Source organism: Lipotes vexillifer, unplaced genomic scaffold (assembly GCF_000442215.2).
Source record: "Lipotes vexillifer unplaced genomic scaffold, Lipotes_vexillifer_v1.1 scaffold241, whole genome shotgun sequence".
NCBI classification, from domain to species: domain Eukaryota; kingdom Metazoa; phylum Chordata; class Mammalia; order Artiodactyla; family Lipotidae; genus Lipotes; species Lipotes vexillifer.
The window spans coordinates 2,565,264-2,618,982 of record NW_006784922.1 but is presented as its reverse complement, the minus strand read 5'-3'; the positions used below and the strand labels follow the sequence as shown (position 1 = coordinate 2,618,982).

Sequence of the window (53,719 nt, the reverse complement as noted above, 5' to 3'; positions counted from 1 at the left end):
ACCCGACGGGCGGCGAGTCCTGTGATGAGCTGGAGGAGGACTGGATCAGGTACTGGGGCGCCTCTTGCTGGAACCCCTTGTGCATCCGATGGTTGTACAACCAGGTTTTGGTGTTGTTGCCTCCTCAACTGGGGTGGGTGGTACAACTTCATTCTTTGCCAACCAGGGCTGGAGACAGTTTCTTGATATTTTTTTTCCCTTAGTACTCTTTTTTTTTTTTTTCCTGGTACACGGGCCTCTCACTGTTGCGGCCTCTGCCGTTGCGGAGCACAGGCCCCGGATGCGCAGGCTCAGCGGCCATGGCTCACGGGCCCGGCTGCTCCGTGGCATGTGGGATCTTCCCGGAGCAGGGCACGAACCCATGTCCCCTGCATCGGCAGGCAGACTCTCAACCACTGCGCCACCAGGGAAGCCCCCTTAGTACTCTTCTGTAATAAAGATTGACCTGGAGGGAATGTGTTTGGCTTAAAAGCACTTTGGCTTAAAAACATGTCGTAACACTTTCAGTGCACCTCCACAAAATGACTGATAAACTTCGCAAGTGCTGTATGCTTTTACCAATAGTCACCCAAGCAAGGTTTTTCAAGTAAATGACATACAAGTATAGAGGAACTTTGTTTTACTAATTATAAAATTCCGGACCAGTGCTATGGCTTTCCTTTGGCGTTTACTTTTAAGTTAAGCTTTCACGATGAGACCAGAGAGTCTTTTAAAAGTTTAATCCAGAGGACTTTGGCAAACAGTTTTGTAAACAGTGGAGTTAACAATTTTGTGTCGTGGTTAAGTTACTTTGTGTGTCAGTGGTTTTGTTATGGTCCATCATTGCCAGCTGTACTCGTGTATGACCTATAGCCTTTTTTTGCCCAAGTATTCTGAGGAATGGGACACAAATCAGAAACATTTGCTGTGTGAATTGTGGTTAATCAAAACATTGCTTCTCAAGGTATTAGGAGGGATGGATGGGGCAAGTATAGCTAGAAGTCCCATACTCACTGGTGGCTCTCATATTTCATCTCCCCCTTACCCCTCAAGAGTTTAGGCCTAGTTCAGTCATCTGTCTATAAAATATTTGCCTGTCTTGTATCATGCAAGATTTAAATGAAAACTTCCAGAAATTCTGAATTCTTGTTTCCCTTTTGAGCAAATCATTTAATTTCTCCTGTCTGTAAAATGAAGATATTTAGACTGTCTTAGATATGACATTTAAAATTCCATATTGCTATGAAGTTCCTTAGTCCCGTGAAACAATTCAGAGTATTTCCTCAGTGGATTATGGGTGGTTAATAGCATCACTGTCATATGTAAAGAATAGCTGGCATATTGAGAGATACAAGTGGTACAGAATTTCAGGTTTTTTTTCATAGTTTCCCACATTGCCAGATTATTTTTACAATGAGCGTGCATTTTCATACATGTACCTTTTAATGTATTTTTACAATCAAAGTGATTTCCATTAAGGAAAAACAAGACCCCCCCCTCCACCCCAACAAAAACAATGCTCAAAACAGTCTGAAAACTGTAGGTGGTAGCAGAAAACAGCCAGCTGCCAGTTAGCTGCTCTGCCACTGAAGTGATGAAAATATCCTTTGTGTTCCACAATTCCAGTTTTAACACTTTTAACGTAAGTATCCATTCTCATGTGGTGTTGTGTATTCAGAATAAATGAGCTCCTAAGACCACCCTGAAATTTCATAAATGATTTTCAACTTATTTCTAAAAATCAATAGGCATAGTTTTTTTTTTTTTAAATCATGAGTGGCAATGTAAGAAGCATAATCATTCTTAAAAGAACTCATTTGCATCCCACCTTTCTGTACCCATAAGCAACAACAACAAAAACAAAACCAAGGGCTTCCCTGGTGGCGCAGTGGTTGAGAGTCTGCCTGCCGATGCAGGGGACACGGGTTCATGCCCCGGTCCGGGAAGATCCCACACGCCGGGGCGGCTGGGCCTGTGAGCCATGGCCGCTGAGCCTGCGCGTCCGGGGCCTGTGCTCCGCAACGGGAGAGGCCACAACAGTGAGAGGCCCACGTACCGCAAAGAAAAAAAAAAACCAAGAGAATGTCATTCTCCACATCCCACCAGCTTATCATCTTTGAGGAAGAAGCAGTGGATCTTAGGTCTGCTAAGGATACATAAGTAATCATTTTCTCACTGAATTTTTAGGGAATATCCACCTATCACTTCGGATCAACAAAGACAACTCTACAAGAGGAATTTTGACACTGGCCTGCAGGAATACAAGAGCTTACAAGCAGAACTTGATGAGATCAATAAAGAACTCTCTCGTCTGGATAAAGAACTGGATGACTATAGAGAAGAAAGTGAAGAGTATATGGTAAATTGAAATCTGATAATTATATTATTACACAGAATTTTATTCTAGTCTATGGAGCTACATTATCCTTTATACTAATATTGATACAGATTTTGCTAGTAGTTATCAAACTAATTTCATTGAAGAGTAATTGAAATCAAGTCTTAGATTAAAGTCTTTCCAAACTGAAAAGTGTACTAACGTAGTTAAGAATTACAAAGCAATGGTCTGTGTGCATACTGGTTTGGCCAAAAAGTTCGTTTGGCTTCGTCCATAAGACATCCCTTCGTTCTTAAAAGAAAATCACTACATTAGTTTTTCTATTTATAAACAAAGTTTGCTCTTTCTGTAAAAATTTCAAATAATACAGAATTACATACAGAAAAATAAATTGCCTTAAATTTTGTCACCAAAATATTAGTTGTTAAAATGTCCCCTCCGTGCAGAAATGCACCTAGACACAATCTTTGATAAAGAATCCTAAGTTTTACTTATATCCTTCCTGCTTTTTTACTCAATAATAGTTTATAGCTCTTTTTTTTTTTTATCCCTTGATCACCTGGCTGGAGTAGTGTTTGTCCACGTAAAGTTACTCATTACCTTTTTTGTTTGTTTTTTTTTGTTTTTTTTGCGAAGCCTACTCATTACTTTTTAACCCCCATGTCCATATTGTGCTGTTTAGAAGGAAGTCACTATGCATAGATCACACTTAAGGACTGGGGAATTGTGCTCCAGCAGTATACCTATACAAATTATTTGGAATTTGTCTGCATGGGAAATTTGTCACTTCCTCCCATTTATTTAATCACTTATGTCAGTATTGACTCATGGATATTTGTTGTATACTTTGGGTTATAATCCAACACTATTTAGTTTTTTTTTTTTTTTTTTTTTTTTTTTCTTGCGTTATGCGGGCCTCTCACTGTTGTGGCCTCTCCCATTTGCGGAGCACAGGCTCCGGACGCGCAGGCTCAGCGGCCATGGCTCACGGGCCCAGCCGCTCCGCGGCATGTGCGATCTTCCCGAAACGGGGCACGAACCCGCGTCTCCTGCATCGGCAGGCGGACTCTCAAGCACTGCGCCACCAGGGAAGCCCACTATTTAGTTTTGTTGCTTGAATTGTTTTAGTTATAGGACCATTGGGAACTCTTTCGGTTGCCTCCTGTGTTTCTTTGAGATATCCCCATCACTGTGAAGGTTTTTCTTTTTAAATACTTACTGGCACTGTTTATATCTTGCTTTTTTATTCAGTGATAATTTATGGTTATCATTTCATGTCAATAATAAAGATCTACTTACTGAGAAAATATTTTTATGTGTTAAAAAAATAACTCCACAATTTTCAATTTTGTGGTTGTACCATAATTTACTTGAGTGATCCTCTATGAATAGACATTTAGGTATGTCTCCCCACTGCCACACATACACTCTGCCCCTACTAGTAATACACTGGTGAACCTCTCCATCCTTACACACTTACCCACTTATCTGCTAGAACGAATTCCAGAATGTGAAATTGCTGAGTCAGAGGTTAGTACATTTAAACTTTTGTTGCAAAAGTACCCTCCAGAAAGATTATATCACCTGTATTCCTGCTAGTAATGCTCTAGAGGCTCCTCTGACCCACATCTCACTAACATTTTATGTCTGAAAAATTACTGACTTGTGTCTTAGATACCAGTATTTAAACTTTTTTATCACATCATGTATTTATTGGAACTTCCTAGTCCTTTTATGAAATACTCTTTGCCTTTTTTTATTTTTTTTTTTTTTGCGGTACGCGGGCCTCTCACTGCTGTGGCCTCTCCCGTTGCGGAGCACAGGCTCCGGACGCGCAGGCTCAGCGGCCACAGCTCACGGGCCCAGCCGCTCCGCGGAATGTGGGGTCATCCCAGACTGGGGCACGAACCCGTGTCCCCTGCATCGGCAGGTGGACTCTCAACCACTGCGCCACCAGGGAAGCCCCCCCTCTGCCATTTTTAATTGGGGTGATCTGCTTTCCGGTTTCGAAGTATTTGCTTCATATATAGTTTGATTTATTTATTGTTTTCTTTTATGGCTTCTCTATGGTATCGTAAACCTTTCTTAATGCAATCAATGCTTATTCATTGTTACTGTGTCCTTGATGTGGAAGTGCTGAGGTTACAAAGACAAATCATGTTTCCACCCTCAAAGAGCTCATATTCAAAGAGAGAAACTGACACCTAAACAACTTTGACAATGGGACTAATGCCATATTTACATTATGTATAGAAAGTACTGTAACTAACTTCTCTGAGAAGGAATAAAGTCTTCTGAAGGCCTGGAGAGTTTAGGAGAGGCTTCACTGAGAGGTAACCAGTACACATTCTCCAGACAGTAGGGGAGGTACATGAGTACAGCTATAAGGGGAACATGATGGAAATCTGGAAGGATTAATGTGCTTAATTTTTTAAAGAATTGCAAATGGTGGACACTGAGACTGGAAAGGTAGGAGACTAGATTAGTAGAGAATTTAATGGAGTGCTCAGACCAGTTTTATAATGGGATGTAACCTGCTCAGAGCCGTGCTTTATGAAAAAGTTCTCTGGGGTCTACATGCCACGTGGACTGGCATGGGGAGAGATGAGAGGCAGCAGGACAGATAGTTACCTGTCTGTGTGAATGGAATGTGAGAAGTATTTTAATGTCATAAATTTCCTGTCACTGGATTCCTCAGGCCCTCCTACTGACCATAATAGTTTTGTGAACTTTAAGACTTCGTTATTTTAATTCCCTATATTTTTGTCATAAGATGACATTTTTAGCTTCAAAATATAACATCAGGAGTGTTATTTTTGAAAGAGAAAATGCCCCACTAAACATATTCCTTTGTTTCTCATTAATAGGCTGCTGCTGATGAATACAATAGACTGAAACAAGTTAAGGGAGTAAGTATCCCAGATTGTAAGCTTCTTTTAGGAAGAACTTATCTATTATGTGCTTTTCATTTAACCTTTAGAATGACTCTGAATACCTTGTCACACATGCACTGATTATAGACAAAAGGCCCTATAATTGCAAGATGAAAACTGTAAGAAGTTGGAACCTTAATTTCAGTTGTTTGCAACTACAACCAGCACTGATGCAAAAAAAAAAAAACAATTTGTTTTTTTAGTTTGAAGTATACATACAGAAAAATACACGGATCATAAGTATACAACTTGGTAAATTTTCACAGAGCAACCATACACCTTTTTACCTGGCATCCCGATAAAGAAATACATTTCATAGTACCCCTTGTATGCTCATCCAGTTTTTACACTCACCCCAGAGGTGACCACCATCCTAAGTTTTAACATCATGTATTAGTATTGCGTATTTTGAACTTTATATAAATTATAAACTTTATATAAATATAAATTACATACGTACAGTATGTAATTTGTGTGTGATTTCTTTTGCTCAGTATTGTTTGTGAGAATCATTCAGATGGTGGCATGAAGCAGTGGTTCATTTTTAAGTGTGTATGCACACAGGCACACATTTGCTAGGTATATACGTAGTCATGAAATTGCAAGGTCATTGAGCAAGTGGGGATCCTGCCTTGGGTAGGGACTGTCATCAGCATCCCTGGTTTGTGCCACTTTACATTCCTAACAAGCAGTGTAGATTCCTGTTGCTCCATATCCTTGCCAACACTTGGCATCATCAGTCTTCTTTTTTTTTTTCTCCTTTGGCCACACAGCGTGGCTTGTGGGATCTTAGTTCCCCAGCACGGGATCGAACCTGGGCCCTCAGCAATAAAAGCACAGAGTCCCAACCACCCACTGGACTGCCAGGGAAGTTTCCCAGCATCATCAGTCTTTATTGCCCTAAAACAGTTTTGGTTTTTAAAAGACTTTATATTAATTTTTTAAATTCCAGAAGTCATTAATTTTTTTTTTGGCTGTGCTGTGCAGCTTGTGGGATCTTAGTTCCCAGACCAGGGATCAAACCCGGGCCCACGGCAGTGAAAGTGCCAAGTCTTAACCGCTGGACCACCAGGGAATTCCCAGAACGTCATGAATTTAAATTCAAGAGTTTAAAAACGTACATATTAAAATTTCCTGTCTCCCCATTTACCCCGTTTCTTTATTCTAAGTAACCCCAGTTTCTTGTTTTACTGATTTTTATTTTATTTTAAATCATGTTTTAGCAAAAAAAGGCCGATAAATTTTCTTGGTGACTTTACAAATCATTAGAAATGAGTGTATCCTTTGTAAAACTCAGGTTAGAAGATATGATTGAGAAAAGAGAATCAGCTGCTCATGTGGTTAGAGATAACTGCCAGGTGCCTTATGCATGTTACTTCATTTAACACTCCCTGCAATTCTATATGACTAATGCTCCCTTTTTGTTGTTGTTCACCTCTGCCTTCCCAGCAGCTAAAACATAACTCGTTTTTAGTTTGTTAAATTTACATGATTCTTTTTTCTTTCCTCCTTTTTTAGTCTGCAGATTACAAAAGTAAGAGGAATTATTGCAAGCAGTTGAAGAGCAAATTGTCACACATTAAGAAGATGGTTGGAGATTATGATCGACGGAAAACATAGACAGCAGATGCCATATTGTTAGGTTAAGAAGTATCTGACTGACATCTCTGCAATGTTATCAGGAGTCAAAATGACTTTGGACTCTAAGCTGGGAGGCCAAATCTTTGTGATCATTACAGAGTTTTGGTAGTTTTAATATCATCAGTATTGAATGATATCATCAGTATATCATCATCATTTTATAAATAGCTTTTGATAATCAACTGGGCTGAACACTCCAAGTAAGGACTTTATGCTTTAAACATTGGTTCTTGTATTAAGAACTTGTGTTTGAGGTTTTTAAACCTTTAAGGAAGGTCCTGGAGTACACTGTGCTGTGAACTTTCACACCCTAGGCAATCAGGTCTTAATACCTACGTATGTTCATTGGGTCTTGTAGGGCATAGTTTAATTTTCCCAGAATTCTCCCTTCAGATAACTGTTACTTATAATCATTTATTTTCAGATAAGGAAACTGGAGCCCTGCAATAAAGTCTCTGAAGTGAAACTACTTGTTGCCTAGCTTGCAGTTTTGGTTAAGTCTGTTTTATGACTCCATTGATAAAGTCCCTGGCCTTTTCCTATTTTAGCTACTATGGATACTGAGTCCTACCAGCCTCCCTATTGATTTTTTTCTGTGTATAAATGCTTAAGAGCTCTTTATTTCATGTTATCCTGGTAATAAAGATCATGTAAAAGTAACAAATGTGTGAAATTTGAAGATTGTAAATATATGTTTACTTTTTAAAAATCAAAGTTTAAACCTACTGGTTAGAATTTTGTTGTGTATTTTTAAATGCTTTTTATCTTTTATGGTTTACATGCTTTTTTAAAACCAACTAGCCTTTTCCATTATATCAAAGTATCCAATTACAATTATAATTCAATTGTGACTTGAATTGTATCTTACGGAAATATTCAAGTTTTGTACATATTTTATAATTATTAAAACTGGTGTTTTCTTTCCATAATGTACCTTTTTGATGTCATTAAGTGCTGTTAATATTAAGCTATGGAAAACTACGCTCAGAAGTTGTATCTGTTACTGTTTTAAACTGTTTGGGGTGCTGTGCTGGTTGGTAGCTTCCTGAATCCTTTGGCTAACAGAAGGCTCATTTGTCTGGAAATGGAATCCAATATCATAAAACACCAAATTATTTCAAATGGTGCCCTGAAATCTCAGCTTTTTTTTTATTTCAGTTTTTTTCTGGTAAAGTAAAATTAGCTGATAATACTGGATATATAGCTAACCAAGTTGATGGTGATTATCTCCTCAGTTTGGAGCTCTCATTTAAGTATATTGTTTTTAATATATAAGTCTGAATCATTTTCCAAAGATAAAAATAAGGTTTCCATTATAATATGATACAGTTCTTCAAGTTGAAGAAATTCTTAATTTTCTATGTGCTGCTCATACTACAAAAGGTAATAAATAGTTTATGTTTTTCATGTCTTTTGGATTCATACCAAGTGGTAAGGACTCTCTTGAGCAACTTAATTGATTTTTATGTCTTAAAATTTAAACTGAAGTCAACACACTGAGTTTATGAATGCACGTTTGCCAGTGTTGTGACTGAACAAAACCATTCAGCTAAATGCAGAAAGTCAAATAGCATGAGTTTGTGCTGTAAAATTGTGCCATAAAATTGAACTTTGAAAGTTAAAAAAATCATTTTTCAAATATACTTACATACATTTGATCTCTGAGCCAGGCAGCGTGGTTCTTTTGGTGGTGGGGGGTGGCTTTTTTTTTTTTGTCTGTGCCATGCGGCTTGTGGGATCTTAGTTTCCTGACCAGGGATCGAACCCGTGCCCCCTGCAGTGGAAGCACGGAGTCCTAGCCACTGGACTGCCAGGGAATTCCCCTGGGGGGTTGGTATTAACCATCGGGACATAACTTTGAAAAACCACTCAGGAAGTTTTCTAGTCTGGAAAATAGAGGTTTAGATTAGATTTAAGAGGTCTCTTCCATCTCTGACCTTCTGTGGTTGTGTTTGCATTCTGCTTTCTGCTATTAACCATTGTTCCAAAGATTTTGTTGAAAAAGCATGTGGTTCGGGACTTCCGTGGTGGTGCAGTGGTTAAGAATCCACCTGCCAATGCAGGGGACACGGGTTTGATCCCTGGTCCAGGAAGATCCCACATGCCGTGGAGCAACTAAGCCTGTGCGCCACAACTACTGAGCCTGCGCTCTAGAGTCCATGAGCCACAACTACTGAGTCCAAGTGCCACAACTACTGAAGCCCATGCCCCTAGAGCCTGTGCTCTGCGACAAGAGAAGCCACTGCAATGAGAAACCCATGCACTGCAAAGAAGAGTAGCCCCTGCTCGCCACAACTAGAGAAAGCCTGCATGCAGCAACGAAGACCCAATGCAGCCAAATAAATAAATTAATTAAATAAAATAAATATGGCCAGTTATACCTATTTTCCAAAGTCAAATGGTGAAAACAAGTTTTTAAAAGTACATGTATCATCCCAATCCCATATGTTTGGTGTGTGCTAGGTATAGCTTTATGGTGTAAATTCTTTTTAGTTTTAGGTAGATAATTCCCTTATGTTTGGCATTGTGATAATTCATAGATAATGAACAAATGCTTTAACAGATAGTATAGAGTTTACATATCAAGTTAAAGATTATCAGATACTCTTATAAGCAATTCTGGAGGGTTTTAATGAGGCTCGAATGATTGAGTTTATCTAAAGGTATTGCAATAGGCAAGCTCATCTCTCCCAGTCTGAGAAGTTGTACACTTTGAATTTCAGCTTGATTCCACTGGCTGAGCTGTTTGTGAATTTCCTAACTCTCTGGATTGTGTTCAGCCACCCATGGGCAGAGAACAGATTGTTCCATTCTTTATAGCTGTTGCTTAGTTTTACAAATTGAAACGTTTGATGAGGTTATATCATTTCTTTATTCTACCACTTTGTAAGCAATTAAAATATTGTGTCGGTCATAATAATGGCAAAAGATCACCATGGATTTATGCATTTTTGTTTTGTTTTGCCTTAGTACCATTCCTACTTGATTCAAGATCTGAGACAGATATATTCAGAGGAGAGTAAACTTTACAGTTGGGAAAAGCTTGAATGATTCGGCCTCCTGTCCACAAATATGCTTTAATTTAAATTCACTGGGGAGTCCTCTGTCCTTTTCCTGTTTTTCCACAAAGTCTTCCCAGACAGGTGGATAGTAAACATAAATGAGAAACTTGGGGCTTGGGGTTGTAGCTGTTTGTTCTATAGGTGTGAGTCCTGTCTTGGAACAGAATGGCTAATCAGAACAGAAGGAAAGAAAAGTGTGGGGTTTGTGGAAGGAAGGGAGGGAAGAAGAGGGGATACTAGGAAGGAAGTAAAAGGAAAAAGGTGGAGTTTGTGTGTGAGTCCTGTAAAGGAGTCAAAGATGTAGGGGAGGCAAAAACGGAAGCCAACTGGCACTGGGAATCAGCAATGCTAATTTCCCCTCCTCACCTTGTAAAGACAACCTCAGAACTAAACAGTGAGTCCTTGTCTTCTGGGGAGAAATAAAAGGAGCTGGTTATGGAGTTGCGAAGATGTGATGTGCAAGTCCTGTAGGGTAGGTGGAAATAATCCCATCTTATAGATCAGACTTGGGTTGTGACTTGCTTCAGGTCACCCAGCTAATGTGGCAGAGCCTGATTTTTAATTCAGGTCTGTTCTTTCCACTACTGTTCAGGATGGCTTCTGTTTATGTTTTTGAGGGGGAAGAATACATGGAAAGATTTTAGTACCAACAAAACAATATAGGCAACAGAGGGGAAGCGTGTGGTGATGGGGAACCAAAGAGGTTCCAGCAGTTCCTTTCTCCTTTTCCTGGGCATAATCCTTTTCTGAGGCTCTGGGGTGCCTTGCCTCTCCATTTCTCAGGTATGGGAAATGTTAGTAATTCTGTGTGTATTAGCAGATACCTCAAACAACTTGTTCAAAATTGAACTGATCTTACCAACCCCCCACCCTCTCAGTAATTGCAACTCCAGCCTTTCAGCTGCTCAGCAACAAACTTTGGAGTCATTGATTCTTTTTTCATAACAAACATCCAGTCTATTGACAAGATTGAGAATCCAGCCGTTTTTCACTAGCTGCACTGCCATACTATTGCTAGTCCAAGCCATCATCATCCTTTCAAAGTTCTGACAGTGCTTCGAGACCCGCACTTCTGATTTCAGTTGCCACCACTCATCCCCTGCTTGCCCATACCGTCCCTCAAACACACCAATGTGCTTCCAGCTCAGCGGCCTTTGTACTTGCAACTCCCTTTCCCTGGAGAAATCTTTCCCTAAGTATCAGCACGGTTAACTCCCTCCCTCATTCTGGTCATGGTTCGACTGTCTTCTTGGCATGCGGGATCTTATTTCCCCCACCAGGGGTCGAACCTGTGAACCCTGCTGTGGAAGTCTTAACCACCGGACCACCAGGGAAGTCCCTTGACCACCTATTTTAAACCACACACTTTCCCCCTTCCATGCTTAATTTTTCTCTGTGGCACAATCACCATTTGATACAGTATGTTTTTCTTCATAATTGTCACGAGGGCAAGGATTTTTGTCAGTTTTTCATTTTTATTTCCTCAGTGCTTATAACTGTACCAGGCCCCAAATAGGTGCTCAATAAATATTTATGTCATTTAGCAGGAGCAGCAGAGCAGTCCGGGAAAATCGCTGCACAGCAAGCTGGCTCAGCTGAGGCTGCTGATGTGGTCAGAGTCCTTCATGCTAACCTTTTGTAAATAATAAAATCAAGTCTCAGATCCCGGATGGACGGATACCGGGCCTCCAACTTTCCAAGAGCGAATGGCCACCATTCTTCCCGCCTTTTGCGAAGAGCTGGAAGGAAGTAGGACGTCCCTGCCCGCGAAGTCAGCAACAAGGTTGCTCCGGCCTGCGAGCGCCACGCTCCGGCCACCACCGCTCCCAGCAGCCGGAACGTTTGCGCGTCTCCACCGCGCGCGGCGGAAGGACTTCGGCGGCGGCCTCAGAGCAAATTGAGCAGAGCTTCCGGCAGAGCGGCCCTCAGCAGGACAGGTGAGGCCGCGGTAAAGGTTTGCCCGGAGCCGAGGCGTGGATCCGAGGCCTGGGAAGTGTGGCAGCGGGAGGGGCCTGCGCGCCTGGAAGCGGGGATTGAATGGCTCAGAACCCCCTCGCAGGGAATGAGGATGTGTTGGAGGGGGAGGAGGGCAGATTCCGTCTAGGGAGCTGCATAGAAGCATCTGGGGCAGCAGTCTGGAGAGTGGCTCTCCTGCCCTAAGGCAGGGCACGAGTTTGGGGGCTTGTGGTCCTGGGTTCTAGCTCGTCACCAGCCTCCAGCAGTGTGGCCTCAATAGAGTTACCAGCCTCTGACCCTTGAGTTCCACACCTGAAAAGCAGGACAGTTACCACTCTTGCCTGTCGCACAGCGCTTGGCAGGGTTAGGTGTGAGGGAAAGCTTCATAAATTGCGCTGTGTGGTGCAGATCTCATTTGTTTATGTGTAGCTTTCTGAGCTCATGTGAAGGAATCATACCATCAGGCTTCCCCAGGGGGAAGTGGCTTTCCTGGGGTTGGATTCCCAGCGATATTTGTAAGAAGATGGAATATTGGGCAGTCATAGGCAGTTGGAGATGCTGACCTAAGAGGTTACCAAGTACATTTTCCTCCAGGCTGCATAAATCCCTTCTCTATTAACTGCATGCTTTGTAAACATCCAGCTTCCCTTTGAACATCTGCGGTTATGGGGATCTTAATACCTCTGTCCTATCCCTGTAATTTCCCATTGCAGACCGTTCGAATTAAGAAGTCCTTGTATGCAGTGAGCCAGAGGTGGTCCTGCTTGCAGCTTCTACTCATATAGTTCTCACTTTGTTTCTGCACTTTCAGAGAAAGTAATAAAATAAAAATAAAATAGTTTAAGTATTGATGTGATGGATGGCAGTAGCCACCTCTTTAAGAATTTAAGCTTTTGATTCTTGACATTCGTGATAAATACAAAAACACCTCCATGGAAGATCAAAATGTTCAATTTAGTCACTGTATGCTGTGTTACTATACTCATCATTAAACCTACAAGGCACCAACATGGTGTTGAAATAGCACTGATGTCAGAATTAATGCACTTCTTGTTATTTCAGGATACTAAAGTGGATCACCTGATCTCCTGAAACAAATGAATCTCTTCCAGCGCCAGGGAGTGGCTTGTTAATTCAGTGAGAGACACACAGAACTTTAGCAAATAATATCTGATTGTAGCAGGTGCCAGAGAAAGCGGTGATGCCATAAAAGCAGTCTTAAACTTGTCAATAGGTTTTAATTCCAGAAGTCCATTGATAAAAATCTATATATATTTAGATTTTTAAGTATATTTTTCTATAGGAGAAATGAAATAAATGAGGTTGAGGTCTTGGTTATTGTCCTCATCACAAAAATTAATCTTTGCCCCTGCCAGTGATGGGGTTTGTTTTGTCCTTAATATCTTGGCACTTAGGATTCCTTTGATCTTTCGTTTATGGTAGAAGGAAGTTGAAAGTGAGAATGTAGAATGGGGAGGGAGATTCCATTGGGGAGGGTGGAGGTGTGGATGTGACGGGGGTGTTTATTACTTGCTTATGGTTAGTAGAGTACTCCCAACACCAATTTTATCCCTGATTATTATTATTATTTTTTCAAATCCTGTGATCTTTTTTCTAAAATAACATGTGAAATCCAGATAAAACAAAATGCAAATGTTTTAAATTTTTAACTTTGAGATAATTTTAGATTTACAGAAAAGTTGCAAACAAAGAAAAGTACAGAGTTTCCACATAACCTCCCTCTTGAGACAGCCTGAGTTAATGTATAAAGTTCCTTTCCAAATGCTTACTAAAATTATTTAAATAATAATGAAATTATTAAATAATTAAATAAAATTTAAAATAAATTAATTGAGATCAAAATCAAGGTGGGGTATCCCTGATTATTAAAGAAATACATGTTCATATTGAAAATACGAAAATACAGAAAAGAATAAAGAAGCAAAAAACCAATCATCCTTAATCATAACATCCATCAAAACCATTTGTCCTATTTATTGAATTACATATTTCCTTTTTCTTTTAATAGTTGGGGTTATAGTGTAGGTTTAATATTGTATTTTTTAAAAAATTATGAGCCATAAGCATTTATCATTTATGAATAATAATAAATTTCATATAAAAACTTGATTATGAGAAAATTCACACAAACACAAAGGTGGAAAGATAGTACAGTGAATCGCCATGTATTCACCACTCAGCTATAATAAGCAGCAGTTGTGGCTCATGTTTCATCTACACCTGTACCCACTTCCCATAATTCTATTGTTCTGTCCTATGACACATCTTTAATACATTTTTGTTTTTTTTTTAATTGTAAAGAGATGCTTATTTGTGGTGGTGCCAAATTTGTGCATAATTATTCATATTCTTTCTTGGGGATGGGAAAAGAGTTCCATGAGGATTTTAAAGTGTTTTTCATTCAGCTACAATTATTGAGTAAATTGCAAAAAATAAGATGATTTTGCATTCTGAGTTTTTTTTTACTTTGTATGTTTACTTCCCGCTCTTTACTTTTCAAATTTAATTGTATGCATTTGGTGACAAACATCTTTAATCAATTCACAATCTAATGATTTTTTTTTTTACAGAATATTGAATAATACAATACAGTAAGAAAAAAATGGATGAAGAGCCTGAAAGAACTAAGCGATGGGAAGGAGGCTATGAAAGAACATGGTAAGTAGGGCATTATTACTTTCCCTTCCCTTTTAGGTTTTGTTTCTTTGGTTTTGTTTTTACAACTTTATTGAACTATATTTTACACATGTTAACATTCACCTGTTTCTTATGTATAATTCAATGATTTTTAGAAAATTTACTGGATTGTGCAATCATCAACATAAATCAGTTTTAGAACATTTTTACCACCCCAGTAATATCCCTCATGTCCATTTACAATTAATTCCATTCCCACCTCCAGTCCTAGGCAACTACTGTGTGCTTTCTGTTTCTCTAGATTTGCCCTTTCTGGACATTTCATGTAAATGTAATCATATAATATGTGGTCAGTTGTGTCTGACTTCTTTAACTGAACATACTGTTTTCAAGTTCATCCATGTTTTTGCATGAATCAGTAATTCATTCCTTTTTATTGCTGAATAGTATTCTGTTAATATGTTTATGCCATGTTTTTATTCATCCTTTCACCATTTGATGGACATTTATATTGTTTATAATTTTTGGCTGTTATGAATAATGCAGCTGTGAACATTCAGGTGCAAATCTTCGTGTGGACATATGTTTTCATTTCCCTTGGGTTGATAAAATTTTAGCTTATCTTTTCAAACAAGTAATTATTGCTTACAGGGAGATTCTTAAAGAAGATGAATCAGGATCACTTAAAGCTACAATAGAAGACATTCTCTTCAAAGCAAAGAGAAAAAGGTAGGTAAACTTTTTGTGTGTTACAAAAGGTAAAATATATTCCTTTAGGTGTTTCTGTCCACTTATGGCCACTCCTTGGTACTTCATATGAGCTGTTTCAGGGAAACTGACTTGTAGCCTTCTAAATATCGGGAAGGAGCCAGCAACCTAGTGCCTCATCAGGGAAATTGATCTTCAGGGACTGTCCAAAATGCCCATAATTATATGCATCCATAAGTTAATAATTTATTTCACTAAAAAGATGCAGGTTAGTTGAAAAGTTGTAATGATTTTTCAGGTAGTAGATGGTATTCCATTAAAATGTTTGCATAATTTTAACAGGGTATTTGAGCACCATGGACAAGTTCGACTTGGAATGGTATGTTATTCTTTTTTCCTTTTCTGGTACAGGACTAGTTTGAGTTAGAGAAACATTCTGGCTTAATAGAATAAACAACAGTAAAACAAACTTTTTAAGGGAATATATTAAAAATATATGTGTAGAATATGTGAATACTAAATGACATTTTTACTTCTTGATCAAAAATGTATTTGAAAATTGTTCTTATTTGTATGTTTTGTTTTGGGGGATTTTTTTTGGTAGATGCGCCATCTTTATGTGGTAGTAGATGGATCAAGAACGATGGAAGACCAGGATTTAAAGCCAAATAGACTGACATGTACTTTAAAGGTATACTAAAATTATTCTAATTTATACTACATGTGAGGAAGGATGCTGAATTCTGGAAAAGAAATGGTTTTAAAGAAAGCAATCTTTTTTTTTTTTTTGAGCTAATACAAACTATAGCTAAGTAGAAGTGCTACTGGATCATTTACGGAAATGGTATACCAAAATAGCTAATTATTTATGCCCTTAATTCCACTCTGTGTTAGGATCTTGCTTTGTCAGTTATCCCTTTCTTTATTGAATCTTCATTCTCCTTTGACTTACTTGAATCAATCTCCTCAGCTTATAAACACATTCAGATTATTCCTAATTTATTAAAACCCATCCTCAATTTTGCTTATTCTCCTGTTTGTCTTTATTGGATCTTTTCCTTGCTTAGATTGTTTCTGTCTTATATGTCCAAATGGTTCCATCTTTTAAGGCCTAGCTCAAACCTATCTCATCACTTACTGTTTCAAATTCAGGTTTATTTAATATTTTAATTTTTATTTATTTAATATTTCAAAATTTATTATTTTTTATTTATTTAATATTTTTACTTCTGAACATGTTTTGAAAATCTGTAAACTTAAAAATCATTAGAAACAATGCTTCATAAATAGATTTCACAGGGACTTCCCTGGTGGTGCAGTGGTTAAGAATCCGCCTGCCAATGCAGGGGACACGGGTTCAGTCCCTGGTCCAGGAAGATCCCACATGCTGTGGAGCAACAAAACCTGTGCGCCACAACTACTGAAGCCTGCACTCTAGAGCCTGCGAGCCACAACTACTGAAGCCCACGTGCCACAACTACTGAAGCCCACATGCCTAGAGCCTGTGCTCCTCAACAAGAGAAGCCACCACAATGAGAAGCCTGCGCACCACAATGAAGAGTAGCCCCTGCTCCCCGCAACTAGAGAAAGCCCACGTGCAGCAACGAAGACCCAACGCAGCCAAAAACAAATAAATTAATTAAAAAAAAAAAAGATTGCACAAAACCTGTTTTCTGTGGTTGTTGTTTTGCCCTTATCTAGTATTTCCTTTTTGTTTTCTTTGAACAGTTGTTGGAATACTTCGTAGAGGAATATTTTGATCAAAATCCTATTAGTCAGGTATGTAGATAAGTGATATAATTCAGAATTAGCATCCTGATATTATTGCGAAATATAATTTATTTTTTAAAACATTGTACATATATTCTATTGGTGATCAAGTGATTCAGATCGTGTATAAGTTTCTGGGACACTTAGCAATGAAAAGCGAGATAACTCTAGAAGTTAATGTACAGTGAGCACATAGCTCAGTTTATATCAGAAGTTTCTCATGTTACTTATTTCTTTTGTAATTAGTCATTTATTTAGTTATGTACGTTCTTATCAAGAAGAAATAATTTGTTAAATTAATAATCATTTTTGTTTTTATTTTGAGATTGGAATAATTGTAACAAAGAGTAAAAGAGCTGAAAAACTGACTGAACTCTCAGGTATGCATAAAATTACCTTTACAGCACTCAAGGACTTGGCTTTATTTACCCAACCTTGTAACTCTGTTTGTAAGGTTGCCTTATAAGTAAAATGAAGCCTTTCTGCAGGCTCTTTAGGTAAAACACTTAAAAAACCCTCTATTAAACTCTTGGTCTCTAAAATGACCTGTTTTTTTGTTTTGTTTTGTTTTGTCGCCCACGTGGCATGAGGGATCTTAGTTCCCCAACCAGGGATCAAACCTGTGTCCCCTGCAATGGAAGCGCAGAGTCTTAACCACTGGACTGCCAGGGAAGTCCCTAAAATGACCTGTTTTAAATTCAGTTCTGTTTTTTCATTTTTTTTTTTTTTAAATTGAGTTCTGCACAGTCTTGAATAGTATTATAATGAATGTAAATGTGTTTATTCTTATCCTGAAAGTATTAAAATAAAATTATTTTAACCATTCAGAAGATCCACTTAATCTTAAAATTAATTTTTTAAAGGTAAACCTCTAAAGAACAAAGAGTATAAAAATTGAATTGTAGTTGTTAATGATTAGATTTTCTGCTTGCATGACATGCCTAATTGAATTTTATTCTCTTAAGAGATAATAATGGCAGATTTTATTTGCTTTGGTATATGTGCTATTGCAAACTTACGTCACTAATTCTATTTTATTTTCTGTAAAATACACTGTCCCTTAAATGTGGTTCTCAACCTTTCATCCTCACCAATACACATAAAATTGACACACTTCCATCATTAGTAATTTTTCATTATGGCAGTAAGTAGTGAAGTGTATGTTAGCCTGGGGTCATCCAGGAAACTCAGTTGGAAGTAATCCAGAAAATCACAAACTAGCTTAAGGGCAAAGGAGAAATTACTGGCTCATGTTGAAAGGTGGGCTGACTTCACATATAGTTGTTTCTGTCTGGGTTCATTCTCTGATAGGTTTTCTGAGAGGTGAAAAGATGTCTATTAATAGCCCAAGTCTACATGACCCTCCTAGTCCATAGCCTCAGCACAGGTTCCAAAGAAGACTCTTATTGACCCTGATTTGATCTGCACATCCATGAGCCTTCAAAGTGGCCAAGGGAATGAAGTATTTTGTTGGATTACATGTCTGTGTCTGGAGTAGGGTAGAAGCAGGGTAAGTTCCCTTTGAACCACGTAGTCTAAACTGGATTCTTATACAGTGAAGGAAGGATGGTTCCCCTAAGAAAAGGATGTAGGGCCGACCCTCTTGCATGCCCCCTACCCCAAGTTAATAGTAATATTCTGTGGGTGCACAGAGATGAAAAATCCTCTGGTGATTCTTATAGGCCTTTTGAAAGTACCCTCTCTTCCTCTGAACAGAATCACTGCTATAAACCACAATGACAGTAATGTAAGTATGCTTTTTTTCTATACTCATAACATAGTAGGAGATAAAAAATTTATTTGTATGTTATGGTAGAAAGAAAAGTGGATAGAGAGACAGAAGATTTTGAGTGTTGGTCCTGCCACTGGGTAGGCATATGTCTTTGGGCAAATCACTTAACTTACTAGATTTGTTTCTCAGTTATGAAATGAAGGAATTAGACTTAGGTACTTTTCATTTCTAAAATTTTATGATTCCAAGAATAAATACTTGCAGTATATAGCTGACCCTTGAACAACTTGAGGATTAGGAATGCTGACCCTCTGCACAGTTGAAAATCTGCATATAACTTTACAGTCGGTGCTCTGTTTCAGTGGGCCCACCTCCGTGAGTTCAACCAACTGCAGATCATGTAGTACTGTAGTACATACTTAGTGAAAAAAAATCTGCCTATAAGTAGACCCACATAGTTCAAACACTTACTGTTCAAGGGTCCACTGTATATTAACTATGGCAAATGGTTAACATTTTTAAACTTATTCAAATAAATAAGAACACCAAGAAGCTCCAAGTAGATGTATGGGCAAAGAAGATAAACAGTGCATGCCAGAAAAAAAGAGGAATTAAATAACTATTAAAAAAGAAAGTTTAGCCAAACTAGTGTTAAAAAAAAAAAAAAGCCCACTCAACAACATTTTACATATTTTAAATGACCAAAATGAAGTTTCAAAAGCAATATATGACTTGCTGAACCATGGAGAAACTGGTACTTATAATGCTGATAGTCTGGTTAATTTGTTTAACATTCTCTGGAAAAGAGCCATAAAAATGTTCCTTGGAGGACTTCCCTGGTGGTCCTGTGGTTAGGACTCCACACTTTCATTGCTGAGGGCACGGGTTCAATCCCTGGTCAGGGAACTAAGATCCCACAAGCCGTGTGACACGGCCAAGAGGGAAAAAAAAAAAGGTATTAAAAAAAAATATTCCTTGGAGTATACTTAGGAAATGTTATGAAAGAAGAAAAAGCCTCACTCTACAAATATACTGTCTGCAGTGGTATGTATTGGGTTGGCCAAAAAGTTCGTTCGGGATTTTCCGACGATGTTGCAGAAAAACCTGAACGAACTCTGGCCAACCCACTATAATAGTGACAAATTGGAAATAAATGTTCGGTGGTATGAAGGTAGTTTGCTATATGATAAACTCGATGTTTCATTGTTAATTAATATGAAGACAATGTTGAAATAGGAGGAAATGTCTGAAGAATACCATATTTTATTGAATCTCAGATTCTATCATTTGTAAGATACCTTTATTTAATGAGCCATCAAGAAGGAAACACTCTAGCAATTAACCTTTGATACATTGTCAAATGATATGTGAATTGTTCATACCAGCTTCTTGGTGGTTTGACATGCCTGTCAACTATTCTAAAGAATTTGGCGGTTTTTCTTCCCTTCATTTGTATTGCTTAGCATGAGACAGTCTTTTCAGATGTTATTTCAATAACAACGTAACACAGTTTTGTCTCTTTGTGGAAATCCTCTTTCTTGGGTCTTATAAAGTACTTGTTTTTTACCCCTGAAGAAAAAAATGGAATTGCAGGCATTCTTCTATCAATGAGTTTTTGTTTCACCAATAACAAATTTACACCTCACTGTTCTGTTCCATGCCTTTCTACATAAAAATATAACCGTCTGTATTAGCCTTTCTAAAAACACTTTAAATCGCAGTTAAACTCAACATGAACAACACAAACAATGCACATGATACAGTTGAAGCAGCAACACATCAACAGCATTCATAGGTTCGCACATGAGCAGGCAGTGACAGCTGTGTCACAAACGCTGCCTGGCTGCCAGTGATTGTAAGACACATCGTGATTTCAGAGATGTTAAAATGTGAACATATATTAGTATTAAAAATGATGAAATAGGAAATATTAAGAGTAAAAATGTATGCACTCTAGGTTAATATTATTTAAATGTGTGTTAATAGATTATTTGTATTCTGTTTCTTCAGTATGAGTGAGACTATATAACAACATTTCTGATGAAAGTACAACTTGCTGATAAGAACCTGCTATATAAAAAATAAAATAAAATTCAAAAATTCAAAAAAAAATGCAACTTGCTAAAAATGTAAATCAAAGGGATTCTGTTGTTTAACATCATAGATATGTAAATTTGGGAGAAAGGTAAATTTCTATAATGTATATATAGATTATTTTTATTAAAAGTAGATTATTCCATTTCTATTTTAGGAAACTCAAGGAAACACATAATATCTTTGAAGAAAGCTATAGATATGACTTGCCATGGAGAGCCATCTCTTTATAACTCCTTAAGCATGGCTATGCAGACTCTAAAGTTAGTATTTTACACTTATTGTTTATAATTTATTTCAAAGTTTTTTGAATGAGTTAAGTTGAAATGATAATATGTTAATATGCATCTCCATAAACCCAGCTGTAATGAAATCATTATTGAGAGAAATATGTAATGTCATTTATAATGTTTAGTATGGTGTTGGTAAGTAATTTTTATTTTACATTTTAGTTGCTGAGGTATATCCTTAAAGGTTTTAGAAAAATATAATTAAAGCTGTAGTAATATTAGTAGTACAAAAGAAATATGATAAAAAATATTTTATTGAAAATTGATTGTATGTGCAGTTTAATGTGGTATAATAACTGAGTTTGTTGTACATTGGTTTTTATTAACTTATTTTGTAATACATCTATAAGTTAATAGCACTTTTCTAGCAAGTTTAACTATGTGGAATATAGTTAAAGCCCCAAAGAAAAGATTCAATATATTTAAAGCTTATATATTTTATCCCTGGATAGTCTGTCCTGACTCAGATTTTTATACCTTTATATGATACTTTTTTAGTTTTGAAGTAGATGAGAAGGAGGTAACACACATAGTGAAGGTAGGCACAACAGCAGCATCTACAAGTGAAAGCTGAGCCTAACAATGAAAATATAAGCAGGAAAGCTATAAATAGTTGATAAAATTGCTCCAAAAAGCATAGAAATATCTATTTGGTATAAAGGAGAACAGCTCATCACATCTTAAAATCCCGTAAACCGTCATTGAATTAAATGGTACACAAACATTACTGTTTATGAATATTATGACTGAATCAACATGAGATTAAATTGTCTTTAAAAAAGAAGTATGTTACTATTTTCAAGCCACACATATGCACCTTAAAGTTGATTCCTGTGGTATTGTCACACTTTCCAGTGTACACTTTAGACTTTGTATGAAACAAATCTATTAGAATGTAAGCTTCATGATGTCAGGAACCTTGTTGGTCTTGTCTATCACTTTATCCCCAGAACTTAAAAGAGTATTCAAGAAATATTTATTGAATGAATAAGTGAATCAATGAATTTTTTTAAGTGTGTAGCTAATTTTAGAAAAATTGACATTAAGGTTTTTAGAGTATACTCACAATTCATTCCTTTGTAATGTTGAAATAAATGGGGTTATTCTGTAGTCTAAGTGTGTAAACCATGTGTACTATTGTTTCTGAGTTAAGTTTTTTATCAGTGTAATTTGTTATACCTAATTGGAGTGGTTTTTATCTTTCTTTAGACACATGCCCGGACATACAAGTAGAGAAGTCCTAATCATCTTTAGCAGTCTCACAACCTGTGATCCATCTAATATCTATGATCTAATCAAGGTAGAACCAATAATTTCTTCATAATCAAAATCGAAGTTACAACTCTAAAGAGAATTCTATAGTGAATTTATTACTAGTTTTCAGAACATTCTATTTTTCAAACACATTAATTATTCAATTTTTTTTCTTCCCTCAAAACTCACCATTTACTTGGATTTTACGAAGACCCTAAAGGCAGCTAAAATTAGAGTGTCTGTTATTGGATTGTCTGCAGAGGTTCGGGTTTGCACTGTGCTTGCTCGTGAAACTGGTGGTATATATCTAGAATCTTCAATATTTACTCATAATTACTATGTAAAGTAACAATTTATTAATTAGGATGTTTTTATATGTTTTTTAAGCTGCTAAACTTAAATCAGTTCATGTCCTGAAGTCCAAAATATGGGTAGTTACATTAAATATATCACCGATTCTATAAGATATCATCTCAGAATGCAAGGAATTTTCAGTAGTTATGTCAGTGTTCAGAGGAAGCATTATAACTCTTGAAAAGCTAGAAATTTTACTATATTAATACTTAGTGAAGAACTTGTAACTTGGCTTTAATTAAATTGTAATTACAGTTATTCCTAGAGAAGTCAATTTAGAGATGTTATTTAAATAAAGTTTTTGAAAAATGATAATTTAACTTAAGAATTTACTTTGAAAATGAACATTTTCAGATGGTAAAACTTTTACAGAATTATATAGAAATTACAGTTCATTCTTATGTCTGGAAAGCTGTTGTTTCTTCTCTTTTACTTCTCGTCTTGTTAGGCACATACCATGTTATTTTAGATGAAAGCCATTACAAAGAATTGCTGACACAACATGTTAGTCCTCCTCCTGCTAGCTCAAGCTCTGAATGCTCACTTATTCGTATGGGTAAGTATTTATTTTGTGTAATTTAATTAATTAATTTTTATTTTTAATTTTCTTTTTGGCCGCACCACTTGCAGGATCTTAAATAGTTCCCCAACCCGGGGTTGAACCCGGGCCACTGCAGTGAAAGTGCCAAGTCCTAACCACTGGACCGCCAGGGAACTCCCTATTTTGTGTTATTTTAAAATAGACATTTAAAAAAATATATTTTGACTCAAGCTAGACTTTCTATCTCATCTGCACAAGTTATTTTAACGTTTAAGAATTTCTTATATTTAACTTAAATGTTTTATAATTAGAGAAAATTATGCTGTTGAAGCAATTTTGGGAAATACAGAGAAGTAAAAAGAAAATTAAACTCACTTGTAGTCCTATCACTCAAGGAACACTACTGTTTTTTTTTTTTAATTGTTAAGGTTAGAAAGGTATAAAGACACTGTGTTTATAGAGAAATTCTTGTATTAAATCAAAAAAGCTATAAAATCTGCTGTACTGTTTTATCAAAGCTGTGTAATAATTATTATTTTATAGTAAACATTTATTTGTAAATTGAAATTGAAAGAGCCCAACTATTTTGTAATTTGTAATTGAAAAAGCCCAACTTTTTCAATACAAAAACAGACATGTGGGGCTTCCCTGGTGGCGCAGTGGTTGAGAGTCCGCCTGCCATGGGGTTTACAAATATAAATGCATATTTCAATACCAGACATTTGAAAGAAAAAGAGGGAAAAAAAAGGTAGATTTTCTGTCCCCTAGAGCTATGCCATCCAATATAGCAGCCACTTGTCACTTGTGACTCTTGAACAGTTGCAGTGTGGCTGGTCTGAATTAAGAGATGCCCTAAGTACAAACACACATTGGGTTTTAAAGATTCAGTACAAAAAAATGTAAAATATCTTGTTTCCATATTGATTACATATTGAAATCATAACACTTTATTTATTTACTCATTCATTCATTCATTTATTTTTGGCTGTGAGGCAGGCATGCGGGATCCCAGTTCAGCAAGCAGGGATCGAACCCACGCCCCCTGCAGTGGAAGTGCAGAGTCTTAACCACTAGACTGCTAGGGAACTCCCCAAATCACAACATTTTAGATGAACTAAATATATTTTAAAAATTAATTTTGCCTCTTTTTACTTTTAAAAATGTGGCTACTGGGAATTCCCTGGCGACCCAGTGGTTAGGACTCTGCGCTTTCACTGCAGAAGGTGTGGGTTCAATCCCTGGCTGGGGAACTAAGATCCCGCCAAAAAAAAAAAAATGGGGCTAAAAAAAAAAAAAAAAAAAGAGACTCCTTGTTTAATATGCATTTTTAAACTGTCAGTGAGATGGAATGCTTTTCTGCCTTGTTTTTGGCTATTTATAGTACTGTTCAACCTCTCCTGTTTCCTCATCTCACGTGATATTAGTATCTATTTCATTGTGTGTTGCAAGGATTGAGTTAATACAGACCAAGTATTTAGAGTAATGCTTGATATAAACACTCAGTACATTTTAGATATTATGTTGGCTAATCTTTTCGATTTACTGATACATTTCCTTAGCCTATCTTAAAGTTATTTTTAAACTTATAATAATTCTCCAAATTGATTTATTAGAACCATTTAGGAATATCAACCCATTTTCAGTCACCTGATGCAAATGTTTTTTCAGTTGGTCATTTTCCTTTACTTTTATTTATTTGTTTTGAAATGTAGATAGGTTTAAAATTTTTATATAGAATGAAATTTCTCTCTTTTTATGGTTTCTGCTTTTCTTGGACTTTTCAGAATTTAAAAATATATATGGAAAATAGACTACATGGGTTTGGACATCCCAAAATTTTAAACTAGGAGGATGTTCTTATATAAAATGAAAGTAGACTATATTATAGACTCCTCTGTTATATCAGAAAGTATTTAAAAATTACACACATTTTCTTTTTTAAAAGCAGTGTGTGTTAAGCGTTATTAAATGAGAAAATATGGATATGACCTTTAGAATCTGAGGCCATATGTATGGACAGATCTTTCCCCCATTTCCTCTACTATTAATTCTTTTTTAAACTGGGAATTACTGTCAGTTTGACCGTGCTATAATAAACATATCTAAAAGGCAGGAAAGAGAACTTTTGCACAACTTAGTGAGCTTTCTGGTAGGAACATTTTTAGGTTTCTATTACTAGAATTTTTCTGTTTCCTTGAGAGAAAAAAAAGTAATACATTTTCTTCTGTGAAGGATTTCCTCAGCATACCATTGCTTCTCTGTCTGATCAAGATGCAAAACCCTCTTTCAGTATGGCGTAAGTAAAAACCTTGAAATTGTCCGTGATAATGTTTTTACATTGTTAAGTCCTTCCTGTAAGTTATAAATTTAAAAGATGGACTTGAAATGTAATGGCTTTTGTAGAAGATTACTTTCTATGTAGCTGTAAAAAGGAGTGAAAACTATATATACTCCTGTAATATTACTAAGTAAAACAGTAAGGTAGAGAAAAGTGTATAGTGTGCTACCGATCATCTAAGAAGAGGGTGGAGGTTTGAGTAGATACACATACTTGTTTATATTAATAATAAAAATAGTAATGAAACCAAAAAGTAAAAACTAAAAATATGTTTACTAATGCAACGTGTGGAGAAAGGCAAAGAGATAGATCCTAGACTTTTCTGCATATAACTTGTTTTAACTTAGGAGCTTTACATTTTACATAATTATAAAACAAAAGTAAATTTAAGAAAATAATTCTTAAAACTCATAAATAAGACTACTGTCTATAGCTATAAAAGTGTAATAGGGACTAGATTTACACTTCTGTCTCCTTGTAGAAAACCAAACAAAATATACAAAACTGTGGTTTTCGTACATTGGACAACAGGCAGTGCAGATAGTGATCCCTGCAAGACGAGAAACAAATGAGGTGGGCCCTATGATTGCAGCTTACTGCCTAGAGAGAATTTCCAGGCTGCTGTGCAGGGAGGGAAGACCCACACAGAACCAGGAGGTTTTGCTCCGTTCAGAAACAAAGTTCAGAGTTTGGGGGGCGGGGGGGTGGAAGCGGCTACCATTTTGCAGGGCAGAGTACTTGAGAGTAAAGAGCTGCACAGAGAGCTCTGGAGAGCTTCCTCTGAAGCTCCCCATGAGTCATTAGCTGAGTGTTGATCTGTACATTCCTGCCGGGAATCTCCTGGAGGCCAGGGAAAGAACTGGAGAGGAGCAGCAGAACAATCCCTAGAGCTCACACGGGGCAGGGAGTAGTTCATGTTACCACCAGTCAGTGTGGAAAGGCCTCTTAAAACCGCAGGCATTGAATAGAGTCCACAGTAATGAAACCAAGTTAACTCTAGATTAGCAGCTGTTCTGGACAGCCTAACAAACGTAAAAGCAAGTCTTGGCATCATACTATTTCACAGTTACTTAAGTATATTCCAGAAAAAGCCACAGTGTATTTAAGGCAATGCAAAAAAAAAAAAAATCCAGCACCCAAAACAGAGCAAAATTCACAATATCTGGCAACCAATCAAAAATTACCAGTCATGCAAAGAAGTAGGAAAGTATGACCCATAACAAGGAGAAAAATCGTAGAATGGAAACATATCCAGAAATAACACAGTTGATAGAAGTAATAGGTTTGGTGTTAAAATAATTATTGTAAATATACTCCATATGCTCAGGAAAGTTGAGGAGTACATGAGTATGATAGGAGATATGAAAGATAGAAAAAAGACCCCAATCAAATTTCTAGAGATGAAGAATACAGTGTTTTAGATGAAAAATAAGCTGGATTAGGATTAACAGCAGATTAGTCACTGAAGAAGAGAAGGTGAGTGAATTCAAAGACATTAATGGAAACTATTCAAAACAAAATGCAGAGAGGAAAAAAAAGACAAAAATGAACAGAGTGTAAGTGAGCAGTGAAACAACTTGAAGGTTTTAAAATCAAAGTGGCTTCTGCTCTAACTGCTCACATCTTTATATATCACTTTTTCAAAAGTAATGTTTCCCCCCACAGGCATCTGGATAGCAACACTGAGCCAGGACTTACATTAGGAGGCTATTTCTGCCCACAGTGTCGGGCAAAGTACTGTGAGCTTCCTGTTGAATGTAAAATCTGTGGTAAGAAACCAACTGTTCATGATCCAGTAAATTAATCTTGAATAACTTCTTACCTATATTGCTATTAAAATAAATATAAATATTAAGCTCTGCCTATGTTTCTGGATTTAATCTGTAAAAAAGACATAGATTACTTTTTTCATTGTGTGCCTAGTACTCCATTTTTAAAGATAAACATGGCATTCTAAAAGAGTTTCCTAATTCTCTTTTTGAAAAAAATTATGTTCTTTAAAGGCAGTGCAGTAGATCTAGTAGACATTTTTGCACCTCTTCATAAAATAAATATATATAAGGAGAACAAGAAGTTAAAGTAACAGAATTGTAGAATTTTATTTAATTTATAAGTAAGGAAATATGCCAAGAGAGGTCACATACTTAGTGACAGAACTAAGACTCCATCCTGGAGTCTCATTTTATGGCCACAGGTAAACTAAAGAAATGAATGCCTGCAATCCTAAAAAAAAGAACTTGAAAATATTTAGCTTAAGTTATATCATTTGACATTTCAGCCATCATCTTTATGAGGTTTGGGTTATTAAATATGTCTTTCTGCTTTATGTGTTAGGTCTTACTTTGGTGTCTGCTCCCCACTTGGCACGGTCTTACCATCACTTATTTCCTTTGGATGCTTTTCAGGATATTCCCCTGGAAGAACATAATGGAGAAAGGTATATGAGTTTTGAGTAATCTGTATCTGTTACAAGTGATAATGTTTGAATATATTGTTACTACATTAAAAAGAGTCATATTCACTTGGTCACGATTACTGCTAATATAGAAGATGAGATGTAGAATGCCTTGTTTATGACTGAAATGATTCATTAAACAGATCTGGATCTCCAGAGATCTGTTAATTTCCCTAAACCCATCTATGTGTAGTAAGAGTGGTGGTATTGTGGTAAATCAGCTCTCCAAAAAGAAAAAAAAAAAAGCCCCGTTTTGTAGCATTTGCTGATTTCCATGGTATAAAACTGGAAGATGTATCCAGAAGGCCTAATATCAAAATAATATAAAAAATAAAGAAAAGATCAAATGAAGAGTATGAAAGAAATATTCAAGGATATTTTCTACTATCGAAGGAAAAAACTTTCTAGATTGAAAGGGACTGTCAAGTGCCTGACATATTGAAGGCAGACCTGCACTAAAGTGTATCATTGTGAAATTTCAGAATACACAGCAAAATACTAACCCTAAACATTTCTGGAGCGGGAGAATTGGGTCACATGACCTGGAATTAAAATTGTTTGGCTTCTTGTGAGCAACACTGGATGCTGACGTGGAGCAATTTCCTTCAAAATTTGGAATGAGAATTATTACCAACCTGAATTATATACCTAGCCAAGGTATTTAAATGTAGGTAGAATAGGGACTTCCCCGGCAGTCCAGTGGTTAAGACTCTGTGCTTCCAATGCAGGGGGTGTGGGTTTGATCTCTGGTTAGGGAACTAAGTTCCTACATGATGCACAGCGCAGCCAAAAAAAAAGTGTAGGTAGAATAAAGATATTTTCAGACTTGTAAGGTCTCAAGAGACTTGCTTGGGAAGCTGTGGAAGAGATGATTCAAAAGAACTGAAAAAGAGAATGAATGAAAGAGAATAATATTTACCTAATTCAAAAGTGGCTAAAGAAAGCTGTAGGATGACATCCTAGAATGACACTTGTATGTCAGATATGGAGAACAGTCAGTCCAGTTTGGAGAAGGTCAGAATGCTCCAGGAGAGATGTCACCAGAGGATGGAAACTACAGAATTCCTGATGTAGCTGAACATAGCAAGAGGATATTCAGACTTCTCAGGGATCGGTTGGGGCTGAGTTAGTGGTAATTAGAAAACTTAAGCTTATGAATAACAATACAGTTATTAACTCCAGGAGAAAGTGTTTTACAGAGAGGAAAATTTGTATGGCATGGCTCAGCTGAGTATGTCTATGTAGTCATAATAAACTAAACATTTAATATTGTTCTATCCAAAATGACTTAACAAATGTCATTCTCAATTATTTCTATGTAGTTATGTGTACCCATGCTATTGGTTCAAGATAGTTGAAAGAGAATTAAAATCTCATCTTCTGTAGTGGCAGGATCATAGCCAATGGCCTATGAAAAAAACCAAGAGGTAGCACTATGAGCATTTGCTCTGGAAATCAAGTCAGGGTGGGTAGGGACAGAACCGCACTCTTGCAATAAATTTTGAGAACTTTTAATTCTTTAAACCATTCCTTGAAAATTAAGCCCTTAGGCATCCATTTTTATGATAAATTAACTTCTATCCATCTAGACTTGTACGAGCTGTCTGCTGTCTTTGGGAAAGTTGAAAAATAATCATGCAAATCATTTTCTGTAGGTCTTAATTCCCTTGCAGAATACCAGCTGAGAAATACTCATATTTAACCTTGATGAAAATAAAATTTGTCTAAGGAAGATTTTAAGCTGTCAGATGACCTTGGGATTTACTGTGGAATTTTCTTAAATTATTGGTATTCTTAATTCTTTCTCCTAAAAATCATATGTAAAGATAATTACAGTTGACCCTTGAACAACATGGATTTGAACTGCAAGGGTCCACATACTTGTAGATTTTTTTCCATAAATACATACTACAGTACATGATCCACAGTTGGTTGAATCCTCAGATGTGGAACTGCTGATACAGAGGGTCAGAGAGCCAGAGGGCCAACTGTTAAGTTATACTCAGATTTTTGACCTTGGGGATTGGTACCCCTAGCCTGCGTGTTGTTCAAGGGTCAACTGTACTTATTAATAAGAGAATTCTTGCTGAAATTTTCCTGAGCTGTTTTAATGAGTGAGTCCTTAACAAAATGATTCTTAAACTTTCTTTTTCAGATTTTGTTATGCCTGTCAGGGGGAATTGAAAGACCAACATGTAAGTTCATGTGCTTTGTAAATATTAAGTATTGTACGATAAATATTGAGGAAATAGTATTATAAGTTTTCAATAGATTGTTGAAGACCAGGCTCATATCAGGTTATTCCTCAGAAGTATAACAGTAGGTAGAGATAAAATGGAAGCTATTACAAACAGTTGTTTTGTAATTCTGCATTCTAATTTTGCTATAAAGATACTTTAGTACTTTGTCTTCAGTTTGCAAGCTAAACTGAAATACTGAAATATTAGTTTGGAAATACTAAAAGTTTTTTTCTTCATGTTGTACTTTAGGCACTCATAACTCATTTTGAAGTTACCATTTAAGGTGACCACAGACCAAAAGTTATTCCCCCATTGTGCCACTGAGAAAATATTTTTTTAAATTTTGATGGGGCCAATTTGAACATATAAACTTATATAAAGTTGCAAATAAGATAGATCATTATCTAGTTTTAATTTTTTGTTAATTTAGTTACATGTCCATATTTAAAACTATACTTTATAAACTATATAAAATATTAGTTGAAAGGATGGCTTGTTTTATTCTACCCTCACATTTCATAAAACAGTTGTATCGGAGTTTCCTGGTGGTCTAGTGTTTAGGATTTGGTGCTTTCACTGCTGTGGCCCAGGTTCAATCCCTGGTTGGGGAACTGAGATCCCACAAGCCTTGAGGCATGGCAAGAAAACCCCCCCAAAACCCCAAATATATACATATAAAGCCAATTAAAAAAAAACAATTTTATTAAGTTTTACATGCCTCTGACATCAGTAGCTGCATCCTCACGAGAACTACTTTTTGACTCATTTGAAAGTTTTTAAGAAGACACCATCTTTTTTCAAATAAATTTATCTTATTTTTATTTATTTTTGGCTGCATTGGGTCTTTGCTGCTGCATGCGGGCTTTCTCTAGTTGTGACGAGCGGGGGCTGTTCTTTGTTGCAGTGCGAGGGCTTCTCATTGTGGTGGCTTCTCTTGTTGCAGAGCACGGGCTCTAGGCACGCAGGCTTCAGTAGTTGCGGTGCACGGGCTCAGTAGTTGTGGCTCGCGGGCTCTAGAGCGCAGGCTCAGTGGTTGTGGCACATGGGCTTAGTTGCTCTGCGGCATGTGGGATCTTCCCAGACCAGGGCTTGAACCTGTGTCCCCTGCACTGGCAGGCAGATTCTTAACCACTGCGCCATCAGGGAAGTCCCCAAGGGACTTTAAGGACTCAAAAACGAAGTTATTCCCTCATTTCTTTTTGTTTTTCTTTTATAAATTTATTTATCTTATTTATTTATTTTTGGCTGCATTGGGTCTTTGTTGCTGTGCGCAGGCTTTCTCTAGTTGCAACGAGCAGGGGCTACTCTTCGTTGCGGTGCATGGGCTTCTTATTGCGGTGTCTTCTCTTGTTGCAGAGCACGGGTTCTAGGCTCGTGGGCTTTAGTAGTTGTGGCACGTGGGCTCAGTAGTTGTGTCTCGTGAGCTCCAGAGTGCAGGCTCAGTAGCTGTGGCACACAACTAAGCTGTGGCTTAGTTGCTCGCAGCATGTGGGATCTTCCATGGACCAGGGATCGAACCCATGTCCCCTGCATTGGCAGGCAGATTCTTAACCACTGAGCCACCAGGGAAGCCCCTTCCCTCATTTCTAAGGAGTACTTTTTTGGAAAAAATTAATTGCCTTCGATCTGAGAATATATAGTACATTGGAACTAATAAAGTTGGTAGGTGAGTAGGGAAAAAGTGATAGAGATATAAAAGAGCAAAGCAACTTGAATGTCTTCTAACTATGCTGTACTTAACTTTTGGAAACTACTTTTTAAATTTAGTTTTCTTCTTTTCACTGCAGGTCTATGTTTGCACTGTGTGCCAAAATGTTTTTTGTGTGGACTGTGATATTTTTGTTCATGACTCTCTCCATTGTTGTCCTGGCTGTATTCATAAGATTCCAGCTCCTTCAGCTATTTGATTCCAGCATATAATACACATTGAATGTGTTAAAAAGACATTTGCGACTGTAAATAAAATGATTCTTTAGAAGTGAAGAAGTGAAGAACAGTTCAAAAGGAAAGTCTGATCTAAGAAACCTATTACTTTAAAGCTTCCTCTGTAATGATTGGTAAAGTATTTACTTAATGGTGTATATCTAATACCACCATTTTGGTGGTTTGTTATCTGAGACTGGCTTACCTTTTATAGTTCAGGTTAATGAACTACCCTTGTTAGCCTCACTCAGGTTCATACCCAGGGACTGTTTAACTTAATCCCCCTCAACTTTCCTACCCTGGGTCATCAGAAAAATGTAGGTGAGAATGTATGATGAGGTGCATGTTTCAGGTTCAATGAAGATAAACTGTTATAGGCAGGACTCTTTCTAGGGTATACCATTCTGAGAGTGAATCAGGTTTCCATAGCAAAGGTATGTTTATTTTAAATCTATGAACTTTAGTCATTCTAGATTGAGTTTAACTATGATATTCATGATTTTATAAATAACAATTCTTAGTGAAGAATGTTATCAGTAAAGACAATGTAATCCCACCCTGGAGAGTCTATTCAGTAAATCTTGGAGGGGGCTTCTCTGGTGGCGCAGTGGTTGAGAGTCCACCTGCCGATGCAGGGGACACGGGTTCGTGCCCCGGTCCTGGAAGATCCCACATGCCGCGGAGCAGCTGGGGCCCGCTAAGCCTGCGCGTCCGGAGCCTGTGCTCCGCAACGGGAGAGGTCACACCAGTGAGAGGCCCGCATACCACAAAAAAATAAATAAATAAATAAATAAATCTTGGAGGAAGCCCAGGAATATGCATTATTTTCAGTTTTATATATATATATATATATATATATACACACACACATATTCTTTTTCAGATTCTTTTCCCTTATAGGTTATTAGAAAGAATGTGTATTTTTAGCAGCACATGTGTGCACACACACACTAAGACATAATTTGACCAAAGTACAGATCTTTCTCCCAAGAGTCATACTCTCTGCGCCTAGACCCAAATGGTTCTTTACAAGTAAACAGACTTCGGCTCTAGGTAACCAAATTAACTGCTGTCTTCCTTCCTTTTGCTCTGTCCACAAGAGATATCAGTGGCTTGAAGGAGATGCCTTTAACATAATCAGAATATTTTATCTCCCCCTACTTGAAGTAAAAGAAAGGCCATGAATAGGCACCTCTTGAAAAGTTACTTAGAAATATATTAGACACACACTCACAGTACTGTATATAAAAGAGACATTGAGTGCCTTTTGGGGGACTGCTTTATCTCTTTCTACAATTTTGGGGTTTATTTGTATACTTGATAAGGTTAAGGTGAATATTTTAGACGTAAGGAGGAATTTCTAGTCTCAAAATTATAGAGAGGGCTTCCCTGGTGGCACAGTAGTTAAGAATCTGCCTGCCAATGCGGGGGACACAGGTTTGAGCCCTGGCCCAGGAAGATCCCACATGCTGCGGAGCAGCTAAGCTTGTGAGCCACAGCTACTGAGCCTGCGCTCTAGAACCCACGAGCCACAACTGCTGAGTCCGCATGCCGCAACTACTGAAGCCCATACGTCTAGGGCCTGTGCTCTGCAACAAGAGAAGCCACCACAATGAGAAGCCGGCACACTGCAACAAAGAGTAGCCCCTGCTTGCCGCAACTGGAGAAAGCCCGCGTGCAGCAACAAAGAGTCAATGAAGCCAAAAATAAATTAATTAATTAATTTAAAAAAATTATAGAGAAAATCCTGGTTTGTTTAGGTTATAGAAATAAAAATGGTGATCTAATAATACTGTTAGTTCTGGCCTTAGTTTCCCTCATGGAACTCCACAGTATACTACAATAATGAAGGAAACTTTTTAACATTAGGAATCTTTCTGAATAGTATGTCTTTCTGCGTTCTGTTTGATTAGAAAACTCCTTAAAGCTTAAAATTCATTATGAAAATTAGATTTATTTTAAATACTTTTGAATGTATACATTTCACTTCATATTCTTTTTTATTTTCCTGAAAGTCGTTTTGTTTTAACTGAAGCATTTCATCCATTTATATTTAATGTGCCTACTGATACATTTTGGTTTAAATCTACCATCTTACTTTGTGCTATTTGTTTCAACTACTCCATCTTCATTTTTCTCTTCTTGCCTTTTTTTGTATGTTTTTTAAAATTTATTTTATTTATTTTGGGCTGCATTGGGTCTTCGTTGCTGCACACGGGCTTTCTCTAGTTGCGGTAAGTGGGGGCTAGTCTTCATTGCAGTGCACAGGCTTCTCATTGCGGTGGCTTCTCGTTGTGGAGCACGGGCTCTAGGCACATGGACTTCAGTAGTTGTGGCACGCAGGCTCTAGAGTGCAGGCTTAGTAGTTGTGGCGCACGGGCTTAGTTGCTCTGTGGCATGTGGGATCTTCCTGGGCCAGGGATCAAACCTGTGTCCCCTGCATTGGCAGGAGGATTCTTAACCACTGTGCCACCAGGGAAGTTCCTCTTGCCCTTTTTTGGATTGCTTGTTTCCCACCATTCTTTGTTTTCCTAAACTAGTTTGGAAATTGTATACTCTATTTTTATTCTTTTAGAGGTTATTCTAGAAATTACAGTACACATAATTCCTTAACTTGGGTCCTCTAGAAAGTAGAACCTCAGGCAAAGGTGAAAGTATTGTTGCTTTATTTGGGAGATGCAGATCTAGGGAAGTATGATTAAGGAAAAAAAGGGAAAGTGAGACAGGGAAAAACAATAATGTTATCACAGTGGCCAGGCTTGATGACAAACTGTGAAGAGTCATAGGAGTCTCCCAGCAAGTGTGTTCACTTAGAGTTTGGGACTTCTCCAGAAGGTTTATAAAGAGAAGCTGCCCCTTTGCACAGTCTATTGAAGGGAGGAGTGGAGGGTAATGCAATTTCCTAACTTCCTCCATTTCCCACTAGCCAAGGCTTGCCACACAGGGCTGTGTCATCTGGTCCTTTGGTAACTGCTAAGGGAGCCAGCTGTCAGGCTCAGTGGTGTGGCGTTGCAGCCAACTCTGGAAGGTCAGATAGGCTTGGTGTAGTTCAGTTTGGACTGCAGCCCGCTCAGGAAGCTGGGCAAAGGCAGCAGCAGTGCAGAGGAGGAGGCGGGCAGCACCTTGGAAAGAAGGGTGTGGCCAAGAGAATCTGAGGAAGCACTGCTTCCAGTACTCCTTCATAACATCAAAACCTAAAGTTAACTTGTACCTTTACCCTCCCCACGGATAACACATTTAACCTCACTTTCCTCCTTCCTCACTTATTTATTATTATTGTTGTATATTTAATTCTTCTGGTGTTTCACTAGACATTTATATTTGTTTTAATCAGTTAGTATTAAGATTTAATCACATATTTACCACTTTCATGGCTCTTGATTTATTCTTACATCTCAGATCATTGTTGAGGATCATCATCTCAGATCATTGTTGAGGATCATTTTCCTTCGACCTGAAGTACATTCTTCAGAATATACTAGTGTTCAGAATATATAGTATGCTACCTGTTATGTAAGGAAGAAGGAAAAATAAGAATATATATTTGTCTTAGCAAAAAGAAACAGTGGAAAACGATAGAGAAAGTCTATGAAACCAGAAGTTGGTTCAACCAATTGACAAATATTTTGCTAAGTTGACCAAGAGAAAAAAAAAGAAGACTCAAATTACTAAGATCGAGTGAAAGAGGAGATATCACTACGGACCTTACAAAAATAAAGATTGTAGGGGAATACTACAGACAGCTGGGGAAAAGAGTGAATTTTAATGGGTATAGAGTTTCTTCTTGGACTACTGAGAATGTTCTAAGATTGATTGTGGTGATGGCTGTTCAACTCTGTGAACATACTAAAAACCACTGAATTATACACTTTGAATAAGTTCAGTTACATGGTACGTGAAGTATATCTCAAGAAACTGTCTTTTAAAAAAATGAGGGAATTCTCTAGCGGTCCAGTGGTTAAAACTCTGTACTTCCATTGCAGGGGGTATGGGTTCGATCCCTGGTCGGGGAACTAAGATCCCACAAGCCACACCACGTGGCCGAAAAAAAATTTTTTTTTTTTTAAATAAAAAGAAACACTGGAAGAATACATAGGGAACTAATAAAAATGGTTGCCCGGGGTGGTGGTGTAGCACAGTGGAGAGTAAGAATTATTTGTAAATATTTTTATGTAGTTAAAAATTTTAAGCCCTGTAAATGAATTAAGTATTCAAAAATAATAAAACTTAGTGGAATCCTGGGAAGTTGTGGTGAGGGAGATGAAAGTAATGTAGCTAACGTTAGCTGTTAGTTGAGGGCCTGAAAGCAATCATGTTCATCAAATAAGGTAATAGGTATGGAACTGGAGGTTGGAGGGGAACTGTAATAAAATTTCTTTTTCATTTATTTGGGTCATAGTGCAAACAATACATTTCCACCTATATGTGGCAATATGTACACTGTTTCTGTTTGTTGTGACCTTGTTTGCCCTTGAGAATAACTACAAGGTGAAAATTGCAGTACTATTTGGAGGCTGAAGAAGAGAGATAAGTAGATTAAAAGCATGTAAGTCCTGTATTTAAGAAGCACAGGTGACCCACTGTATATCTGAGTACATGCTATAATCAAAACACTAATGTATGTTGAAACTGCGGAAACAACAGGGCTTCTGCTGCTCGGAATGGCAGTAGGGAAGAAGAACTGTAAACATTTTGTAAGATTTCTCAATACTTCGTGAAATTCCTCATGTTTGTGGTCCTGTGTTCAGCTGTCTGTATCTCTGTAGTGATCGGCAAATTTATAACATGAAATAATTTCTTGAGTGATGAGAAAGAAAGGGTACAACCAGCCCTTGGGAAGTGGGGTGGTAGAGTCCCATGATCTTTAGTAGGTGATAGAGTTTAGGCAAAAGGGCAAGAAGTTTGAGTCCCTGAGGCCTACAGTAAGGAAGAAAAGGGCACAGGAGATTGTCGTGCTTCTGGGAAGTAGCCTCGGGAGTGTCCTAATACCCCTTTTGGGTCCAGTTCTGCGGAGCACAGGCTCCGGACGCGCAGGCTTAGCGGCCATGGCTTACGGTCCCAGCCGCTCCGTAGCATGTAGGATCTTCCCGGACCAGGGCATGAACCCGTGTCCCCTGCATCGGCAGGCGGACTCTCAACCACAGCAACACCAGGGAAGCCCTCTTTCCACATTTGCTAATTCTCTTCTTGGGAGACTGATGGGGTCCTTATGGGATTTAAATTCTTGATTTCATGTGACTAAATTGTTATTTGAGTCACACCTCAGGCCAGAGCCCTGGAAGTAATGCACAGTTTGTTCATTTATTCATTAATTCACTGAACAAGCCTTGTACACCTGCTGTCTGCCTGATGAGACCCTAGCCGTCAGGATATAGACACCAAGAAGAAGACACAAACCCTAACCTTGTGGCTCTGTGACCCTCCCAGTCTAAGAGGCAGACCTTTAAAGACGTCAGTGTGGGGACTTCCCTGGCAGTCCAGTGGTTAAGACTCTGCACTTCCACTGCAGGGGCCATGGGTTCGATTCCTGGTTGGGGCACTAAGATCCCACCTGCCGTGTGGCGTGGCTAAAAAATAAAAATTAAAAAATAAATTAATTTAAAAAAAAGAGGTGTGAAAGTGCTAATGATAAACCAAGTGCCTGGGAATGCAGAAGAGGGGCTGTAAAATGGGCTCAGATGCAAATTCAGATGCCTGAGGGGACCAGGCACGTAATGCAAATACTTGAAAAGGGGCCAGGTAAATGCAAAGTGGTAGCATCTGGAAAGCACTGGTTCCATGTAAAGGAGGCAGCCTCTAGATGCTGGGCTCGGGTAGAAGAGAGATGTCGATTTCACCGTACACCTTTGTACCTTTTGAATTTTATACACGTGCATTTGTTACCTAGTCCAAAAGAAAAACGTTTTTTCAAAGGAGGTAACTATTACTCAGCCACAGCCTATTTTTTCTTTCTGGGAATGTAGCTTCCCTCGGGCAGTATTTTTGATATTTAAACAGAAACTGAAAAACTGGATTTTTAAGTGAATTCTCCTAAGTTTTAAATGTTGACGTCTAATTTTTTAAAACCACACGGGCCAAATAAAACTTGCTTGCAGGCCGCCAGTTAACACACTTTGGCCTGGCCAGTCTCTTCTCTGTCCCTTATTAGGGCAGAATCTTTTAACTTTTAGGTGTCAGGGTTTTCTGGGATATACCTGTTTTAGGGGATAATTCAATTTGGATTTTAGGTATTTAGAATCGATTCTTTAGAGGAAGAGGGAACTTTTAAGGATCTCTGGAATCGGTGATTCTAAGGGTGGTGTCTGGATCAGTAGCATCAGCAGCATCACCGGGAACCTGTTAGAAATGCATATTATTGGGCCCCATCACAGGCCTATTGAATCAGAGACTCTGGGAGTAGGCCTAGCAATCTGTGTTTTAACAAGTCCTCCAGGTGACTGTGATAAATGCTAAAGTAGGAGAACCACTGCCTCTAATCATATTACAGAGATACATAGATAACTTAAAAACAGGTTCTTGGTCATAGAATTCTTCTGAACTTAAAAAAAAAATTAACTCAGGTAGCTTTATAGAAACCAAATCCCAAACCTGGAATTGACTTTTCATTTCTTTAGATTCTCCTTAAGAAGTTATTTGTATTAGATTTTTTTTTTTTTTTCCTTCAGTACGCGGGCCTCTCACTGTTGTGGCCTCTCCCATTGCGGAGCACAGGCTCCGGACGCGCAGGCTCAGCGGCCATGGCTCACGGGCCTAGCCACTCCGCGGCATGTGGGATCCTCCCGGACCAGGGCACGAACCCGCGTCCCCTGCGTTGGCAGGCGGACTCTCAACCACTGCGCCACCAGGGAAGCCCCTCAAAATATTCAGATAATACAAATATCTACTTAGAAAATTCAAGAGGATTTACAATCATATATTAAAAGTAGACCAGGGACTTCCCTGGTGATGCAGTGATTGAGAATCCCCTGCCAATGTAGGGAACACGGGTTCGAGCCCTGCCAGGAGGATCCCACGTGCTGCACAGCAACTGAGCCCATGCACCACAACTACTGAGCCCGCGTGCCTAGAGCCCGTGCTCCGCAACAGAAGCCACCGCAATGAGAAGCACGCGCACCACAACGAAGAGTAGGCGCTGCTTGTCACAACTAGAGAAAGCCCATACGCAGCAATGAAGACACAATGCAGCCAAAAATAAAGAAACAAAATACATTTATATTAAAAAAAAAAGTAGATCAGAAAGAGTCCTATACATCATCAAGAAACATTTAGAAAATAGAATAGTAAAAAAAAAAAATTCACAACGGCAACAAAATCTACAGGGTGCTACAGTAACTGTAATGTGCATTGGACACAGATGTACATAACATTATAGATGAAAAGTAAGGTTGATTGGGCAAAATTTTACAGGCAGAACAGTCAGCAGTGCAGAGAGGTTCCCTTGACCTCTGAACTTCCTGTAAAAAGACTTGCTGGTCTAGGAGCAGCTGGATGTACCGGGTAAAGTGTTTCAAAAAAACACTATCCTTGTTATATGTGTTAATACAAAAGTTAGGAGGTGTCAGCTATTTAACAATGATTGCTTCTTGGCTGGGTAAAGGGCCCTGTTGGACCAGAGCTTGGCTAAAGGAGTTCACATGCCGATGAGGCTGGTAACAGCTTGAAGACTTGCTAACTCAGCAATTGGCTAAACTACCAAAATGGAGAGATCATGAGCTTTCTGGGACACCTGGGTTTGCCTTGCTTTAATATCTAGCCTTTATAGCAGCCAAACACGGTGGTTAAAAGTGCAGACTCTGTTGCCAGACTGTCTGGTTAATCTGAACCCCTTTGTGCCTGGGTTTTCTCATCTGTAAATTGTAGGTAATAAAAATAGCTACTTCATTTGGACTGTTAAAGGGACTAAATGGACATATCTAAGGTTTTTAGAACTGTGCCTGGCAAGTAGGAGGCTCTAAGCAAATTTTAGCTATTATTGGTAATAATTACACAATATTATTGAAATGATTTTTAAAACTATAAAGCCAGAAAAATTAAGAAAGCAGGAGGGGACCATCAGCATACAGAATATTTTAACAAAATTTTGGAAGGTGGAAACTCAAATGGAATGGTAGTAACCAGTGAAACAGACCAAAGGAGCCCACAGCCTGAATACACATGTAACCCCTGGGAGACTCTGTACCTTGTACAGAACCCTGGAGCAGCTGGGAGCCCAGAATGCCAGGTTGAAGGCGGACAGGAATGATGGGAAGGGCTGAAAATCAAGAGACTAAATTAAAGTCTCTTCATGAGACAGTTGACTCCATCCACCCCACCATCAGACTCTTTAATATGCAGGTGTTATTAACATTGAGGCAGAAAATGAGTGGATTCTTCTAAGAAAATGGAATCAACTGTTTCAGCTGACTTAGAGGAGCTAGGGTGGGCCCTGGGCATCCCAAAACGAAGAATACTTCAAGAACTGGCCATTCTGTGCTCAAGGAACACACCAAGTGAGCTTTCAGCTACTAGCTCTGACTTTACAGCTAACTTGAAATCATTTTCTGAGGTGTTTCTCTGACATTGAGGGCTTCTCCAGGGTAAACCTTGGCTCCCCAATATGTTCTCCATAAAGCAAAGGGCTTAAGTTCAGGTCACACTCATGGCTTTTCATCAGAATTTTTGACCATAATTTTGATCAATCAGCTTTGAAATCGCCTAATTTTCAAACATGAATTGAAAACCAAGGATCAGTACACATTTGAGGAAAGCTGGTAATGTGAAAAATGAACAAAAAGGTAAATGGTAATTAGCCTTGGAGGAAACAGATCATTCAGGAGGCAGGTGAACTTTATTTGTATTAGTACTGATAAAGATAATTTGTATATCGGGACCCACAAAATGGGGGCTGCCTCAGTGGCCCAACCCAAGTCACAAATCTAAACCCAAGTCAGCCTGCACTTAGAGGAAACACCTGTCAAGGAAACCTAATATAAACCGATCACAATCCCCCAACTCAGCTTTACCTAGTTTGCCTGACCTGCTAGACGTATAATGAATCCCTGATCTCTTAGCCAATCATGCCTCTTCTCTATAAAACCCCCTCTTTCCCCCCCATCCCTCTGGAGCAGTGCTGTGAGACACTGTGCTCCCCCCAGTCTATGGATTGCTTTCCCTTGACTGAAGGACAACAAACTCATTATTAAGTTGTTTTAATTTTGTCATTTGACAGTATAGGAGAGGTTCATAAAAGATTGCGTTGGCTAAAAAAATCAGATCTTGTGAAAATAAGAAACAGACAACAAGAAAGAGCTGTGGAAAATTGAAAATATAATTGCTGAACTTAATAATTACCATTGGTGGGACTTCCTGGTGGTCCAGTAGTTAAGACTCCGCGCTCCCAATGCAGGGTGTCCAGGTTCCATCCATGGTCAGGAAACTAGATCCTGCATGCCGCAACTAAGACCCAGTGCAGCCAAATAAATAAATATTAAAAAAAGAATTTTTATTGGAAAGTTGGAAGATAATGAAGAGGAAACCTCCCAGAAAGTAAAGCCAAAGCATGGGAGAATATGTGAGCAAAAAGAAAAAGATAAGAACTTCAGTGATAAATTCCCATCTGAATAATGGGAATACCAGAAAGAGGGAAAAGAGAATAGTAGGCAGTAGGGAATTACCAAAGAAATTATAGAAGATAATTTCCCAGGGCTGGTGGGAGGCCCACACGTTCAGCTTGAAACAAGTCCACTGGGTCCAATGAATGTAGAAAGACCCACACTGAGACACAATAACTTTGAAATTTTATAACCCACAGATAAAAGAGAAAACCCTAAAAGATACCAGAAAGATGGAAACTGCCGTCAAAGAAATAAGGCTTGTACTAGCACCAGAAACATTAACCAATCTTAAATTATTTAGAATAAAACACTTCTGCTGTGGGACTTGGTAGGTTTTGTGAGACCTTTTCGTTCCTGACTAAGCCCTACTGACTCAGCACTCTAGACCATTTACTGGTGATTTCTCAGAAAACTGCAACTTGTTTTGAGTTTCAGTTCCTCAAATATGTTCTCACTGCTTCCCATTAAAAGACAAAGAGAGCACTCGTATTTACACTATGCATTCTCCTTCCATTTGACCAGGGCTCTGGATAAACCTCTAGGTAAGTAAATTACCATCTCTGGCAAAAGTGCTTTTCTTCCACACCTAAACTTATGACCCTTTTATTTCTCTTACTCTTGTTTCTCTCTTTGGAGGCAAGAGGACAGGCACTGGAGTCATACAGGTGTAGATTTAAATCCTTTGCACGACACAGCAGCATCACTGGTACTCTTAGCACTTGTAACTAATGAGCATGAAACCTGGAGAGGGCCTTGGAGATCTTCTCTCCTCCTGGAAATGGCCCGGATACCAGCAAAACTGACTACTGAACTTTGCTGTAGAAGTGCAGGATTGATTCCAGCTGGTTTGTTGCCACCCTGTGCTTATTTATCTCCAGGGAGGCCTGGAGCCATGGTGTTGTCTGTTGGCCAAGCCTAAATGAAACATACTAACTAGCGATGAATGTAGCCCTGTGCTAGGATCTGAGAGACCAGGGGGCAGCCTGTACCAGCTTGTTTGAGACTGGTCAGGCATCCTACTTTGGGCCACGTGACTGGAGCGGCATAAAAGACCCCTCCTCAGGTGACAGTGTGGTTTCCCTGAGACCAAGGTACCTTGCACATATCTAGGTGGTTCGTTACCTAAAATGAAGCATGTCCTAAACAACGGAGAAAGGGTCCTAGAAACTGGGGCTGGAGTCTGAGACTTCTCTGATGTTTGCCTGTATTTTTGTACCTTATCCTCTACCTTTATTTAATTCTGAAGTAAGTATACTATGTAGAGGCTTGTGAGTTTTTTCAGTTATCTGACCCTGTGTACTTGCTGAAGTTGGCAATTTGAATGGGATAATGGGAACAATTTTTTTAAATTTATTTATTATTTATTTACTTATTTTGGCTGTACCGGGTCTTAGTTGCAGCACACGGGATCCTTTTTTTTTTTTTTTAGTTGTGGCATGCGGACTTAGTTGGAGCATGCATGAGGGATCTAGTTCCCTGAACAGGGATGGAACCTGGGCCCCCTACATTGGGAGTGTGGAGTCTCACCCACTGGACTACCAGGGAAGTCCCGGGAACAGTTTTTGACTTAATTTAAATGCTGGCTCCGGCTTTGTTTAGGAGAAGAAAAGATGAAAAGTGGGAGAAAGACGTAGAACCACTGATGCCAGGCTGGCTGCCGAGGCCATCCTGGTTTGAATTTGCCCTAGTACTATAATTATTCATGCGAAGAAAAGCACAGCAATGGAATTCTTTTGCTATTTTAAAAAAATTTATTGAAGTATAGTTGATTCACAACGTTTCAGGTGTACACAGTGATTCAGTTATATATATCTTTTTTTAAAGATTCTTTTCCCATTATAGGTTATTACAAGATATTGAATATCGTTTCCTGTGCTATATAGTAGATCCTTGTTGTGTATCTATTTTATAGGTAGTATTGGGTATCTGTTAATCCCAAATTCCCAATTTATCCCTCCCCCACCCCCAGCAATGGAATTTAAAGGTGATAGACCCAGAGCCAGAAGAACCAGCTAAATGGGTTAAAACAGAAATATGGACAGAGGGGAAGTCAGCCAAGAATAGTGAGGCAAATAAGGAAGGCCTCAGCAGCCAGCCTGGCATCCCTGGTTCTAAATCTCTTTCCCACTTTTCATGGTTTGGGCTGTTTTGGCAAAAATGAAAGTACTAAGAGCGAGCCCTAGGCTGCCAAGTCCACCAAGCTTTGGCTGGTTCCTTCTGTAAAGGGAAGGAACATGATACTAGAGGAAGAATTGGGCAGATATTTCTTTTGTTTGGAATGTGACCCTCATCTGATATCCACTTAAGGGACTCTATGGGAGAGGGCATGAAGAGACAACTGAAATGAAGGAGCTCTTCAGTCAAAAAGCCAAGTAACTGATAGAGCTTCCTGAGGAACCATTGCTGAAATGTACTGAACATATTAGTGACAAAGGAGCTCTTTTTCCTTGCATTAGGTACTGCCAAATGAAGGGCATGCTTGGGCTTAATCAAGATCTTCAATTAGCTGCAACTGTTGCAGAAATGTGGGTAGATGGGCAAATTCTAAATCAGCTGAGCTGGATTAAGGCGGGGCACATAAAGCTGGTAGAGTGGAAATATCTGTAGGTATTCAATGGAATACCTTGTTGATTCTTGAAATGTTGAGAATGCAGGCACGCATCTTTGAACTTGTTATATGATGATATGGGTATCCCCTATTTTATGCCTTTAACTTAAGTGACAATTGATGCTGTGATAAGGGGGCCTCCAACTGTTTGGACTCCATAGGTGACCTTACTGTTGAGGGCAGGATAAAGGTCTGCTGTCACAGACCTACTAGCATATTTGCTCTGAATTAGGCTAAATGATGAGCAGAAGATCAGTGTTATTCAGAAGAAAAAACAGAAAGAATAAAGGGTTGAAACAAACCTCAGGACTAGTAAGCCAGGTGGCGATGTTCATTAATATTTTCTTCCCCTTTTCAGAAAATGGCCGCCCAGGAGAAAGCCCCTGACGAGAGGATTTCCCAGTTTGATTATGCTTTGCTCCCGGAGCTGTCTGGTCTTCTAGGCATAGATGTGCATCAATATGTAAAGGAAATAGAAGAAGAGCAGCAGAAAGAACGAGAAAAAATGCAAAAAGGCTTTAATTCCCAAATGCGTAGTGAAGCAAAAAGGTTAAAGACTTTTGTGACCTATGAGGCCTACAGTGCATGGACACCCCAGGAGATGGCAGTGGCTGGGTTTTATTTCACTGGCATAAAATCTGGGGTTCAGTGCTTCTGCTGTAGCTTAATCCTCTTTGGTACCAGCCTCCAGAGACTCCCCATGGAAGACCATAAGAAGTTCCATCCGGATTGTGAGTTTCTTTTGGGCAAAGATGTTGGTAACATTGCCAAGTATGATATAAGAGTAAAGAATCCAGAGAACAAGTTGAGGAGGGACGACAAAGCAAGATACCAAGAAGAGAAGGCCAGACTCAAATCCTACAAGAAATGGCCATTTTATGCCCAAGGGACAGCCCCAAGGGAGCTCTCAGCTGCTGGCTTTGTCTTTACAGGTAGTTTGAAGTCATTTTCTGAAATGTTTTGCTGGAATTAAGTTTAGGTTCCATATTTCAGTTGCAATATTTTGTAAATCTTTCCTCACTTGGTCAATGTGTTATATTAGGTATAAGGTCTCTTTTATTAAAATTCAACTTCAGTAATTTCACTTTAGCTTTATTTTATATGTAGTACATGTCAATTTACCAAAAATATATAAAAAATAAGAAAGTGACTTTTCCTAAAATTTTGGACCTTAGACAATACTTGACTGGATTTCTAAGGCCCTGAAAATAAGCTGTGAGGTCAGCCTGACCCCAGTCTCCTCCTCACCCATCCTCCTTTTGCTGCTCTGAAATGATCTTTCTTTGATTCTTTTAATTGCAGCAATATTATAGGGTTTTTGTTTTTGTTTTTGTTTTAACCTTAAAGCTAACTCTAACATATAGGACAAGTTGCATTTCAGAAAATTACACTTTGTTTGAATTATCCTAGCCACGCCATAAATGTTATGACAGATCTGAGTGAGAATTGTGATAACAAAAACAGCTCTCATTTACTGAGTACCTACTTGATGCTAGGCATGGATTAAGCACTAATACTAATCTGACAAACTTGCCCTTTCCCCCCATTTCACAGTTGACTTCATTGAGGCTCAAAGAGTTTAAGAAATGTGCCAAAGGATAACCAACATGGACCTACTGTATAGCACAGGGAACTCTGCTCAATATTATGTGGCAGGCTGGATGGGAGGGGAGTTTGGGGGACAAAGGATACATGCGTATGTACGGCTGAGTAGCTTTACTGTGCACCTGAAACTATCACAACATTGTTAATCGGCTGTACTCCAATATAAGATAAAAAGTTTAAAATAAAAGAAACAAAATATTTCAGTTCATCTCAGGTACACTGCATAGTGCTTGGCACACAGTGTTATGTTGGATATATCAAATGTTAATTGTTACTATTGTTAATTAATTAATAGCAGAAGCTGAAGAAATTCACCTTGATGGTGTTACCCAAGTTGGACCCAAGAAGAAAATTTCAGAGATTTCTGGTATAGAATTCCCCAGATGTCACAGTGTGCTTATCACTTATTTCTTCAAGATGTTATAGTTAATGTCCTAATTGACATAGAGACTGAAGCAGGGTAAAATGCAGAAAAAACGGATCTTTCTATCGTGTTCAAAAAAGTTGGAGTCTGTAGTTTGATTGTAATTTGCCTACCAGTTTGTGTACCATTTACATCTCAAAATGCCTTAAACCTCAAGTAAGTTTTCTTCTTAGTTTTGAAAGCTAGTGTGTTGATCCCTTTGTAGTTCCCCTAAAAACAGTTGTCAGAAAAGAAAAATATACTTGTCAAATACAAATGTCAAATGTGAAGAAAAAAAAAAAGAAATGTACCTAAGTTTCCACTGAAATTACATAGCAAAGCTACAGCTTAGGTCTTCTAACTGCGCTTTACTTCATGAGTGCGGGGGATTCCTCTGCTTCCCCACGACTTCAGTGGGCATACTGAGTCCAACAGCTTAGAGTTCTGTGTGTGCCACATCTGAGAGGTGGGGTCCCAGGCTTCGGAAATGGTCACTTAGGGCAGTGGGGCTGTGGATGAGGATTCAGCCAGATGAAAGTGTGAGTGGGCAGATGGGATGGAGCGTGTCTCATTCATGCACAGAGCAGTCAACTTCTGGAGACACCCCTTCTGGGCCATCCCATGGCGCTGTTGCCAGGCAATCTAAGTGTCTTCCTTCATATGCAGGTAAACGTGACACTGTACAGTGCTTTTCCTGTGGTGGCTGTTTAGGAAATTGGGAAGATGATGATGACCCCTGGAAGGAACATGCCAAGTGGTTCCCCAAGTAAGTAGATAAATATTTTTTGCTTGTAGTTTTTTTTTTAAGACAAAACAAAACTAAAGGCAAGAGTCACCTTCCCAGAGTAGAACCTTCAGTTTTGATCTTTCTCTCTCTTAAATTGGAACACTCCAGGATTTATTCAAGCAAGAAAGCCCTGATGATATCGTGAAATGTTTTAATTATATAAGTTCAAAATAGTTCCTCACTGTTTTATTATCCAAAATACTAAGATATGTTTTGCCAAGTATAAGTTTCAGGATCTGCCTTAATAAACAGGAATAATTTGCATAGGGATGATGTAAAATGGTACATAAAGGAAGTTGGAAAGTAAGACAATGTTTAAAATATTATTACAAATGGTTTCATGCACTGCTGAATATATACCAAATGAAAACATTGTATTTCAATAACTCAGTAAGAGTTTTGATTATTACAGTGGTCTTGAGTTCTCTGCTTAGAAAATGAAGTGCTTTTAAAAATTATTTCTAATGTTACGTTTACTAGTATTTTCTACATGGCTCTGTATCTACCAAATACAGATTCATTCCTTTAACAATTTTTAAAACTTTCATTTTGGAAAATTTCATATACAAGTAGAGAGAACATTTATCAACACATGGCCAAATCATATTTCATCCATCTCTCACCCACTCCTTCCCCAGAAATAAAAATAACCAAATTATTTTAAAGCAAATCCCAGACATCATATAATGTCACTTGTTGATATTTTAGTATATAACTCTAAAATATAAAAATATTTTAAAGAAATATAACCACAGTATCATTCTGTCTTCTAAAGAGGATTAACAGTAATTCCTCAATAACATCAAATATCTGAGACAGTGTTCAAATGTCCACATCCCCCGACCTCACTTTCTCTTTGCCATTGGTTGATTTGAATCAGGATCCAAACAAGGTCCATACATTACATTTAGTTGATATATCTCAAGATTTTTAATTTACAGATTTCCTCCTCCCTGACTTTTTCTTGTCACTTACTCATGAGAGGAGCCATGTAGTCTGTCCTGTAAAATTGCCTACACTCGGTGTTTGCTGAATATTTCTGTGGTGTCATTTAACATGTTTCTCTACTTCCTGTATTTCCTATAATCTAATAACTGGATCTAGCAGTGTGCTTCGGCTCATGGTTTATTTCTTTAACATATTTGTCATACACCTACCACATGCAAAGAAGTTTCTGGTTGGATCGTAGGTCAACCACAAAACAACTGGGCTGTTTTAGGTTTATAAGTCATCTTTCACATGGACAGCCACGCTCACAAAAATGGAAGTATGTCTGATATGTTAAGTGAAAAAAGCAGTATGCAAAATAATGTGTAGTATAAGCCTTTAAAACCATTCAACCTATATATGGACTTGTTTGAAATATATATAGAAAAAGTTAAGAAAATATACAACCAAACAATCGAACTCTTGAGGTTTGGGTTTGTCAGGAGATGAGGTGGAGAGGGATTTTCATATGTTAATTTGTTCACTTCTATCTTGTTTAAATTCTGGGAAACAAATGTGTATTTCTTTTATGGTTGAAAAGAAAGTGAGGGGGTGGGAGGGAGAAAGGGAACAAAGGAGAGAAGGAAGAGGGGAAGAGAGAGAGATGGAGAGGGAGATTGGAAAGGGAGGGGAGCTCTTCCTGACAAGCAGATGAGACAGTTATAGGGATACAGGAAGCCAGATGGTTAAATACTTTGAATGTCATTCTGGTTCCTTGACCAATCAAGAATAGACACCCAGCCAATCATACTGAGTTTTGGCAGTGAACCTCATGGATGTGTACCGAGTGAACATCAGCCCTGGCTCTTGGGCACCTGTCGTAGCTGTAGCCTCAGCCAATGCTTCAATTATTCTCATGGCCACAATGCTTAGTGTCACTGGGTTATACACTGGACAACTCCCAGCAGCACCATTCACATCAACCATCATGTGATGGTCTAACACCAACAAGAGTTGCACATCCTGTCTTGGGTGGCCCTGGTACACCTTCTCTGACGTAGGACTGAGGGAAAGGTGAGAAGCATAGGGAGATGTGAGTCCAGCACTCAGCTCCAGAGGTGGAAGGAGCTAAGGTCTGCTGCTATCAATACAAAGGGCAGGGCAGAGCGCAGAGGCTTGCAGATACACAGAGCCGGCCGCTTGCTGACCCCCATTACTGACCCTCTGAGTCTCGTGTGTAAAAATGAAAATGATAATCCATAGCTGGTAGGGTTGTTATAAGGGTGATAAGTAAAGTATATGGAGCAAATGCCTTGTAAAAACTCCCGTGTATTCCATGACCGTTTCACCTTCCACCTGTTTGTCATCATGAGCATACGCTTAGCCAATACATTTCAGAGCTGGAATTAGAACTAAGAATTCCCCAGTTTCTTGTTGGTTGTGCTCTAACCTTAGCAGTTTGGGCATCAATTTTGGCTTTGTTTGCTGCTTCTATAAACTATGGACACAATGTCTAAGTCTGCTCCTACTCATTAAAACGTAGTACTCAGTGTACTAAATAATTGTAAATAAATAAAATAAGCTGATCTTTATTGTATTTTTTTAAACATTTTATATATATATATATTTGTAATTTATTTGTTATTTATTTTATTTTTGGCTGTGTTGGGTCTTTGTTGCAGTGCACGGCCTTCTCATTGCAGTGGCTTCTCTTGCTGCGGAGCACGGGCTCTAGAGCACAGACTCATTAGTTGTAGCTCGTGGGCTCTAGAGCACAGGCTTCAGTAGTTGTGGCACATGGGCTCAGTAGTTGTGGCTTGCGGGCTTAGTTGCTCCACGGCATGTGGGATCTTCGTGGATCGGGGCTCGAACCTGTGTCCCCTGCATTGGTAGGCGGATTCTTAACCACTGCACCACCAGGGAAGCCCTTTGTTGTATTTTTTTAAAGAAGTAGTGTCTATCGAGCACCTTCTCAATCCACACCAAGCATGTGGGGAGGGCCCCGTCCGTCACGTGCTATGTGGATTGTGTACAAATTTGGGTTGCGTACAGGTTTGAGGCACTCCTCAGGAGGATCTGTACATCTAAAACCTGGGGACCTTAGCTACCCAGAGTGGTGGCCCTAGAACAATATACGACTCACCTAGTGGAGTTCACTTTCTCATGTCTGTACAAGAGAACAGTGGCAAGATTGATCACTTCCCGTTAGTGGCAGAACTGGGACTAACATTCTGGCCTCCTGACTCTCAGCCCTTATGTTACTATAAAATCACTAGAAAGGAACCTTAAATTTGAATGAGAGAGATTTTTTTAAAGTTAACTTAAAAATTGCTTCTGGGGTTTCCCTGATGGTGCAGTGGTTGGGAGTCCGCCTGCCGATGCAGGGGACACGGGTTTGTGCCCCGGTCCGGGAATATCCCACACTCCGCGGAGCAGCTGGGCCCGTGAGCCTTGATCCCTGAGCCTGCGCCTCCGGAGCCTGTGCTCGGCAGTGGGAGAGGCCACAACAGTGAGAGGCCCGTGTACCGCAAAAAAGAAAAAAAAAAAAAAATTGCTTCTGTTTTGTGGAAAGGAATGTGTTTTTAAAATGTATTCCATATGCTCTTTTTAAAAAATTCAATTTATTAATTTCCATTGTATTTTTTTTACAGAGTAGTGATATATATTTTTCAGTGGATGAAATTTATTATTGTTTGTTATCCTTGCTGCCAGTAACTTTTATTTAACCACAAGAACTAGATATAGTCACCATAGTTTAATTTAACAAAGAAAACCCCCTCCAGTCTATATATTACTGTAAATCTGTCTCTTTGATTGAATTATATTTTGTTTCAAGAGAGAAGATAATCTGAAGATTTAGTTTTAAATTATTACACATGTTGTTAATGGAAATAATAATTATATGAGAATAATGATAATTGTCATAAGTTTGGGGGTAAATTTTTTGACAGTTTTATCAAAGTAAAATAAGATTGAGCAATTTAAAGCATACAATGCAGTAAGTTTTAACAAATGTCCATTGTGTCACTGCAGTTATATAAAGATACAGGACATCTCTATTACAGTATCAGGGTACATTTTAATTCTGTTTATTAATTATAGATGTGAATTTCTTCAAAGTAAGAAATCCTCAGAGGAAATTACCCGGTATATTCAAAGCTACAAGGGATTTGTTGGCGTCACGGTAATTTACAACAGCAAATTTTTTCTCAAGTTGGCTTTTGAGTACCTATTATCTGAAGGAGAAGGGGGCGGCATCACTCTTTTGTCATGGGCTCTCCTTCTTTCTTCCCTTATTTCATTCTCCTACCTCTCATTGGGCAGATTGAAGAAAAGCATGTTCTCTTGGTCAATTAGAGCCCTTAGAATGTTTTTTCAGGGCTGCCTTTTTGGTTGGTCTCTCTGCCTTCCTGGTAGCCTTACCCTCTTTGACTGAGGTCACCTCCCCTAGCTTCCCTTGGCCACCCCCATCTGAGTGCCCGCATAAGACATTCAGACCACTGCACACTACCCACAGTGGGCCTCAGAGCTGGTTACTTTATGCTGTATCATGAAGGCTTCCCTAGTGACAGGTGATGGGAAAACCCAGCTTAAATTGCTTATGCAAAAAGAGCAAATTTATTGGCTAACACGACTCAGATGAGAACCCTGCAGAAAACATGGCCTGAAAGTGGGGGAGGAGTGTTTCTTCAGATAGCAATCTGGGTGCAGTTTTCAGAGAAGAATCAGTTACTCAATACCTAACCACCCTTCTGAATCCAGTTTTCTTCCTGTATCTCATACTTCTCATTAGTCAAAGCACCTCTGTGATATCTTGTTGTAACTTGGCTTTTGAGTTGGATCTCTGGAAAAACCGACCCGGAGACGGCTTCTTGTTGAGTATAAATAAACAGTCACAGTATTTTTTTCTTCCCTTTACACTGCATAAAAAATTACAACATTAATAGAAATAATAATTAAAGGAATAATTCTCTAACAACACTGACACTCAATCCAATGAAACTCTTCATTTGGGGGCAGGGTTGGAGGAGGGAGTTCTTTTAATTTTTATTCATAGATAGTTGTATGCTCCAAGTCGATAACTTGAATTTTTAAAAATTGAGGTATTGATGCACAATATTTGTTTCAGGTGGTGTACAACACAATGATTCACAATTTTTAAAGGTTATACTCCATTTATAATTACTATAAAATATTGGATATGTTCCCTGTGCTGTACATTAGATACTTGTAGCTTATTTGTTTTATACATAGTCATTTGTAGGATAACTTGAGTTTTAATTTTCTCCAGGGAGAACATTTTGTGAATTCCTGGGTCAAGAGAGATTTACCTATGGCTTCAGGTAAAGATTCAGACGTATTTCAAAAAGCTTTGCTTGTTTATTTCTTCTTTTGCTTTTTCTTTTTCAGCCTAATTTTTTTTTAACCCCTCCATTTTCCTCCTCATTTTATGGTGCCATAGTAATTAAAAAAAAAAAATTTCATTAGAGTTTCTGGTCTCCTGGAGTGACTTAATTTTTTTTTTTTTAGTTTTTTTTTAGTTTTTTAACATAAATGAGCATAGGGAAATATGTCAGGGTTGGGTCCTTGACTGAATTTCCTTTAAAACAATTAAGGTTTCTGGGTAAAATGGTTTTGAAAACATTCTTAAATGGATCAGTGTCTGTTAAGAAATTAAATGCGAAATAATAGAAAATAAATATTGGTCTCTGCCCCTAGTTCCTGGCACAGAGCTCCTAAAAATCCATGTAATTTCCTAAGTGATAACATCACGAGGTGCATCTCTTGTTCTAATATTGGATCTTTGACACTGTCCCTGACACAGGGCTCCTAAAACCTTGTAAACTCCTAAGTGATAAGAACACTGGGGGCGTCTTTGGTTTCTAATGAGGTGATTCTGGGTGAGCTCCTGGATGGCTTCTGGGAGCTGGTCACTGGAAAGAGCAAGCCATGATTAGAAGTTTGAATTTTCAGCCCCACCCGCTATTCTTCAGAGCAGGAAGAGGGGTATAAATGGAGTTAATGATCGATCATGCCTGTGTGAGAAAGCCTCCATAAAAATCCCAGTAGTACAGATTTCCAGGAGCCTTCAGGTATGTGAACACATCCACACTGGGAATGTGACACATGCCAACTCCATGAGGATAGAAGCTCCCAGATCTCACTCTATGAGCCAGTTCATCTGGCTGTTCACCTGTACCCTTGATCATATCCTTTACTAAACAAACGTAAGTGTTTCTCTGAGTTCTGTGATCCACTCTAACAAATGAAATGGGGTAGGAGCAGTGTTATGGGATTGAGCCTTTAACCTGTAGGATCTGACACTACTAAGTAGACAGCGTTGGAACAGAGTTAAATTGTAGGACACCCAGCTGGTGTTGCAGAGAATTGTTTACTGCAAGAAAACCCCCATACATCTTGTATCAAAAGTATCGTGAATGTGATGGTAGTGTGAGAGTAAAGGAGACACACAGGAAAAAAAGACTGAGGTTTTTCCAGTACATTAAGTCATATTCCAGTTAAAACTCAA

General features: G+C 38.4%; 3 protein-coding genes across 7 annotated transcripts in view; all 3 read left to right on the top strand.

The window, feature by feature from the left end:
* The window catches only part of OCLN (occludin), a 49,504-nt gene extending 42,145 nt beyond the window's left edge, over nucleotides 1–7,359 (top strand). The window contains exons 6-9 of one of the 4 annotated variants that reach the window (XM_007457070.1): nucleotides 1–49; nucleotides 2,167–2,338; nucleotides 5,185–5,226; nucleotides 6,769–7,359. The exon at nucleotides 1–49 is cut by the window's left edge and continues 179 nt beyond it. In XM_007457070.1, coding sequence (XP_007457132.1) covers nucleotides 1–49; nucleotides 2,167–2,338; nucleotides 5,185–5,226; nucleotides 6,769–6,870 — 365 coding nt within the window. In that variant the 3' untranslated portion in view covers nucleotides 6,871–7,359. Of the gene's footprint in view, nucleotides 50–2,166; nucleotides 2,339–5,184; nucleotides 5,332–6,768 lie in introns of those variants that run through there. The other 3 variants (XM_007457069.1, XM_007457071.1, XM_007457068.1) reach the window with 3 other exon arrangements.
* A 7,135-nt stretch (nucleotides 7,360–14,494) lies between these two features.
* Nucleotides 14,495–32,327, top strand: LOC103088908 (general transcription factor IIH subunit 2). Of its 2 annotated transcripts, XM_007457066.1 has the most exons (15): nucleotides 14,495–14,588; nucleotides 15,219–15,296; nucleotides 15,618–15,654; nucleotides 15,880–15,966; nucleotides 17,004–17,054; nucleotides 17,371–17,425; nucleotides 21,029–21,134; nucleotides 22,371–22,461; nucleotides 22,627–22,714; nucleotides 23,218–23,325; nucleotides 25,543–25,606; nucleotides 27,314–27,417; nucleotides 27,983–28,085; nucleotides 30,259–30,298; nucleotides 32,131–32,327. In XM_007457066.1, the coding sequence occupies exons 1-15, from the start codon at nucleotides 14,533–14,535 to the stop codon at nucleotides 32,248–32,250; spliced, it is 1,188 nt and encodes a 395-aa protein (XP_007457128.1). In that variant the 5' UTR covers nucleotides 14,495–14,532; the 3' UTR covers nucleotides 32,251–32,327. The 2 variants fall into 2 exon arrangements, with proteins under 2 accessions (XP_007457128.1, XP_007457129.1); XM_007457067.1 differs by lacking the exon at nucleotides 15,618–15,654 and having other exon boundaries at nucleotides 14,501–14,588.
* A 12,501-nt stretch (nucleotides 32,328–44,828) lies between these two features.
* The window catches only part of NAIP (NLR family apoptosis inhibitory protein), a 31,583-nt gene continuing 22,692 nt past the window's right edge, over nucleotides 44,829–53,719 (top strand). Inside the window, exons 1-4 of the mRNA XM_007457065.1 lie at nucleotides 44,829–45,399; nucleotides 47,142–47,241; nucleotides 51,292–51,373; nucleotides 52,481–52,532. Coding sequence (XP_007457127.1) covers nucleotides 44,829–45,399; nucleotides 47,142–47,241; nucleotides 51,292–51,373; nucleotides 52,481–52,532 — 805 coding nt within the window. The remainder of the gene's footprint in view (nucleotides 45,400–47,141; nucleotides 47,242–51,291; nucleotides 51,374–52,480; nucleotides 52,533–53,719) is intronic.

Excerpts from the sequence above, each read along its gene's own strand:
- LOC103088908 (XM_007457066.1), top strand. The coding sequence starts at position 14,533 with ATGGATGAAGAGCCTGAAAGAACTAAGCGATGGGAAGGAGGCTATGAA. Across the intron at positions 23,326-25,542 it reads ATGCTCACTTATTCGTATGG|GATTTCCTCAGCATACCATT; the intron begins GTAAGTATTTAT and ends TCTTCTGTGAAG. Across the intron at positions 30,299-32,130 it reads GGGAATTGAAAGACCAACAT|GTCTATGTTTGCACTGTGTG; the intron begins GTAAGTTCATGT and ends TTTTCACTGCAG.